The sequence below is a fragment of the Apium graveolens genome, chromosome 10, assembly GCF_009905375.1.
Source record: "Apium graveolens cultivar Ventura chromosome 10, ASM990537v1, whole genome shotgun sequence".
Lineage (NCBI taxonomy): Eukaryota > Viridiplantae > Streptophyta > Magnoliopsida > Apiales > Apiaceae > Apium > Apium graveolens.
In genome coordinates, this window is record NC_133656.1 from 22,652,157 (window position 1) to 22,724,245 (window position 72,089).

At 36.6% G+C, this 72,089-nt stretch overlaps 2 protein-coding genes across 2 annotated transcripts; both read right to left on the reverse strand.

Moving 5' to 3' along the window:
• Positions 1–17,404: 17,404 nt before the first annotated feature.
• Positions 17,405–18,540, reverse strand: LOC141690454 (uncharacterized). Its single transcript, XM_074495251.1, has 5 exons — positions 18,364–18,540; positions 18,017–18,290; positions 17,838–17,937; positions 17,540–17,749; positions 17,405–17,462 (listed from the first exon to the last, which is right to left on the reverse strand). Exons 1-5 carry the CDS (start codon positions 18,538–18,540, stop codon positions 17,405–17,407), a joined length of 819 nt encoding a protein of 272 aa, XP_074351352.1.
• Positions 18,541–44,067: 25,527 nt separating this feature from the next.
• LOC141690455 (uncharacterized) lies at positions 44,068–47,828 on the reverse strand. Its single transcript, XM_074495252.1, has 9 exons — positions 47,783–47,828; positions 47,220–47,678; positions 47,129–47,132; positions 46,881–47,030; positions 46,156–46,808; positions 45,797–46,057; positions 45,012–45,696; positions 44,320–44,905; positions 44,068–44,202 (listed from the first exon to the last, which is right to left on the reverse strand). Exons 1-9 carry the CDS (start codon positions 47,826–47,828, stop codon positions 44,068–44,070), a joined length of 2,979 nt encoding a protein of 992 aa, XP_074351353.1.
• Positions 47,829–72,089: the final 24,261 nt, after the last annotated feature.

Genomic DNA, 72,089 nt, shown 5'->3' on the forward strand with positions numbered 1-72,089 from the left:
TCAGGGTTTATGGTAGTTGTTACAACTGTTGTCTTTTGAGAAACAACAGAGGTGGTTTTCTTTGACTTGTGTTTTGGAATTTTAGTTTTGGTGGCTTTGGTAGGAATCTGTTGAGACAAAGACACATATTCCATTGCCACACTAGAAGGCAAAGAAACAATGGGGTTGGAAGAGGTAGGAGTTGCAGAAGTATTTACCTCACTTACCTGAGGTACATTCATTATTGTAAATATACCAATGGCACCTGGCTGTTGAGGTTAATTCTCAAAAGGTCTGCAAGGACCCTTTTCTCTTGTGCCCAGCATTTGAGTTTATTGCTCTCATTAGTTATGATCAAACCTTCAGCAACATGGTTAGCCAATAACATGAAGAATCTAGCATAGTAGATGTTATGAGTTCTATTAGCTTTGTTACCTAACTTGGAACCCAATTCTAGCATGACATAGTTGCTAAAAATAAAGTACCTATCAGATGCTAGCATATAGAGCATATTAATAAGAGATGAAGTTATGGCATCAAAATTGCTAATATTCCCAGAGAAAACCTTGATAAAGGCATCTCCAAGAAAACTCCATTCTTTCCTAAGGCCCTTCCTTCTAATGCTCCCTAAACTAGCAGAATCAAAAGAATAGCCTATGAAATCTAACATAGCAGATACATCATTATCAGTGTGTGGTGTCATGGCATTATTCTCAGGTAACTTAAAGCAAGACTGTATATCATAACAGTTAATACAGTAATCCTTACCTTTAAGAGAGAAAGTAATTGTCATATCTGTGGAGTTGAACTCTGCAGTTGTCCAAATCTCCTCAATTACCTCACAATAGATAGTTGGGGCTTCCAGCATTGCATAGCTTAGTTTGCAGTTCTTGATGAAGTCCATCATTTTGTGATAATCTGAGTGGGCTTCATTCTTTTCCACCAAGGCTACGAAATTGTTCTTCTCATAAACAAAGCCAGACTGAGACATAATCTTGACTACTGGTGCCATTGTTGTGAGTAGAGGTTGCAGAGAAAGATTGAAAGTTTTGGGAGAGAAAGAGAATAAAACTTGCGAGAAAGCATAAAGTGAAAATAAGAATTCAAGGGGCTTTTATACTTTCTCGAATTAAAACGTAAATAAAATGATTAAATGATACTTTTAAGTAAATTACAACCGTTTGAGAATAAAGAAAACTATAGAAATTCTGAAAACTGCCTTTAATACAAATATGTAGAACAATGTATATATTTATCAATGGTTAAGTAAATGAATCAACGGTTGTGACTCACTTAAAGTAACTGATGTGACACTTCAATGGATGAGGTAAATAGTTATCCGTTGAAGATTAACACAGTTTTTATCCGTTGAAGGATAAAATTACCAGAAATGTATTTATCTTTCAACGGATAATGAACATCCGTTGATAGAACAATTTTGGCTTTCAACGGATAGGGAATATCCATTGATAGAACAAACTTTACTTAAAGCCAACTTTGTTCTTGCCACAAATTCATTTCAGGCTTCAAAGCAGATTATAATGAGAACATGAATTTATGAATAATTAAGCATACCTAGCTCACTTACTAATCTTGTGAATGTTGATTCATCAAGTGGCTTGGTAAATATGTCTGCAATCTGCTTTTCACTTGGAACAAAATGAAGTTCCACTGTACCTTTCATCACATGTTCCCTTATGAAGTGGTACTTGATGTCAATGTGCTTAGTTCTTGAGTGTTGCACTGGATTTTAGGTAATGGTAATGGCACTTGTGTTGTCACAGAATATATAGGAATTTTGTCAACAGTTAGTCCATAGTCAAATAGTTGATTACTCATTTATAGTATTTATGCACAGCAACTACCAGCAGCAATATATTCAGCTTCAGCTGTTGATGTAGAAACATAATTTTGCTTCTTGCTGAACCATGATACAAGCTTATTACCTAGAAATTGACTGGTGCCAGTTGTAGTTTTCCTGTCTATTTTGCAACCTGCATAATCTGCATCTGAGTAGCCAATTAGATCAAAACCAGACTCTCTAGGGTACCAAATTCCTAGATTTGGAGTCCCTTTGAGATATCTGAAAGTCCTTTTAATAGCCACTAAGTGAGACTCTTTAGGGTCAGCTTGAAATCTAGCACAGAGACATGTAGAAAACATTATATCAGGTCTACTAGCAGTTAAATATAAAAGTGAGCCAACCATGCCTCTATAACTTGAAATGTCTACATACCTTTCAGCCTTGTTTAATTCAAGCTTGGTGGCAGTGGCCATGGGAGTTTTTACAGATGAACAATCCATTAATTCAAACTTCTTTAAAAGATCATAAATATATTTAGTTTGACTAATGAAAATTCCACTACTAACTTGTTTAACTTGTAAACCAAGAAAATAAGTTAGCTCTCCCATCATGCTCATTTCATATTTACTTTGTATTAACTTAGCAAACTTTTTACAAAGCTTATCATTTGTAGAACCAAATATAATATCATCTACATAAATTTGAACAAGTATTGTAGAGCCATTAACATTTCTAAAGAAAAGAGTTTTCTCAACAGTACCTCTTGTGAAGTGATTATCTAGAAGAAATTTTGACAAAGTCTCATACCAGGCTCTAGGTGCTTGTTTTAGTCCATAGATAGCTTTTAACAGATAATATACATAGTCTGGAAAATTTGGATCTTCAAATCCTGGAGGTTGGCTTACATAAACTTCTTCCTCCAATTACCCATTCAGAAATGGACTCTTGACATCCATTTGATAGACCTTGAAATTGGCATGGGCTGCATAGGCTAGAAAGATTCTGATGGCTTCAAGTCTGGCAACTGGAGCAAATGTCTCATCAGAATCTATTCCCTCTTGTTGAGAATAGCCGTTAGCAACCAATCTGGCTTTATTCCTTATGACAATGCCATTTTCATCCATCTTGTTTCTGAATACCCATTTTGTGTCAATAGAACTCTTGTTCTTTGGCTTGGGTACCAGCTTGCATACTTTGTTCCGTTCAAATTGGTTTAGCTCCTCTTGCATTGCTAAAATCCAATCTGGATCCAATAGAGCTTCTTCCACTCTCTTAGGTTCATCCTGTGATAGAAAGCTACTATACAGACATTCATCTTGAGTAGCCCTTCTAGTTTGCACTTTAGATGTAGCATCACCAATGATCAGTTCAAAAGGGTGATTCTTGGTCCATTTCCTTTGAGGTGGTAGATTAGCTTTAGATGAGGTTGCCTCAGTATTGTCATGATGTGAGATAGAATGTTGATTGGTTGAAACTCCCCCTGAGTTGCTGATCCTTTGAAAGGAATTGGGGGTTCTATCAACTGATGAAGTGAAATGATTATCCGTTGACAGACTGTGATCAACGGATGCTTCATTATGAACTTCAACGGATGATGCACTTTGTCTTTCAACGGATGCTGCATTGCTTCTATCAACGGAAGCTGAATTATGACTTTCAACGGATGCAGCATTCTGTGCATTATCCAAAGGTAGATTTTGAATTCTTTTCGAGGTGCCTTCTCTATTATTCTCATCTTCAATTTCATCACAATATATCTCAATGTTGTCAAATTTGAGTCCTTCATGATGTCCCTCATCTGTTAGTCCATTAATCTTTTTATCATCAACACAACATGCACAGATTCCATGATAATGTTGGTTCTTAGATTGTAGACTCTATAAGATTTTCCAGCAGAATAACCAACAAATATTCCTTCATCAACCTTTGCATCAAACTTCCTTTTGTGATCAGGTTGATTCCTTAGAATGTAACATTTGTAACCAAAGACATGCAGAAAGTTTAAAGTTGGTTTTCTTCTCTTGAACAATTGATAGGGAGTCATGCCTTTTGCCTGATTAATTAGAGAAATATTCTGAGTGTAACATGCACAGTTAACAGCCTCAGCCCAAAAGTATGTTGGGAGTTTTGACTCTTCAAGCATTGTTCTTGCAGCTTCAATTAGTGATCTATTCTTCCTTTCCACCACACCATTTTGTTATGGAGTCCTTGGAGCTGAGAACTCATGCATGATCCCATTTTCTTTACAGAACAACTTCATGGTTGTATTCTTGAACTCAGTTCCATTATCACTCCCGATATTCCTTACTTTGAAATCTGGATGATTGTTGACTTGCTTGATATGATTGATAATGATTTCACTAGCTTCATCATTTGATCCAAGGAAATAAGCCCATGAAAACTTTGAGAAATCATCTACAATCACCAGGAAATATCTTTTCCTTGAAATCGACAATACATTGACTGGTCCAAAAAGATCCATGTGTATTAGTTGTAATGGTTCATCAATTGCTAATTCAAGCTTCTTACTGAATGATGCTTTCTTTTGCTTTCCTTTCTGACAAGCATCACACAGTCCATCCCTTGTGAATTCCACTAGAGGCATTCCTCTAACTAAGTCCTTTTTGACTAGACCATTCATTGTCTTGAAATTCAAATGGGACAGCTTCTTGTGTCATAGCCAACTTTCATCTGGGCTTGCTTTGCTGAGAAGACAAGTAATTGATTTTGAATCTGTAGAGTTGAAGTCAGCTAAGTACACATTCCCTTTTCTAACTCCAGTTAGAACCACTTTATTGTCCTTCTTACTTGTGACAACACAGGCTTCAGAATTGAAGGAAACAGTATTCCCTCTGTCACATAGTTGACTGATGCTCAATAGATTGTGTTTGAGACCATCAACTAATGCAACTTCATCAATGATGACATTTTCTTTTGAAATCAAGCCATATCCCATAGTGAACCCTTTGCTGTCATCTCCAAAGGTTATGCTAGGGCCAGCTCTCTCCTTCAACTCTGTGAGCAGGGTGAAATCTCCTATCATGTGTCTTGAACAACCACTGTCCAAGTACCATAGATTCCTTCTTTTTCCCTGCACACAACAAAATTAGTCAAGTTGATTTTGGTACCCAAGTTTCCTTGGGTCCAGCCTTGTTAGTCTTTTTCCTAGACTTCATTCATCCTGCATCTTTTGACTTAGGTAACTTTGGGTCAACCTTGGTCTCAGATGCAGTTGGTTGAAGTGTAGGGTTAGTCACAGAATCATTTAGCACATTTGATTGAATTTGATAAGGCATAGATTGTGCAAACATATTATTCCACATAGGCAAGTTGTATGGCATCTGAGGCATACTGAATGCAGTAAAATAAAGATTGTTAACATATGGCATGTTTGCAAAATGTGCATGAGGATTTTGATGAGACACAACAGGCATAACATGTAGAGGTGACATAGACATGTTAGGCATGGAGGGAGTTAAAGGCATGGGAGCATTCTTAGCAGATTTGCAGTTATCAGATAGATGATTAACACTTTTACAATGCACACAGCTTTTTCTAGGAGCATACTTATCAGGTGTGTAATTGTTGTGTTTGTTAATCCCTACCTTCCCATTTCTATTAGATTTTCTTTTAGTTTCCTTTTTATCCTCAACCAATTTAAGCCTATTTTTCAACTGATCTAAAGTCATGTGTCCTATATTCACCTTACTGGCATCTTTGGATGTGCTAGCTCCTTCTTTGACAAAGTTCTTAAAAGTTGAACCAACCTTCTTATTGAGATTTTTCTTTTTAGAATCACTTGCCTGTTTTAATTGATGAGCCTTCAACGGATGCTCTTTTTCTTCCTTCAACGGATAACTTTCATCATCCGTTGATTCCACATCCGTTGACAATCCATCAATTAACTCTAACTCCTTTTTGTTTTTCTTCCAGGCATTCTCACAGAATAATTCAATTCCCTAGAACCTTGACAATCTGAGCACTAACATCCCTAGATGTTTTCCAGGCCTTGATTACCTCTTGCTCACTTTCTAACTGTTTAGAAAGAATTTCTACTTTCTTAACAGCTTCTTCTAGTTCACTGTCAACAGTCAAGTATTTAATTTTAATCTTTTCAAGCTCAATTACCTGATTCTCTAACACATCATTCCTATCACTTAAAAACAAATTATTCTCTTTGATTCTTGTATTTTCTTTAGCTAGTGATTAAGGGAAACACGCAAACGATATAATTCATTAAACATATCATTTATGGCTTCATTGCATTCAATCTTAGAAAGCTGAGAGAGATCAGTAGTAATTACTTGGTTGTTTGATGAACTAGTTTCATTTTAATCAGAATTAGCCATCAGGGCTAGGTTGACATATTCCATATCATCATCTTCATTGGCTCCATCTGCTGCACAATCATCTTGAGTCAAAAAAGCTCTTTCCTTTTGCTTGAGCAAATCGAAATATTTCTTTTTGTAATCAACTTGCTCAATTTTCTTCTTATCAGAGGATGGTTTTCTGCACTCATTTGCAAAGTGTTCACTTAAGCCACAGTTATAACATTTGAACTTAGATTTTTCCACCATGTTCTTGTTTGACTTAGTGAATTTTGCATTTTTCCTGAATTTCATCTTTGCAAACCTCCTGGACAGAAAAGCCAGATGTTCATCAACATCATCAGAGTCATCTTGACTGGAATTGTCTTCATCCTCAGCTACTTGCTCCTTTCCCTTGCTTGATTCTGATTTGCTTGTGCCAATTTTGAGATTTGGCATTATCTTTTCCTCATTCCTAGCTTCAATCTTCTCATTGTCAGCTACGAGTGCAACTGATCCTCCTTTTCTCTTTCCCTTTTCCAACAGCTCATCTTGCTCCATCTCAAGTTCATAGGTCTTCAAAATTCCATATAATCTTTCAAGTGTGAAGTCCTTATAATCTTGAGAATTTCCTAGAGAAACAGTCATAGGCTTCCATTCCTTTGGTAGAGACCTCAGAAATTTTAAATTGGAATCCTTGACTTGGTATACTCTGCCATACAACTTCAATCCATTCAACAGTTTCTGAAATCTGTTGAAGGTATCATTCAATGATTCTCATTCTTCAAAATGAAAATATTCATACTGTTGAATGAGAAGCTGCATTTTGTTTTCTCTAACTTGCTCAGTACCTTCACAGATAAGTTGTACAGTATCCCAAATTTTCTTAGCAGTTTGGCTGTTAATGACATTGTCAAACATATCTTGATCTAGGCCATTAAACAGAATGTTCATGGCTTTCTTGTCCTTGTGAACCTCTTCAATATCTTCAACAGTCCATTCTGCTTTTGGCTTGGGAATAGACTGTCCAATAGCAACTGTTGCAGTAGCAGCTGTGGCCTCCTTGTGATGGATGTGAGAACCATTTTCAATGCAGTTGATGTAGCTTCCATCTTGAGAGAGAAGATGTAAATGCATCTTCACTTTCCAGTGATGATAGTTATCTCCTTCCAGGATTGGAATCTTTACACCAATATCCTTCTTACTCATGATGTTAGCAGAATAGATCTTTAAACTCTTTGTATGTTAAGAGCTAGCTTTGATACCAATTGTTATTCCAGTGAACTAACAATGAGATTTACAGAAGGGGGTTGAATGTAAATCTCAAAACTTTCTCAAGTTTTGAGCAGTTTCTAGGCTATGTGCTTTGATGAACAAGTGTGTGTGAATTGCTTTGTGCTAATGCAGACAAATATATATTCAAACATAAATGTAAAGAACACAACAGACTTATAAACTTTTCTGGTGGATTTGTTGTTCCACCAGAGATGGTGTTATTTCAGAAGATCTGTGATTCAAATAATTAAATCACAGCTGCTTCCTAGTACAAACTAGATGATTTTCTCTCTCGATTTTTCTAAACAGCTCTGCAAAATTCACCATCTAATTACTAGCTGCTACTTGGTTTATATATCACCAAGTTTACAAGTGAAGACAAAACTGTATAATACAATTAAAAGATTCTTCACATGTTTCTTCTTCATTTCTCTATCCAATGCAATTTAGGTTAGCTGAATCTTTGAATACATCCTTGTTTGCACCAGAATGGAAATGCTGCATTTTCTTGATTCCTCCTAGAGGATGCCATATTCCAGTTTGTCTCTGTCAACCCATGTGCCTCTGTCAGCTTATGAATTGTCACTATCAACTGCTATTGAACTAAGCATCCGTTGAAGCTTTCATCCGTTGATGCTTTATCGGTTGAAGCTTTATCCATTGATGCATTGGCAGTTGAAGCTTTATCCGTTGAAGCACTCATCCGTTGATGGATGTTATCCATTGAAGATTTAGAGACATCCGTTGAAGCTTTGTTTCTCATCCGTTGAAGGTCTTTAATATCAGTTGATACTACTTCACTTATACAAAATTACAAGGCATGAAATATTTACAATTAGCCCTCCTATTTGCATATCCACTAGTAGTCAACATGACTGATAATTTCCTACAACATCTAAGAATTACAACTTAAATACAGAGAATGAAATGTGCTACAATACTAAACTTATTTCTAAGAAAAGCTACTCCTTCAACGGATAGCCAAAATGGTCTTATCCGTTGAGGCTAAAAACACTAGATTTCTACTTAAGTGTTTTGTTTAATTTATCATCAAACTAATACACATATTTCTAACAAGTATACCATTTCATACCACAAACGGATCTATTTCAACATAATCCAAATATATAAACCAAACGCTAAAATATTAGGACATTCGAATATCACAATGTCTAAAACGACAATCACATTATTTTTAACTAAACAAACTAATTCACATTTTTTACATTATATTATCATAATATTATAAACTTAAAAAATAATACTAGAAGCTACTTCTCATTAACTAATACTTGGATTTGCTTCACTTTCTCCTCGACTTCAACATCAAGGCTTTCTCTTATTTGTCCATGTCCCAGTCATTTCTGTTCCCTGAAAAATATATTTGTTTAGCTACATATAAATACACTTGTACATGTATAGCATGTATGCAACAGTTTGCGTAAAAAACCATCACAAGTACTATGTATTTATATATACCTATGAATTAGATTTATAATTACCACTAACTTGCTATTGTAAGATAAGATTTACAAAAGCATATAACTCTTGCAGGGAAACCATTACTTGGTAAAATCATATTTTGGAAGCAATATGGTGCATACTTGCTGAAAGGATGGAGAGCAAGTCTTCTTTTTTTTCCCGACATATACATCATGTGCAAGTTATAATATGTGAAGTAGCATACATGAGTAATATGATATAGGAACTAAACATGTTCAATACCTTCCAGCGTAATTTCTTCTTGCAATTTAACCTTGAACTCTGTTATAGCCGAAATTTGGTATTGGATCATCTCGGGTCAAATAAGGGTTAATTGGAATTGAATTGGGGTAAAAGGATGAAGAATTAGGTTTTTGGGCTGCAACGCACGAGGGGAGGACGCGCCCAATATTGGGTGAAGTGAGTAATATGAGTCATTTGAAAGTAAGATGCAATGGGTGTACCCCGTAGAGTGAGGACGCGCCCTAGGGTTGGACGCGCTCTCATAAGATGAAATGCAGGATATGGATTATCTATGTGTTTGAATTACAATACAAGGGATAATGTGTGCATTACACAGGGTGAGGACGCGTCCTAGCCTAGGGAGATGCATGATTTTGGATTCATTTGGATAGTTGGGTTTGTCCACACCTAGGACAAGGAAAACAAGGACAAGTTCAGGACAAGACAAACATGGAAGGAGCAATGGATGATTATGGAACTAACGTATTTGTTGTAGGTACTCTTTGAAGAATTCCCTCCTTGAGTTGGTCAAGGAGGGGGATGTCCGTGAAAAGCTTGAAGGCCTTTAGGGGTATGCCTGATAATTGAAGGCCTCCTCCTGTATTCAACGGGTGTCCTCGTTGGGGATGCGGGGTTAACTTTGGTGTGTGCTTTGGGAACTCTGTTCTTGTATTCAACGGGTGTCCTCGTTGGAGAAATTTGGAGTCGTCCTGCACTTTGCACCCAAGAGCTTGGGATCACCTTTCCTGCTATCTGGTGGGTTATCCTTATTCGGGGGACAAGGACGCATCTGGTATTTGGGGTGAACCGTGGCTATACCTGCGTTCGTAATTCAAGGGAGATAGCTGTAGCGGAATGTTATCCATGCGTAGGGAGATGCATTATCCGTGAAGTCATGCGATTACAAACGAGCCTTGGGCCTTCGCGGTTGGGCCTCATAGTTGGACATTCCTAAAGCTAGCGAAAGATGGATTCTGGACCGGGCCTAGGAATAAGAAGTCTAAGCCCATTAGATTTCTTGTTCCCCAAGAACTACGTGGGCTTGATTCCCTATAAATAGGGATAAATAAGAAGCCTCCACGCTGAGGCTCATGAAGTGAAAATGTAACATAGATATATACAACCGAAAATATGAGTTACATCACAGTACAACATAGCAAAAGATAAGTCAAGTTACACCTCACAATACAATGTAAATGAAAAAGATAATTAGGTCTAACACATAGTCTATCATCAAAAGTTGGTACATGTATTGGTATCCAGTCCCTGATTTTTTAAAGTTGTCCCGATGTGGATGTGTTAGGGGATTTGAAGTTGAGCTCTGACAGACCATCCAAGTGATATGATGTTGTTGAACCCTGCGAGAGGCATATTAATAAGTTAAGTTTGGTGTTTTTCTGGAATATTGTACAAACAATACAACTATGTTGTACCCTCTTACCTGAGCAGCTCCTTCATCTACAATGAATGGCTCTGCATCATCTGGAACATAAAATCCATTGCATATGTTAGTGGCCCAGTAGATTTGTATCTTATTCAAGACATTCACTTCTTTGATAGTTAGTTTCAAGGTATACTTCTTCTTTTCCAATTGTTTCAAGTCCTGAGGAAAACGTTCATCACCATCGGCCTGAAATCATGCAATCCAAGCAGATTAAATTTAGGATTTAAGAGCATATGAGTAGTATGTGTATATCATTCTATTGAACTGTGTGCTTTAGGTTTACCTCTTTGATGACGTCTGCTACCCTTTTCTGCAGTATTGCACGTACTTGTTGATCTCCTAAAACAACTTGAATTCCACCAGTTTCGTCTGTGGTGATCACTGATATTTCAAACCTGTGAAGAACACCATATGTTTTAATTTGAAGGGATTAAAAAACTAAACAGGAAAGTGATTGAAAATTTTACTTTTTTTCGGGGTACGGCTTGTTGCAGATACATTTATTGCAAAACCATTCTTCATCATCCGGCTGTACTTCTTTGTCACAGCTTGTACAAACCAGGGAGAACCACTTTTCTTTTTCCTCCACATACTGTATTCACACATGAGCAAGAACCTCCCTCTAAAGATATAAAAAATGTCATTAAGGGGGGAAAAAGAAGAAGAAAAATCTAATGAATCAGGTGTTAACCTCAATATAGTCTTTCCCGAGAGCTGTTATATCAGACACCTTGAGCAGTTTAGATTTTGTACGTTTACTAGTAACATAAATTTGTGCAACAAATTCAGGAGATGTTAACCTAGACATCAAGATTACAATTCACATAAGTTTTGTAATTTGGAAACAAAAGCGTGGTAAATATATTGAATAACAATATACATTTTCCTTAGATGTGTTACACTGAAGTGGTTATAGTTGACAAAACACTCTATGGCAGCAACGCTAGTCAAATCAACCTCATATGTGGTAAAAAATAAGACAAACTCATTATATATTAACATGCACTTCAACAGATAATGTAATATCATATCAATCTACATAATTATGTTGGATTACCTTTCCACAATCCAACATGACAACTTCCTAAAATGATTATGACAGGTTCATCTACAGCCTGGAGGAAGAGTTTCTCAAACTTCAGAGCAAAATTGTCCCAAAAAGTAACCTTGATATTGGACCTTCAACAACATGTTAAATATTAGAAATAGCGTTGTGTAGTTTAAGGACATGAGCTGGATAAATATTTGAAAGGTACCTGCCATCTGTGATGGTAAACTTTGACTGTTTTTGAGCATTACCGAGTCTGTTTACCAAATCAGATATGGTTTCCCTGAATTTTATAATCCCAACTACATCTATATAAGATGCACCCGATGTAAGTAAAATATGAAAGGCATATAACAACATATGCAGGACAGGAGAATTTGTATGAACCTGCCAAGTAAGTAGTCTGTTTTGTCATTTCCATTAACTCGATGTGGTCCACGAAATCAAACGCATTTGCTGTAATAGTTCTCCCGTCATCTTCCACTTTGTCAATATGTGTTTCGTTTGAAAATATTAGTTGCACTTCTTTTCTAACGCATCTAAACTTGTCATCTGGTTTATAACTTTAAACTATGAAATTTCTGATTACTAACACAGTTCCCACAGTAAATTTAGATTCCAAAGTATCTGCAGCTACTACCGGCACAAAGGCGTGAATCCTGTTACTCTGTTAAGATTTGGCAAGAAAATTATTTGGAGCCTAATGTAAGAGAAATTTAGATGGTATTACATACCTTTTGATCTAGTAGCAGCAGGTTGAAACCTTTGAATATTTCCCCACTTCTTTTGACAACTCTCCAAAAACGCAACACCTTTACTTTGATTTTGCCGTCAAATCTATCCTTCCTGAGGGAGCTTAGGTCCAAAAACTTGCTCTTGGTTCATGCTTATATTTTTGGATGAGGATGATGACATTAGAGTTTGGGTGTAATGGAAGTGTATGTTAGGTGGATATGTAAGCGTATGAATTTATGGTAAGGGGACATATTAGAACCATAAAAGAGATTAAAAAAATTAATAAAATATTGATTAGACATTAAACAGCGGTTTAATAGTTTTTTAGGTTGCTGAGAAAATTAAATGTGTCCCTCATAGATTGAATTTTCATGTATCTTGTCATGTGTTCTAATTTTTTTTTGGGATAATGGTTATTGCGGTGATCTGGCTTACTATATCTTGGTACAAATTAAAGTTCATATTTCGAGTTATTTATACATAGTTAGCTACTGACAAAGCAGAAACGAAATGAGGGTTTCTGAGCATGGTAATGAAATAAGTGAACATAGTACGATCAAGCAAAAATATTATAGCGTTCTTACAATTTTGGTACAAATAATATTTCACAATTGCATTAATACAAAAGTCCTTCTCCCAGTTATCTTCACTTTGCCTTCTTCTTCTGTGCAATATATTCTAGAATTAAGATTGTTTGTATAGTAAAGTAAAAAATATTTCAATATTTAAATAAGACAGTAGATTAATGATCTTACGAATTGATGTTTTCCTTGTTTAACTGGAAGATCAAAGGGCAGTGGTTCAATTTTCTTTCTTGCTCTCACTTTCGTGCTGGTTGATTTTCCTGTTTGCGGTGAGCCCATTTCCTGTAACATATTACCTGACCCCTAAATTTGGATACATCAGCTATTAAAATGTTATACGGTTGTAGTTCAATATCCACGAAAGTTAGGATATTTACCTTTGAAATTGACATAGGTTCCATGATGCTATCTTGGTGAGAAGGAGTCGTATTACCAATTGATTCAATGCATTCACCCACATTAGTTGCATCATAGACAGTTGAAGAGTTCTCAATGTTATGTTTAGTGATAGATAAGGTGATTACATATTTCTGCCTGACCAACTGATTCAGTATATCTGGAAAAAATTGTTCTCCTTTCGCCTATTAAAAAAATTCCAAAACTATGTTTAATCAAATGAGTAAGATCAGTACCACGTAATGCAGAAAATTTACCTCAGCTTGTGGGCAGTAAATATCATCAACTTTCTTGCCTATAATTCTACATACGTCCTCATCGCTAAACATAACTTCAATTGAACCACTCCCATCTGAGCACTCTGTTTTGATATTGAAGCTGGACATTTTTTAAAAATAAAGTTTAATATCTAAATCAACACTAAATTTTGCTATCGATGAAATTACTATAGGTATAAAGAGGCATTGCACCTTCGCCTGGGGTAAGGAATCAACCGTTTGCAGTCAGGGCATTTAATGATTCCAGCAATGATTGATATTTTAGTTGTGCAATTCGAACAAAAAATTGTGTACCATTTATTCCTATCCACCACCTTTGTAACCACAATCTCACAGTTCACTTGTTCCTGGTAGCAGAACAGAGTTCTGAGGTATAATTAAATTATTAATATATGTAAGCTGGTACTGTGATGGGATACCTCAATATCCTTCAATTGTAAGGATTTTATCTGCATCACAGTCATCACAGGAGTTTCCATTTCATCATCCCCATCTGAAAGATGCAGAGATTCTTGTACCCTATATTTAGTAGCGAGTAGTTAAGCAAATACAAATTAACCTTATTTTTTTTAAGAAAGAGTATTAAGGTCATCACTTCTTCCTCAGCATGTCAACACAGTAGTGATCAGGTTCAATGTAGATCCTTGTAGCAGGGTAATTTGTGAGTTGCGGTTCACTTGCCCATTGTGGAAGAGCAAAATTATTTTTTGCCAAATAACAACCGAAACCATAAACATATATACCTAATTTACTAACCATCATATCGTGTGACCCTAGCACATGAAATAATTACTATGACATCTCTTCCAGTCACCTTTGAAAAGCGCTGATCAACTTCCAAAGCAAATTTATCAAACAGTGTCACCTTTGGTGTTTGCCTAATTCATATAATTTATTACTGTTTTGTTCAGAACATGGATTATATGAAATTGTATAGGGTATCTAGCAAAAGAATGTACTAACCCGCCATCAATAATTTCAAACTTTAGACGGTACTGGTTCTGATCATTCTTACTACTCTGAACAATGGAGCTTCTATTTTTTATGATGCCCACCATGTCTACAATGTTAAACGGGAAAGTAGATAATTGGTTATAGCACAAGAAAGCAAAGCGTTTTTGTAAAAGTGTGAAAATTGAAATATTGAATTTTTCTACTAACCTACTAAAAAACGATTGTCGTTAGCCATCTTAGCTATGTCTTTCATATGAACCAAATCAAAAGCGTACTTATCAATTTTCAGTGGGTTCTCACTGTTGTCTCTTGTCCATTTTGTATCCTTTGAGAAATATATGTGTTTGTTGTTTCTCACAGGTCTATAATTTTCATCACCTAGGAAGTCCTTCACTTTAAAGTTCTCCAAGATGTAAACATTTCCTTCCTCAAAACCCTCTGTTATGTTTTCACAAACTTTTGCGTTCGTATATGCATGGATACGGTTGTTCTAAAATAATTTGATTATTAAGGATAATATATTAAGATTATTTTAATATTGTGGCATATAGTAAATGCGTAATATTAGATTGATGGATTAAGGTTAGTAAAAACGTACTGAATCATCAATTAGTAGCATATTCATTCCCCAAAATTCCTGCGTTTGGCGGTTCATTCCTTTCTACACCGCCTGTGCTCTTACTCGACTAACACCAGTCATAAGAAGACATTTCCAACTTCATTAATGAGTCGTACTTGTTAAGTTCCATATTTGTAGATCTGCAAACCTGTAAATGAATGAGATAAAGTGGTTGAAACTTTAATAAGGAAGTAAAGGTCTTAACTGAAGACCGCCTCTTGCTTGCAGTTGTTGCTCCCAGTCCTTGCTATACTTTTGTGGGTGTAAATGATCCACTCCTCTTCACTGAATAATTATTCTTTTAGCAAGAGAAAGTATTACTGACACAATTACTTATTACAGTAAATTTTTATATAGGACACGTGCAGCTTGATAATAACAACGGCATGTAAGTGGTACTGAACAATTTAGAAAACCGGGCTTAACCCTTACCATGTATACGACTCTTTTGTTAAAGTTAATGACATGGTTGCAATTACATTGAGGCAGTTCATGAGCATATAAACAATAAAATAAAAGATTGCCTGATACAAAGAAAATTTGGGGGTTTTAACATATTCCTTCAATTATTAGTATATATAGTGCAAGAAAAAAAATGGAGGGTATTATTTGCACATCTTAGAATTATAGTTACACGCACTATTTTAAAATTTGTCTTCATCTTTCATATTATTTTAAATATATGTCTTTTCTCTTATTCTCAATTTATTTTTCCTACTTCAAACTAATTTATATACCGATAATATTGAAATTAAAGTATTATTATATTATTTGTGTATTTTTTATTTCTAAATTCTTCAAAAATTGAGTTTTGAATTTTAATATTTTAATCATTAACAAATTTACAACGATAAATGATTCTTTATAACACTTAATAAGTGGTAATATAATTTAAATTTTAGAATTATAATATTTAAAATTGATGTTTTCATGTTATAAGATTTTGGTTCAACATGTTAAAATGTAAATAAAATTTTAGAACAAAAATATATATAGGTCCATTCCATTCTTATTAATTGGATTAATATTATAATACTAATGATCTTTAAAAAAATCAGCTTATTTTGTTTTTAATATTAATAAATATTTTTAAGAGTGATTAATAATTAATATAATTAAAATAAGTTGGTGTTCTTAATATAAGAAAATAAATTTTATGTAATATGTAGAGTAATGATATTTGCAGACTTTAGAGTTGTAGTTGCACACCCTGCCTTGAATTTTACCTAAACTACCCTTCTATTTGTCTTGATCTTTCCTGTCATTTTAAATATATGTTATATCTCTTTTATTCTCAATTTCTTTTGGATGGTGATATCTGCACATCTTAGAGTTATAGTTGCACATTCTACTTGAAATTTTACCTAAATTACCCTCATTTTTGTCTTCATCTTTTATGTCACTTTAAAAATATGTTATCTATTTTTCTTCTCAATTTCTTTTAGCTACTTTAAACTATTTTATATTGCGATAATATTGAAATTAAAGTATTATATATTGTTTATGTCTTTATCATTTCTAAATTGTTCAAAAATTGAATTTTGAATTTCAATATTTCAAACGTTAACAAACGTACAACGATAAATGATTCTTTAAAACACAAAATGAGTAGTAATATAATTTAAATTATAAATTATAATATTTAAAATTGATATTTTCATGTTAAAAGATTTTGGTTCAACATGTTAAAATGTAAATAAAATTTTAGCACAAAAATACATCGGATTAATATTATAATACTAATGAACTTAAAAAAAATCAGGTTATTTTGTTTTTAATATTAATAAATATTTTTAAGACTCTGATTACTAATTAATATAATTAAAATATGTTGATATAAGAAAATAATTTTTATGTTATATATTATATTATGTACGATATGATTGCTAATACTTATCTGAATCAATAATATATAATTCTAAAAATGAAACTTGTTGCTCTAACTACATAGGAGGTTCATGCATAAATTAATAAATTTATATTTAAACACTGCAGTAAGACAGCCAAAGTTACAATGGAACCAAGTAGTAACCCAGCACACTACTAACCAACCATACTACTAACGGGAGCGTTGGGAGACATAATATGACATGTTTGCAGTCTTGAGCATCACTTTCACATCCTTACAGAGCGAGACTGATTTTACAACACGTTGGGGCATTAACAACACCAAACATAATTATACAGGAAACATGATAATACACATCACAAACATTATGACCAAAACCAAAGTAATAGAGCAAAACCACTACGTTTTTAAAAATCATTCCCATAACTTGAAGGCTGTTGTTCCATCCCATTAACTTCCCAAAATCTACAAAAGAAAAGAAGCGAATTAGCAAAAAATCACAAATATTTGTGACAAACAATAAATAACTTCACAAGATATACCTTTTACGCAAGTTGTCCACTTTTGCACAATTGGAATTGAAGTCAAATGAGGTAGCAAGCATGCTGGTTAAGCTACATACACCATTATAGTCATTGCGAAGCATTCTGGCTGAGTGAATGATAATGATAACAGGATACTCCGTACAATCGTAGTATAAAATCTCAAAGGAATGCACCAATTCATCCCAAAGGCGTACTCTAACCTCATAGCTGCTTAGGCATAATCATTATAAACTCTCCACTAAACATTAATATTTTGAAGGAAGCATAAACCATATTCTATGAAAATTATATTAACCTGAAGTCAGAAATGGTAAAGTCAATATACGCCTGCTGCTCGCCTCTTTTATTAGTAACATTTTGAATGACCCTAACATTTTCCACGATTCCAGCAACATCTACATAATTATATATTAGATTGAGGTGACTAAACAGAATGAAGTATAAAATTTAAACAGACTAAAATAAAAACCTTACCTATTAAATAACTATCTTTAGGCTCAATGGTTTCAATATCTTGAAGATTGGTGAAGTAACACACATCATGAGGAATCAGACCCCAAGCATCAGGAAGAGGTGTAACAGATGTACCACTGGTAACAACAATGTGCTTCTGTCCTTTGAAACATCGATATTTTCCAGAGAAGGGCTCTACGATGAAGTTTCGTAGCATATAGTTTTTCCCTTGTTCAAACATGTCGGCTGCATCTGGAACTTGTTCACAACCAACCCAAGCATGCATACGCTTATGCTAAGACATAATTTGAATTAAATTACTTGCATAAAAATAAAAACAATAAGTTAAATATATGACAATAACTCACACATTCATCAATGAGAATTAAATGAAATCCTCTGAGCTCGCCAAGGACATTATTATTAGGCCATTTCCTTGCCACTCGTACCATTATGGTCCACTGCTCTGTTAACGTAATTTCCAGATCAATAAGATAGACATAATCTCCTTCCATGGAGATGAGGCCAGAGCAATTACCATCCATTTTTTAGAGAGCTTTACTACATGTAACACCCCCAGATCCGGGGTCGGGGATCCGGGTCGTCACGGTCTTTCTTTCCACAATATCACTTCACTTAATTAATAATAACCAACCTTATGCTGTGACCCCACACTAACATACACCACAACCCGTTATAGTCTCAGAGATGAAATTCAAATAAGTGCAAGTCTTTGAATCCACAATTTAAAAGTTATTACAACCCAAAACGATTACTTGATAAATTTACAGTTAATTGCCATTATCTGCCACAAGTTATAATTATACATAATTGATTCTCAAAAGCAGATGGTCTAATCTACAATAGATCTACCTCTGCAGCTATAGCAGCTACGACATCAACGGGAAGACGCGGAACGCTTTCCACGCGCTTGCGCTGGGTCTGCTGGAGTCTGGTCATCTTTCCTAACTGTTGTTGTGTGATGAAAGAAGAAAGCAAGGGTGAGCAGCAAGCCCACCAAAATAATATGCATAATTATTTACAGTATATGAGTCTACTCATAATACTCATGAAAGTCTTGGTCAAAAGAAATGAACCAAGTTGATCACTTAATGCGATGAAGTCGCAAAATATTCAGTATATATATATACATATATACTTTTCAAAATATTGGAAGTCCGCTTCCATGCATAATATACACAAAGTCCCAGTGTATAACTGTATATAAAAAAAATATCGTTGCAAGGTGATCTCATATATCTAACCTTGTCTCAACGTTTTTCTGAAAATCTTTGTCATTCATAAGACAATTATTAATTAGATATAAGTTCTAAAGATGAAGTTACCAAATACTTCACTACATTTATATCATTCCCAATACTACTTGAACTACAACCGTTCAAGTTATAATCAATTTCAAAAGTTCATCCCACTGATGAGACCACAAGATAAGACTTGAATAGATTCAATCTTTGAAAGATTATTGAATGAAAAAGTTATGAGATACTTTATTTAGTCCCGATATATATAACCACATATATATATCCCTTTAAACATTTCCTGGAACCTCTGTTATGTGAAGTATGAACAGAGTTCGAAACATCCAATGAATTTTGGAAAGGAAAAGAATTTTGGCATAAACCCGATATCTCGCTGATCAGGAAAAGATACCAATAAGTAACCTTTTCTACTAGTAGATGGACGAATTCCCCACTGGTCATCACCCTGGTCATAATTAAGACCTATGCTGGACTGCCACTCAGCCACCTATGCATTTGATGGACTCCCACTGAGCCACTTACACAATAATAGACCGTACCTCGGCCTGTCGCTTATGCCGACTCAATGAGAGGGGCTTACTTCCCGAACGTTGGGCAAGTAATCAATTCATTTACCAAAACTGCAACCTTGTTGCGAATATAAAATACACCACAGAGCCGGATTTCCCAGGTTTTGAGCGGGTATTTAAATCCCCTTTAAAAAGGAAGATCTTAAATATAAAAATGAGTTTTGGGATCCGCTCTGACTTTTAAAAATCATTTTGAAGACTCGAAAACACTTTAAAGAGTGTTTGGAGTAAGGCTGATTTAATGAAGTAAATCAGTCCCCAGAATATTAGAAAATATCTGAATATTATTAATTAAATAATATTCCCATAAAGAATAGCCTTTATAAAAATAATTGAAGTAGAAGTATTAAAATTTATACTTGAAACGAGTATTAAACAACCAAAGATATACTTATATGAAAGTATTATCTTTATTTGAATAATCGAAAATAAGTTTGATTATCGACATCTTATTCTTTAATAAAATAAAGAATATATCTCAGCAAATAATCGGAGTCATAGATCCTCAAATGAATATTCAAATAATATTCAATAAATAAAATAAGCTGAGTCATAATACCTCGAATGAATATTATAAATAATATTCACTAAATAAAATAAAGGAGTCATAAGTCCTCCGATGAATATTCAAATCATATTGAAATAATAAAATAAACTGAGTCATAACCCTCGAATGAATATTCAAATAATATTCATTAAATAATATAAAAGAGTCTTAAGTCCTCGAATGAATATTCAAAATAATATTCATTAAATAATATAAAAGAGTCATAAGTCCTCGAATGAATATTCAAAATAATATTCATTAAATATAAAGGAGTCATACGCCTTCGAATAATATTTGAAATAATACTCGATAATAAAATAAAGTTTAAAGTTATCGAATAAACCTTATTCGATTAATAGTTTGGAAAAACTATAACCATATATATATATAAATATATATATATATATATATATATATATCCATATCCATATAAACTCTACTCGGGATCCTCGACTCCCGGTTTTAGAAAATATTTTCACCTTTGGGTCCCTATACTAAGGGTATATGCAAGATACCGCTATCCTCTAGCATAGGTATTATCAACTGAACCAACAGATATATATTTCAAGAATATGAAACAGGCATGCATATATACCATATCACATGCTACAATATATCGCAAGAATTTGCTAAATAACCAACATGCATCTATCGCAAGATAATGCATATACAAGTGTATTCATCACAACAACAGTATAACGGATAAAATACTTGCATGAGCGACTGGGGGTTACGAATGGCTCGGGACGAGTCTGGTAACCTATAAACAACAAGTAAGTTGGAATTAAACCAAAGTCACTTGTAAATCTATACTTTAACTAACTTAGACTCTAACGCTTGTTTTGCGCTCACTGATTCGCTTAAGTCACTCGGGTACCCTCGGCTCCACCATTTTTAATAATTTAACCTTTACGAGTTTTAAAGCGATTCCTTCGCGAGTGACTTACCAACTGCCTAAAACACTTACCATAAATGTTTCATGCATTAATTAACCCTTTTTGGTCTTTAACCTACATTTCAAAGTAAGGCGAGGGGAAAAAGTTTCGTTCGTGAAACGCCGTTACTTGAAACGGTCGTTTCTCCTAAACCGTAAATCGGAATCGAACGAACTACATATCAACACGAAGCTCGTAATATGAGCTATCTAAACATGGCAGTGGTCATAATCTAGCAGGGGGTTCTCGGGTCCTAATGCTATGCACAAAAACAGTCCAAAGAAAATCGGACGTTACGACGGCTATGTTTACGCGATTTCCAATATTTTTAAACCATTCAAACCCATTCCAAATCAACCCCAAATCCAACCTCAAATCCATCATACAACAAACATCCATCCTTATCACATCGTAACAATCCCAACAAATCCACATTAACCATTTATACTATTCTTTATCATGAATTTAAACTACACTTAAGTTCATTAATCAACAACCAAGATTTACAACTTCAAAAACAACCCAAAACCCATTAATCTCTACATACACAATCATCAAGCCTCTCATGAACTCTAATACTCATTTTATGCTCTTGACTTTCAATAACAAAGCTTGGTCAAGAGATTATACCTTCCTTGGAGAGTGGAGAATCAAGGGGATGGCTTGGAATCATCTTTAAAGCCCTTATCCAAGCTTAATCTAAACAAAACTTCAAGAACACAAATTTTAGTTCTTGAAAACACTATTCACCATCTTCTTTGATGATTTATAGAAAAAGATTGGCTTGGATTTAGAAGCTTAAACTTATAGGAAGTATGTAACTATCCATGGGGAAGCTTAGATAATTACCTTGCTAAATAATAAGTGGAGGAGCTTGAACTTCCATTTTTTAAAAAGAGAACCCGAGAGCTTTATGAAGAAGAAGAAGAATTTTTGTGTTTTGCCTTGTCTTGATCTTTTGGTTGGTTGATTTGGTTTTGTTTTTGATTTAGTAAAGTACCTTCTTGCCCTTGGATTTGTGTGGTTACAAAGCCACCACACCTCCTCCTTCCCATGTCATGCTTATCTCATCCACATGATGTCATCCTTCCTTCCTTGTCCTCTTTCTATTGGTTGGATGACATCATTCCCACTAATCCCTTTGATTAACTTCCTAATCGTTTGCCTAATGACCGCTGATCTGTTATACGGTTCGCTTAACTTTCGTTCTCGTTTATCGTTTGAGGGATCATACCCGGGATCTTATTACTTAGGTTCCCTTAACCTTTCTCAATATATTATATTCCTTTTATGATCCTCTCCTATAATCCTTTAATTTCAATCCTTTTTATCCTGTTACCTTATACTCAATTCTCTCCGTATCTTGTGGATTTCCGGGAAAAATCAAAGTGTTCGGAATTGGATTCTGACGATCTTTACATACACTTATATACTTCATAGAGTACTAATAATATCCCATAAGATCAATAACAGAACCCCTACATAGCGTGGCATGAAAAGTTTTCTCGTTCAGCAAAAACACTATTCATAAGGGTTTCAAAATTTCTCAAAAATTGGGGTTATTACAGTCTCCCCTCCTTAAAAGGATTCCGTCCCGGAATCAGATAGAAAACAAATGGGGATACTTTCTTAGCATTGTGCCTTCTAACTCTCTAGTCAATTTTCCCACATTGTGGTTCTACCATCAAACTCTGACTAGTTTGATAACCCTTCTCCTAAGCACTTGTCCCTTTTCGATCTATAACCCTTTCTAGTTGCTCCATATAGGTTACGTCGGGTTGCATATCTATGCGCTCATATGCCCCTATTTGACTGGCATCCGAATTACACTTCCTTAACATTGATACGTGAAACACGATACGACCTGCTACATGTTCGGGGTTAGGGCTAGCTCATATGCTAACTTCCCAAACGTCTTAATATATCCAAGGGTCCAACAAATTGTAGACTTAGCTTTCCTTTCTTTCCGAGCCTCATCAATCCTTTCCAAGGGATACCTATAACATTACTAGGTCCCCTATTTCATACTCTTTATCCTTTCGTGTCAAATCAACATACTTATCATGTCCATCTTGGGCTACTATCAGCCGTCCTCTGATTAGATCTATCATATCCTTGGTCCTTTGGACTACTGCGGGTCCGAGCATCTTGCGCTCTACAACTTCATCCTAACATAAGGGAGATCGACATTATCTTCCCTCAAGGATCTCATAAGGCGACATCTCGATAATGACATATGATCTATTGTCGTAAGATAACTCAATCCGAATTAAGTGATCATTCCAAATTCTTTCAAGTCTATTGCACAGACTCTCATTATAGCTTTTATCATTAGAGCTTCTGCTTCTCAATACCCATTCTTTTCCAGTTCGTAATCGCTACTACCTTCCGTTCCTAATATTATACTGGTTATACTTTTGCTCGTTAGCGTTCTATAACCTTTTAATAACCACGTCAACCTTAGTATCACGAATGTGTTCCCATTCCGCATACTACCACCACTTTATTACTCCTTTTTCAGTTGTTTCTATTTTCCGGAATTTGATCAATCAAATAGAAGTAAAGGAATTTGTTGAGAGATCACTATGATCATGAACACTTGTTATATCGCATAGTTAGTACAGAAGGTGGCCAGCCTTTAGTACTTGACAAGCAATTAAACAATAGTTGGTATCCTACTCGGCTTCTATCACACAGATAGATAGTCATTCGACAATACCTCCCCTTCTGGAAGGGTTGTTCTTCTCAGCTTACATGAAATGAAAAGAAGAGAAAAGAACGAATTGAAGAGAATTGTATATTCATAAAAAAAAAATTATTGCCATAAAATATCTGGCTTGGAATCTACCTCTGAACTATAGAGGTTTGTCATAGAAGAACAAAACATATATGTATTTATATCAACATCAAGTATTATAGCATCGCATTTCACGTGCCTAAATATTTTCGCTAACCCGTCCATCATTCTATGGACCCATGCCCTTCCTCGAGCTTATACACAATTACCTTTGAAACTCCCTCGACATCGAAAATCGAATCTGGGATCTCATTCTAGACATCATCGTTACTTGAATTCTATGCTTGCACCGCAACCTTCCTCGTATAATAATACGACTCTCTATTGATAATAAAGAATAATAATTCACTAGGTAGATACTCTACTTAATTAGTCTATCAATGATAACTTATACACTACCACGACCCGATTAGTGGTACTCAATCTCAACACCCATTCCAATACAACTCTCATGGTTGTAATCAGCTCACTACTCGCAGAATCATTGCTGCCTTACTATGGTCCACCACTGACCCACTGTAGTCATTCATTTTCCATGAAATCTTAATAACTAACCATACGGAGTCCATACATCTCGTATCTAATTCTCCTAAGGAGTTAACATAACCACCAATCACAATTCATGAAGAACACTCCAAACTCTGACGTACTTTCATGACATGAAGCAGATAAAATTTGCAGAAGAGTTTCGCTCAAAGCAATGATAGCAGGTTAATACCATTCTTAATCATATGCCTTCAATAGAAGACTTAACTCAAAGGTTCGTCTAGTCCTTTTTGAAACATGGTCCTGGCTTATCTCAAGATAGGACCTTCTAAGATAGATAGCCCGTTCATGGCGATTACACGAATTAAACCTTTACCAACTACTATTACGGTTGGGTATTGCACAGTCATCAGAAGGAATGTCAATCTTCCAAACCATAATACAACCTTCATAGCTTTAACCATCATCACTGTATTCCTTTGGCACAAGCGCCTATAATTATCCTTTTACCGTTAAAGTGTCGGCCACCTCTTTGGCCTTTCCTGATAGTAATAGTTCCTTATAATCAATGTCTTTTAACCACCTTCAACTAAATTTTCTACCTCATTTCAATCACAGCTTATGTGAAGATGTATTCCTTAAAATCTGATGAGTAAAAAAAAAATCATCATTTTTCCATAAGTTATTGCCTCAGTCTTTAGAGGTTAATCACTGTCACGACTGACTCTCAACTATACTTAGAACATCTTTTATCTTAAGTCCTAATTGCCTAGAACAATTTCAACCTTTACTGGTTTGATCCATACTTTCTCGTGGTTTAACACGTGCCCCACTTGGCATCATTATAATTACGTCATATTTCCTTTATCCCCATTTCCATTCTTGAGAATTTTGAATATTACCTTTTTCCTTATAAAACCTCTAAGGTTATCCTTCAATCGTTCCTCCTGTATTCCCTAGATACAGGGCATATCACAATACCATTTACTAATAGTAGAACCATTGTTTATATACTTCTGAAGAATTTCTCCACTGATCCTTAAAGGTTGTTGTTACCTTAACCCTTTCCCAATCATACTGTCAAAACTCATACTGTCCCTTTTAAGGGTGACATGCCAACCTTTATGCAGTCCCCTAGGATTCATTTTAAGTTACCAATGTTCTATCCTTAATTCCACCTTTTAAAAAGGTACAAGCATCCTTCCATGGATAAATAAAGTCATATATCCCTGATATGGGTATCTTATTCAATCATTCCCACCTCGATAGTAAATGCCTAATTTCACAATAACATCTGTATACAAAATGAGGTTAATCAAAATGGCCTCCAAAAGATAACAACGGTTATCCGCTTTTCTTGCCTAATCTGGTAACGATAACATGGATGTTCTGGAAGATATTGGTCGTGTTCAACGTGAACTTCTTCTTAATAATTCCTTATTTACTTTTGTTGTTTATCTCAACAGTCACCTCAATGTTGGGATATCTTTCATATATGGCGTCTCCCTTTCTGGGTATCATGCCACCGGTCTTACACTTCACCTTCTTGAAGGTCACTTCCTTCATCCAATTTTCTTAATTTCTTACTTTCTTATCCCCTTAGTCTATCCGCGTCTCATTATTTATCCTTCGAATTATCTCAAGGTTTCCTCGAATCCTCCCAACTTACAGGGGATAAACTATATGCATCTCTTATGCCTTCAACCGTCAACTTTAACTCATGGTGAATCACCCTCATCCTGACGATCATATACTTTTCTATTTCTATTAATAGGAGTCTTTAGGGTTTCCTCATACCCAACTCCCTTATCATTCCTCAAACTCTGTTGCCTTTTTATTCCTTTCCACTTCAATTCCTTTTTATTTTCCTTTCTCTTATCATTATTTCACGAACCAACACAGCATAAGCATTGATTTCAAATATCCCGTCATTCTGGATTCGCGTCTTCAGAACGAATCTTAACAACTTTTACAGCTTAGATTCATAATTCATCATACTCGCCTGCCTTTGTTCTGGCTCTAAAGCTTTTACACTATTCCATAACCTTGGGAATTACGATCCCGAAAACAATTGGCTGAACTTTAATCAGTTTATTATAATCTCTTGCTCCGTGCCTTCCTTGGCCTTTCACCAGCGGGTGGTCTCTCTCTTGGGAGGGTGAGTGATAAAAACAGTCTTTTGTGATTCGTCAATCATTTAGAATCTCAAATGATTCCTATATTTCCTTTAGCCAGGCTCTTGCCTCGACTAGGTCAACCTGTTCCTTGGAACTCTGAGAGCTTAACGATTTAAAGGTCATGAAAGAATTTCCTGCCGCATTGTCCCCTCAGGGTGGTGGTTGGGGATAATAGTCTAAGTTCTGTCTAGATAGGTCCATGAATTGCCGTATAGGAGTACCGTCTCGGTTCTCCTTTCCTTACTCGACTTTCTGTTTCCTTAGTATGAAATGTTTCATCCTACTCCCCATAATTGGGGTCATCTTTTAATTTAAAATCCTCATTTTCCTCTCCATTATGTCATGGGTTCCTTCTATCTTGATGGCGACCTCCCTGACTATCACGTTCAGGGTTTGCTCTAAATCTTATTCCTCAAACTATGGCTCTCATCTAAGTTCTCATCCTTACGCTCTTGAACTTTCGAAACCCAAATTCTATAGGAATACCCCATTATTCCCTTATCATCTTTCTCGGTATTAATCTCATATTTATTTGTTGGCTCTCTGCCTTCATTCATCACCTTTCTCTGGCACAATATGCTCTTTTCCGATAATTCGGACTGTATTGCAATCTCAAACAGCTTTTCGGTACCGGCTCCGGTTACCTTCATATCTATTTCCATTTTTTTTTTTTTTTTTTTCTCAATCTCTTATCAACTTCCCCAAAGACATTAACCTCTTGAGTCTCTCCTTTTTACTAAGGGCATCAGCCACCACATTGGCTTTCCCCGAATGATAAAGAATCTCCCAATCATTATTCTTGATTAGCTCTAACTGCCTCCTCTGGCATATGTTGAGCTCTTTCTACGTGAAAATGTACTAGAGCACTTATGGCTTAGGTAATTCTCGCACTTCTCTCCATACAAGTAGTGCCTCCAATCTTTAGGGTAAACTATTGCCACGAGCCTAAGCTCATGAGCGGGGATATCGAATTTCATACTACCTTAATTGTCTTGACATGTACGCGATTACCTTACCGTGCTGCATAAGCACGCACCCTAAGCCCTTGTGCGAAGCGTCACTACACTTCACAAAATCTCCTTTTCCATCCGGCAATGCCAGCATAGGGGCCATCACCAACCTCTGCTTCAGTTCTTGAAAGCTGTTCTCACATTTCCCTGTCCATTCGAACTTCTCAGTCTTACGAGTAAGCCGCGCTAAAGGGGCTACTATCTTTACAAACTTGAACGAACCTCCGGTAGTGACCGGCCAATCCTACCTCTGGTAGTCGACCAAACCATGGTCATCAATTCATCAGTGGTCCTTTATCCAATCCTGTCAGGATCCTGCATGGGGTCCTCCTCAACAACTATCCCTACTAGGACAACATCCTCAATATCAACATCATCCGATCTTACATTAGGACACTCTATCGGATCCACAATCCGATCTCCAATTAGTAATAAAGTATCATCGCGATGTTGCTCCTCAACCTCAGGGTTCGGAGTCCTGCTACCATATACGATAACGAACTACGCTCCTATCACGATATTTATAAGGGTTCCCATAAGGGTTTTAACTGTCAGTGCTACGTTAGGTAGCCCGACTATGAACTTGGCAAGAGTTCTTATTATCTTAGTTAACTTATTATCTTAACGTCCCATCATCTCTGAGGTTTATAACGCTTAGCTCTGATACCATTTCTGTAACACCCCCAGATCCGGGGTCGGGGATCCGGGTCGTCACGGTCTTTCTTTCCACAATATCACTTCACTTAATTAATAATAACCAACCTTATGCTGTGACCCCACACTAACATACACCACAACCCGTTATAGTCTCAGAGATGAAATTCAAATAAGTGCAAGTCTTTGAATCCACAATTTAAAAGTTATTACAACCCAAAACGATTACTTGATAAATTTACAGTTAATTGCCATTATCTGCCACAAGTTATAATTATACATAATTGATTCTCAAAAGCAGATGGTCTAATCTACAATAGATCTACCTCTGCAGCTATAGCAGCTACGACATCAACGGGAAGACGCGGAACGCTTTCCACGCGCTTGCGCTGGGTCTGCTGGAGTCTGGTCATCTTTCCTAACTGTTGTTGTGTGATGAAAGAAGAAAGCAAGGGTGAGCAGCAAGCCCACCAAAATAATATGCATAATTATTTACAGTATATGAGTCTACTCATAATACTCATGAAAGTCTTGGTCAAAAGAAATGAACCAAGTTGATCACTTAATGCGATGAAGTCGCAAAATATTCAGTATATATATATACATATATACTTTTCAAAATATTGGAAGTCCGCTTCCATGCATAATATACACAAAGTCCCAGTGTATAACTGTATATAAAAAAAATATCGTTGCAAGGTGATCTCATATATCTAACCTTGTCTCAACGTTTTTCTGAAAATCTTTGTCATTCATAAGACAATTATTAATTAGATATAAGTTCTAAAGATGAAGTTACCAAATACTTCACTACATTTATATCATTCCCAATACTACTTGAACTACAACCGTTCAAGTTATAATCAATTTCAAAAGTTCATCCCACTGATGAGACCACAAGATAAGACTTGAATAGATTCAATCTTTGAAAGATTATTGAATGAAAAAGTTATGAGATACTTTATTTAGTCCCGATATATATAACCACATATATATATCCTTTTAAACATTTCCTGGAACCTCTGTTATGTGAAGTATGAACAGAGTTCGAAACATCCAATGAATTTTGGAAAGGAAAAGAATTTTGGCATAAACCCGATATCTCGCTGATCAGGCAAAGATACCAATAAGTAACCTTTTCTACTAGTAGATGGACAAATTCCCCACTGGTCATCACCCTGGTCATAATTAAGACCTATGCTGGACTGCCACTCAGCCACCTATGCATTTGATGGACTCCCACTGAGCCACTTACACAATAATAGACCGTACCTCGGCCTGTCGCTTATGCCGACTCAATGAGAGGGGCTTACTTCCCGAACGTTGGGCAAGTAATCAATTCATTTACCAAAACTGCAACCTTGTTGCGAATATAAAATACACCACAGAGCCGGATTTCCCAGGTTTTGAGCGGGTATTTAAATCCCCTTTAAAAAGGAAGATCTTAAATATAAAAATGAGTTTTGGGATCCGCTCTGACTTTTAAAAATCATTTTGAAGACTCGAAAACACTTTAAAGAGTGTTTGGAGTAAGGCTGATTTAATGAAGTAAATCAGTCCCCAGAATATTAGAAAATATCTGAATATTATTAATTAAATAATATTCCCATAAAGAATAGCCTTTATAAAAATAATTGAAGTAGAAGTATTAAAATTTATACTTGAAACGAGTATTAAACAACCAAAGATATACTTATATGAAAGTATTATCTTTATTTGAATAATCGAAAATAAGTTTGATTATCGACATCTTATTCTTTAATAAAATAAAGAATATATCTCAGCAAATAATCGGAGTCATAGATCCTCAAATGAATATTCAAATAATATTCAATAAATAAAATAAGCTGAGTCATAATACCTCGAATGAATATTATAAATAATATTCACTAAATAAAATAAAGGAGTCATAAGTCCTCCGATGAATATTCAAATCATATTGAAATAATAAAATAAACTGAGTCATAACCCTCGAATGAATATTCAAATAATATTCATTAAATAATATAAAAGAGTCTTAAGTCCTCGAATGAATATTCAAAATAATATTCATTAAATAATATAAAAGAGTCATAAGTCCTCGAATGAATATTCAAAATAATATTCATTAAATATAAAGGAGTCATACGCCTTCGAATAATATTCGAAATAATACTCGATAATAAAATAAAGTTTAAAGTTATCGAATAAACCTTATTCGATTAATAGTTTGGAAAAACTATAACCATATATATATATAAATATATATATATATATATATATATATATCCATATCCATATAAACTCTACTCGGGATCCTCGACTCCCGGTTTTAGAAAATATTTTCACCTTTGGGTCCCTATACTAAGGGTATATGCAAGATACCGGTATCCTCTAGCATAGGTATTATCAACTGAACCAACAGATATATATTTCAAGAATATGAAACAGGCATGCATATATACCATATCACATGCTACAATATATCGCAAGAATTTGCTAAATAACCAACATGCATCTATCGCAAGATAATGCATATACAAGTGTATTCATCACAACAACAGTATAACGGATAAAATACTTGCATGAGCGACTGGGGGTTACGAATGACTCGGGACGAGTCTGGTAACCTATAAACAACAAGTAAGTTGGAATTAAACCAAAGTCACTTGTAAATCTATACTTTAACTAACTTAGACTCTAACGCTTGTTTTGCGCTCACTGATTCGCTTAAGTCACTCGGGTACCCTCGGCTCCACCATTTTTAATAATTTAACCTTTACGAGTTTTAAAGCGATTCCTTCGCGAGTGACTTACCAACTGCCTAAAACACTTACCATAAATGTTTCATGCATTAATTAACCCTTTTTGGTCTTTAACCTACATTTCAAAGTAAGGCGAGGGGAAAAAGTTTCGTTCGTGAAACGCCGTTACTTGAAACGGTCGTTTCTCCTAAACCGTAAATCGGAATCGAACGAACTACATATCAACACGAAGCTCGTAATATGAGCTATCTAAACATGGCAGTGGTCATAATCTAGCAGGGGGTTCTCGGGTCCTAATGCTATGCACAAAAACAGTCCAAAGAAAATTGGACGTTACGACGGCTATGTTTACGCGATTTCCAATATTTTTAAACCATTCAAACCCATTCCAAATCAACCCCAAATCCAACCTCAAATCCATCATACAACAAACATCCATCCTTATCACATCGTAACAATCCCAACAAATCCACATTAACCATTTATACTATTCTTTATCATGAATTTAAACTACACTTAAGTTCATTAATCAACAACCAAGATTTACAACTTCAAAAACAACCCAAAACCCATTAATCTCTACATACACAATCATCAAGCCTCTCATGAACTCTAATACTCATTTTATGCTCTTGACTTTCAATAACAAAGCTTGGTCAAGAGATTATACCTTCCTTGGAGAGTGGAGAATCAAGGGGATGGCTTGGAATCATCTTTAAAGCCCTTATCCAAGCTTAATCTAAACAAAACTTCAAGAACACAAATTTTAGTTCTTGAAAACACTATTCACCATCTTCTTTGATGATTTATAGAAAAAGATTGGCTTGGATTTAGAAGCTTAAACTTATAGGAAGTATGTAACTATCCATGGGGAAGCTTAGATAATTACCTTGCTAAATAATAAGTGGAGGAGCTTGAACTTCCATTTTTTAAAAAGAGAACCCGAGAGCTTTATGAAGAAGAAGAAGATTTTTTGTGTTTTGCCTTGTCTTGATCTTTTGGTTGGTTGATTTGGTTTTGTTTTTGATTTAGTAAAGTACCTTCTTGCCCTTGGATTTGTGTGGTTACAAAGCCACCACACCTCCTCCTTCCCATGTCATGCTTATCTCATCCACATGATGTCATCCTTCCTTCCTTGTCCTCTTTCTATTGGTTGGATGACATCATTCCCACTAATCCCTTTGATTAACTTCCTAATCGTTTGCCTAATGACCGCTGATCTGTTATACGGTTCGCTTAACTTTCGTTCTCGTTTATCGTTTGAGGGATCATACCCGGGATCTTATTACTTAGGTTCCCTTAACCTTTCTCAATATATTATATTCCTTTTATGATCCTCTCCTATAATCCTTTAATTTCAATCCTTTTTATCCTGTTACCTTATACTCAATTCTCTCCGTATCTTGTGGATTTCCGGGAAAAATCAAAGTGTTCGGAATTGGATTCTGACGATCTTTACATACACTTATATACTTCATAGAGTACTAATAATATCCCATAAGATCAATAACAGAACCCCTACATAGCGTGGCATGAAAAGTTTTCTCGTTCAGCAAAAACACTATTCATAAGGGTTTCAAAATTTCTCAAAAATTGGGGTTATTACAGTCTCCCCTCCTTAAAAGGATTCCGTCCCGGAATCAGATAGAAAACAAATGGGGATACTTTCTTAGCATTGTGCCTTCTAACTCTCTAGTCAATTTTCCCACATTGTGGTTCTACCATCAAACTCTGACTAGTTTGATAACCCTTCTCCTAAGCACTTGTCCCTTTTCGATCTATAACCCTTTCTAGTTGCTCCATATAGGTTACGTCGGGTTGCATATCTATGCGCTCATATGCCCCTATTTGACTGGCATCCGAATTACACTTCCTTAACATTGATACGTGAAACACGATACGACCTGCTACATGTTCGGGGTTAGGGCTAGCTCATATGCTAACTTCCCAAACGTCTTAATATATCCAAGGGTCCAACAAATTGTAGACTTAGCTTTCCTTTCTTTCCGAGCCTCATCAATCCTTTCCAAGGGATACCTATAACATTACTAGGTCCCCTATTTCATACTCTTTATCCTTTCGTGTCAAATCAACATACTTATCATGTCCATCTTGGGCTACTACCAGCCGTCCTCTGATTAGATCTATCATATCCTTGGTCCTTTGGACTACTGCGGGTCCGAGCATCTTGCGCTCTACAACTTCATCCTAACATAAGGGAGATCGACATTATCTTCCCTCAAGGATCTCATAAGGCGACATCTCGATAATGACATATGATCTATTGTCGTAAGATAACTCAATCCGAATTAAGTGATCATTCCAAATTCTTTCAAGTCTATTGCACAGACTCTCATTATAGCTTTTATCATTAGAGCTTCTGCTTCTCAATACCCATTCTTTTCCAGTTCGTAATCGCTACTACCTTCCGTTCCTAATATTATACTGGTTATACTTTTGCTCGTTAGCGTTCTATAACCTTTTAATAACCACGTCAACCTTAGTATCACGAATGTGTTCCCATTCCGCATACTACCACCACTTTATTACTCCTTTTTCAGTTGTTTCTATTTTCCGGAATTTGATCAATCAAATAGAAGTAAAGGAATTTGTTGAGAGATCACTATGATCATGAACACTTGTTATATCGCATAGTTAGTACAGAAGGTGGCCAGCCTTTAGTACTTGACAAGCAATTAAACAATAGTTGGTATCCTACTCGGCTTCTATCACACAGATAGATAGTCATTCGACAATACCTCCCCTTCTGGAAGGGTTGTTCTTCTCAGCTTACATGAAATGAAAAGAAGAGAAAAGAACGAATTGAAGAGAATTGTATATTCATAAAAAAAAAATTATTGCCATAAAATATCTGGCTTGGAATCTACCTCTGAACTATAGAGGTTTGTCATAGAAGAACAAAACATATATGTATTTATATCAACATCAAGTATTATAGCATCGCATTTCACGTGCCTAAATATTTTCGCTAACCCGTCCATCATTCTATGGACCCATGCCCTTCCTCGAGCTTATACACAATTACCTTTGAAACTCCCTCGACATCGAAAATCGAATCTGGGATCTCATTCTAGACATCATCGTTACTTGAATTCTATGCTTGCACCGCAACCTTCCTCGTATAATAATACGACTCTCTATTGATAAGAAAGAATAATAATTCACTAGGTAGATACTCTACTTAATTAGTCTATCAATGATAACTTATACACTACCACGACCCGATTAGTGGTACTCAATCTCAACACCCATTCCAATACAACTCTCATGGTTGTAATCAGCTCACTACTCGCAGAATCATTGCTGCCTTACTATGGTCCACCACTGACCCACTGTAGTCATTCATTTTCCATGAAATCTTAATAACTAACCATACGGAGTCCATACATCTCGTATCTAATTCTCCTAAGGAGTTAACATAACCACCAATCACAATTCATGAAGAACACTCCAAACTCTGACGTACTTTCATGACATGAAGCAGATAAAATTTGCAGAAGAGTTTCGCTCAAAGCAATGATAGCAGGTTAATACCATTCTTAATCATATGCCTTCAATAGAAGACTTAACTCAAAGGTTCGTCTAGTCCTTTTTGAAACATGGTCCTGGCTTATCTCAAGATAGGACCTTCTAAGATAGATAACCCGTTCATGGCGATTACACGAATTAAACCTTTACCAACTACTATTACGGTTGGGTATTGCACAGTCATCAGAAGGAATGTCAATCTTCCAAACCATAATACAACCTTCATAGCTTTAACCATCATCACTGTATTCCTTTGGCACAAGCGCCTATAATTATCCTTTTACCGTTAAAGTGTCGGCCACCTCTTTGGCCTTTCCTGATAGTAATAGTTCCTTATAATCAATGTCTTTTAACCACCTTCAACTAAATTTTCTACCTCATTTCAATCACAGCTTATGTGAAGATGTATTCCTTAAAATCTGATGAGTAAAAAAAAAAATCATCATTTTTCCATAAGTTATTGCCTCAGTCTTTAGAGGTTAATCACTGTCACGACTGACTCTCAACTATACTTAGAACATCTTTTATCTTAAGTCCTAATTGCCTAGAACAATTTCAACCTTTACTGGTTTGATCCATACTTTCTCGTGGTTTAACACGTGCCCCACTTGGCATCATTATAATTACGTCATATTTCCTTTATCCCCATTTCCATTCTTGAGAATTTTGAATATTACCTTTTTCCTTATAAAACCTCTAAGGTTATCCTTCAATCGTTCCTCCTGTATTCCCTAGATACAGGGCATATCACAATACCATTTACTAATAGTAGAACCATTGTTTATATACTTCTGAAGAATTTCTCCACTGATCCTTAAAGGTTGTTGTTACCTTAACCCTTTCCCAATCATACTGTCAAAACTCATACTGTCCCTTTTAAGGGTGACATGCCAACCTTTATGCAGTCCCCTAGGATTCATTTTAAGTTACCAATGTTCTATCCTTAATTCCACCTTTTAAAAAGGTACAAGCATCCTTCCATGGATAAATAAAGTCATATATCCCTGATATGGGTATCTTATTCAATCATTCCCACCTCGATAGTAAATGCCTAATTTCACAATAACATCTGTATACAAAATGAGGTTAATCAAAATGGCCTCCAAAAGATAACAACGGTTATCCGCTTTTCTTGCCTAATCTGGTAACGATAACATGGATGTTCTGGAAGATATTGGTCGTGTTCAACGTGAACTTCTTCTTAATAATTCCTTATTTACTTTTGTTGTTTATCTCAACAGTCACCTCAATGTTGGGATATCTTTCATATATGGCGTCTCCCTTTCTGGGTATCATGCCACCGGTCTTACACTTCACCTTCTTGAAGGTCACTTCCTTCATCCAATTTTCTTAATTTCTTACTTTCTTATCCCCTTAGTCTATCCGCGTCTCATTATTTATCCTTCGAATTATCTCAAGGTTTCCTCGAATCCTCCCAACTTACAGGGGATAAACTATATGCATCTCTTATGCCTTCAACCGTCAACTTTAACTCATGGTGAATCACCCTCATCCTGACGATCATATACTTTTCTATTTCTATTAATAGGAGTCTTTAGGGTTTCCTCATACCCAACTCCCTTATCATTCCTCAAACTCTGTTGCCTTTTTATTCCTTTCCACTTCAATTCCTTTTTATTTTCCTTTCTCTTATCATTATTTCACGAACCAACACAGCATAAGCATTGATTTCAAATATCCCGTCATTCTGGATTCGCGTCTTCAGAACGAATCTTAACAACTTTTACAGCTTAGATTCATAATTCATCATACTCGCCTGCCTTTGTTCTGGCTCTAAAGCTTTTACACTATTCCATAACCTTGGGAATTACGATCCCGAAAACAATTGGCTGAACTTTAATCAGTTTATTATAATCTCTTGCTCCGTGCCTTCCTTGGCCTTTCACCAGCGGGTGGTCTCTCTCTTGGGAGGGTGAGTGATAAAAATAGTCTTTTGTGATTCGTCAATCATTTAGAATCTCAAATGATTCCTATATTTCCTTTAGCCAGGCTCTTGCCTCGACTAGGTCAACCTGTTCCTTGGAACTCTGAGAGCTTAACGATTTAAAGGTCATGAAAGAATTTCCTGCCGCATTGTCCCCTCAGGGTGGTGGTTGGGGATAATAGTCTAAGTTCTGTCTAGATAGGTCCATGAATTGCCGTATAGGAGTACCGTCTCGGTTCTCCTTTCCTTACTCGACTTTCTGTTTCCTTAGTATGAAATGTTTCATCCTACTCCCCATAATTGGGGTCATCTTTTAATTTAAAATCCTCATTTTCCTCTCCATTATGTCATGGGTTCCTTCTATCTTGATGGCGACCTCCCTGACTATCACGTTCAGGGTTTGCTCTAAATCTTATTCCTCAAACTATGGCTCTCATCTAAGTTCTCATCCTTACGCTCTTGAACTTTCGAAACCCAAATTCTATAGGAATACCCCATTATTCCCTTATCATCTTTCTCGGTATTAATCTCATATTTATTTGTTGGCTCTCTGCCTTCATTCATCACCTTTCTCTGGCACAATATGCTCTTTTCCGATAATTCGGACTGTATTGCAATCTCAAACAGCTTTTCGGTACCGGCTCCGGTTACCTTCATATCTATTTCCATTTTTTTTTTTTTCTCAATCTCTTATCAACTTCCCCAAAGACATTAACCTCTTGAGTCTCTCCTTTTTACTAAGGGCATCAGCCACCACATTGGCTTTCCCCGAATGATAAAGAATCTCCCAATCATTATTCTTGATTAGCTCTAACTGCCTCCTCTGGCATATGTTGAGCTCTTTCTACGTGAAAATGTACTAGAGCACTTATGGCTTAGGTAATTCTCGCACTTCTCTCCATACAAGTAGTGCCTCCAATCTTTAAGGTAAACTATTGCCACGAGCCTAAGCTCATGAGCGGGGATATCGAATTTCATACTACCTTAATTGTCTTGACATGTACGCGATTACCTTACCGTGCTGCATAAGCACGCACCCTAAGCCCTTGTGCGAAGCGTCACTACACTTCACAAAATCTCCTTTTCCATCCGGCAATGCCAGCATAGGGGCCATCACCAACCTCTGCTTCAGTTCTTGAAAGCTGTTCTCACATTTCCCTGTCCATTCGAACTTCTCAGTCTTACGAGTAAGCCGCGTTAAAGGGGCTACTATCTTTACAAACTTGAACGAACCTCCGGTAGTGACCGGCCAATCCAACCTCTGGTAGTCGACCAAACCATGGTCATCAATTCATCAGTGGTCCTTTATCCAATCCTGTCAGGATCCTGCATGGGGTCCTCCTCAACAACTATCCCTACTAGGACAACATCCTCAATATCAACATCATCCGATCTTACATTAGGACACTCTATCGGATCCACAATCCGATCTCCAATTAGTAATAAAGTATCATCGCGATGTTGCTCCTCAACCTCAGGGTTCGGAGTCCTGCTACCATATACGATAACGAACTACGCTCCTATCACGATATTTATAAGGGTTCCCATAAGGGTTTTAACTGTCAGTGCTACGTTAGGTAGCCCGACTATGAACTTGGCAAGAGTTCTTATTATCTTAGTTAACTTATTATCTTAACGTCCCATCATCTCTGAGGTTTATAACGCTTAGCTCTGATACCATTTCTGTAACACCCCCAGATCCGGGGTCGGGGATCCGGGTCGTCACGGTCTTTCTTTCCACAATATCACTTCACTTAATTAATAATAACCAACCTTATGCTGTGACCCCACACTAACATACACCACAACCCGTTATAGTCTCAGAGATGAAATTCAAATAAGTGCAAGTCTTTGAATCCACAATTTAAAAGTTATTACAACCCAAAACGATTACTTGATAAATTTACAGTTAATTGCCATTATCTGCCACAAGTTATAATTATACATAATTGATTCTCAAAAGCAGATGGTCTAATCTACAATAGATCTACCTCTGCAGCTATAGCAGCTACGACATCAACGGGAAGACGCGGAACGCTTTCCACGCGCTTGCGCTGGGTCTGCTGGAGTCTGGTCATCTTTCCTAACTGTTGTTGTGTGATGAAAGAAGAAAGCAAGGGTGAGCAGCAAGCCCACCAAAATAATATGCATAATTATTTACAGTATATGAGTCTACTCATAATACTCATGAAAGTCTTGGTCAAAAGAAATGAACCAAGTTGATCACTTAATGCGATGAAGTCGCAAAATATTCAGTATATATATATACATATATACTTTTCAAAATATTGGAAGTCCGCTTCCATGCATAATATACACAAAGTCCCAGTGTATAACTGTATATAAAAAAAATATCGTTGCAAGGTGATCTCATATATCTAACCTTGTCTCAACGTTTTTCTGAAAATCTTTGTCATTCATAAGACAATTATTAATTAGATATAAGTTCTAAAGATGAAGTTACCAAATACTTCACTACATTTATATCATTCCCAATACTACTTGAACTACAACCGTTCAAGTTATAATCAATTTCAAAAGTTCATCCCACTGATGAGACCACAAGATAAGACTTGAATAGATTCAATCTTTGAAAGATTATTGAATGAAAAAGTTATGAGATACTTTATTTAGTCCCGATATATATAACCACATATATATATCCCTTTAAACATTTCCTGGAACCTCTGTTATGTGAAGTATGAACAGAGTTCGAAACATCCAATGAATTTTGGAAAGGAAAAGAATTTTGGCATACACCCGATATCTCGCTGATCAGGCAAAGATACCAATAAGTAACCTTTTCTACTAGTAGATGGACGAATTCCCCACTGGTCATCACCCTGGTCATAATTAAGACCTATGCTGGACTGCCACTCAGCCACCTATGCATTTGATGGACTCCCACTGAGCCACTTACACAATAATAGACCGTACCTCGGCCTGTCGCTTATGCCGACTCAATGAGAGGGGCTTACTTCCCGAACGTTGGGCAAGTAATCAATTCATTTACCAAAACTGCAACCTTGTTGCGAATATAAAATACACCACAGAGCCGGATTTCCCAGGTTTTGAGCGGGTATTTAAATCCCCTTTAAAAAGGAAGATCTTAAATATAAAAATGAGTTTTGGGATCCGCTCTGACTTTTAAAAATCATTTTGAAGACTCGAAAACACTTTAAAGAGTGTTTGGAGTAAGGCTGATTTAATGAAGTAAATCAGTCCCCAGAATATTAGAAAATATCTGAATATTATTAATTAAATAATATTCCCATAAAGAATAGCCTTTATAAAAATAATTGAAGTAGAAGTATTAAAATTTATACTTGAAACGAGTATTAAACAACCAAAGATATACTTATATGAAAGTATTATCTTTATTTGAATAATCGAAAATAAGTTTGATTATCGACATCTTATTCTTTAATAAAATAAAGAATATATCTCAGCAAATAATCGGAGTCATAGATCCTCAAATGAATATTCAAATAATATTCAATAAATAAAATAAGCTGAGTCATAATACCTCGAATGAATATTATAAATAATATTCACTAAATAAAATAAAGGAGTCATAAGTCCTCCGATGAATATTCAAATCATATTGAAATAATAAAATAAACTGAGTCATAACCCTCGAATGAATATTCAAATAATATTCATTAAATAATATAAAAGAGTCTTAAGTCCTCGAATGAATATTCAAAATAATATTCATTAAATAATATAAAAGAGTCATAAGTCCTCGAATGAATATTCAAAATAATATTCATTAAATATAAAGGAGTCATACGCCTTCGAATAATATTCGAAATAATACTCGATAATAAAATAAAGTTTAAAGTTATCGAATAAACCTTATTCGATTAATAGTTTGGAAAAACTATAACCATATATATATATAAATATATATATATATATATATATCCATATCCATATAAACTCTACTCGGGATCCTCGACTCCCGGTTTTAGAAAATATTTTCACCTTTGGGTCCCTATACTAAGGGTATATGCAAGATACCGCTATCCTCTAGCATAGGTATTATCAACTGAACCAACAGATATATATTTCAAGAATATGAAACAGGCATGCATATATACCATATCACATGCTACAATATATCGCAAGAATTTGCTAAATAACCAACATGCATCTATCGCAAGATAATGCATATACAAGTGTATTCATCACAACAACAGTATAACGGATAGAATACTTGCCTGAGCGACTGGGGGTTACGAATGGCTCGGGACGAGTCTGGTAACCTATAAACAACAAGTAAGTTGGAATTAAACCAAAGTCACTTGTAAATCTATACTTTAACTAACTTAGACTCTAACGCTTGTTTTGCGCTCACTGATTCGCTTAAGTCACTCGGGTACCCTCGGCTCCACCATTTTTAATAATTTAACCTTTACGAGTTTTAAAGCGATTCCTTCGCGAGTGACTTACCAACTGCCTAAAACACTTACCATAAATGTTTCATGCATTAATTAACCCTTTTTGGTCTTTAACCTACATTTCAAAGTAAGGCGAGGGGAAAAAGTTTCGTTCGTGAAACGCCGTTACTTGAAACGGTCGTTTCTCCTAAACCGTAAATCGGAATCGAACGAACTACATATCAACACGAAGCTCGTAACATGAGCTATCTAAACATGGCAGTGGTCATAATCTAGCAGGGGGTTCTCGGGTCCTAATGCTATGCACAAAAACAGTCCAAAGAAAATCGGACGTTACGACGGCTATGTTTACGCGATTTCCAATATTTTTAAACCATTCAAACCCATTCCAAATCAACCCCAAATCCAACCTCAAATCCATCATACAACAAACATCCATCCTTATCACATCGTAACAATCCCAACAAATCCACATTAACCATTTATACTATTCTTTATCATGAATTTAAACTACACTTAAGTTCATTAATCAACAACCAAGATTTACAACTTCAAAAACAACCCAAAACCCATTAATCTCTACATACACAATCATCAAGCCTCTCATGAACTCTAATACTCATTTTATGCTCTTGACTTTCAATAACAAAGCTTGGTCAAGAGATTATACCTTCCTTGGAGAGTGGAGAATCAAGGGGATGGCTTGGAATCATCTTTAAAGCCCTTATCCAAGCTTAATCTAAACAAAACTTCAAGAACACAAATTTTAGTTCTTGAAAACACTATTCACCATCTTCTTTGATGATTTATAGAAAAAGATTGGCTTGGATTTAGAAGCTTAAACTTATAGGAAGTATGTAACTATCCATGGGGAAGCTTAGATAATTACCTTGCTAAATAATAAGTGGAGGAGCTTGAACTTCCATTTTTTAAAAAGAGAACCCGAGAGCTTTATGAAGAAGAAGAAGAATTTTTGTGTTTTGCCTTGTCTTGATCTTTTGGTTGGTTGATTTGGTTTTGTTTTTGATTTAGTAAAGTACCTTCTTGCCCTTGGATTTGTGTGGTTACAAAGCCACCACACCTCCTCCTTCCCATGTCATGCTTATCTCATCCACATGATGTCATCCTTCCTTCCTTGTCCTCTTTCTATTGGTTGGATGACATCATTCCCACTAATCCCTTTGATTAACTTCCTAATCGTTTGCCTAATGACCGCTGATCTGTTATACGGTTCGCTTAACTTTCGTTCTCGTTTATCGTTTGAGGGATCATACCCGGGATCTTATTACTTAGGTTCCCTTAACCTTTCTCAATATATTATATTCCTTTTATGATCCTCTCCTATAATCCTTTAATTTCAATCCTTTTTATCCTGTTACCTTATACTCAATTCTCTCCGTATCTTGTGGATTTCCGGGAAAAATCAAAGTGTTCGGAATTGGATTCTGACGATCTTTACATACACTTATATACTTCATAGAGTACTAATAATATCCCATAAGATCAATAACAGAACCCCTACATAGCGTGGCATGAAAAGTTTTCTCGTTCAGCAAAAACACTATTCATAAGGGTTTCAAAATTTCTCAAAAATTGGGGTTATTACACTACATACCACTATATGCATACAATAATGCATCTACTTTAGGGATACATAATAAGACGTGACCCTAATGTCACTGTAGTCATTTTTATCTTTAAGCAGAGTCTAAAACTTTAAAAATCATATATAATGGAAAATAATCAGCAGTGCACATACAGTTGGGACTTGGGCACTGCAATTTATCTTGTGATTTCTAAAAAATTAAACAATATCATCCTTTGATTCCTAAGAAATTAAACAATATCAGACATGTTTTCTGCTAGATATTTAGATGCACTGAAAAAATGTATTTGAAGTTAATTTAGCAGAACAGTTGTCAACAAATTTAGCAGAAATTACAAAAAAAATTAAACATAGAGTCACCACATAAATATTGGGAAGGCTGCAATAATTTTCGATTACTTATCAATAGACCTTAATTTGTATAAATATCTTTAAACCTGCCTGCAGTTACAGTAATAACTGAAATGCTCATTTTTTCTTCTGGGGCTATGAAGAAGAAAATTATTATTAAAGATAAATCAATTATTTATGGAATGACTGCAGACCAAATATGTCCCAGAGCCTGAATTAACACTCTCAAGCCAACTGATGATTCCAATTAAATTCACCAACAATCAAAGGAACCATATTTTCACAAAATATGTCATACAATAATTCTCATGTCTTTTGCATCACAGATCATGATACCAAGAGCTTTCTCTTTCAGCTCGCTGATCCACAACTTGATACTCAGAAAAAGATAGAATTGTATGTTGCCATACCTAAAATGTATGGCTACCCTGTAATTAAGTTTGGGAAATTTTCTGAAACTATATTTGCAGTCTCCAGTAACAAAAGTAAAAAAAACTGACAATACACCAACTCAACTCACTAACCCTACCAGGACAAATTTTAAACGCTTAAACTTTATCAGCCTGAAAAACAGGAAAATCAGTCACACTGCAGTTCTACAACAAACAATGGACTGATGTTATTCTTCCATGGGGTAGAAAATACAGATTTGGCTTGTGGATGGAACAAATTAAGCTGCAACAACAAATTTGAGCAAGGAAAAAAGCTACAATTTCTTTATGAGGGAAATTTTGTGCTCAAAATTAAAAGTGTCAAATAGCTACAGAAACTTGCAATATAACCCTGTGCCTGGAATTTTTAGTAATTACACCTGATTACCATTCATAGAAAATGCTCATCTAGCCATCAAATATACTATTTCCTGGTAATAAGCATAAAGATAACTTTATAAAGATTCCAGCTTCCACTACATTTCTCCATGTTCATATCAACATAACTTATATTAATCATAACTGAAAATTTAGCTTACTAACAAAATGTGTTACATTGACCACACACAAAACATAACTAAGTATATTCTACGTCTTAGGTAAAGCGCAAAATATTTCTTTATACACCACATTATTTGTTACATTGGTGGCATTTCCATTTTTATCATCAACAAAGATAGATAGACCTTTTGGCGATGTAACCCTACTGATTGCTACATAGAACTGACCATGGGAAAAAACAGAATTTGGCAAATACAGGCCAACATTTTCAAGACTCTGGCCCTGGTATTTATTTATAGTCATCGCATAGCAGAGCTATAGAGGTATTTTTTTACGTACCAATTTGAAGGGCAGCCTGATGTCACTGGGACATAACTCCATACGTGGTATAAAATGGCGACTACCCACAAAAGACCCGCATATCACCTCACACTCAACACAGAATTTTAGACACTTTGTCACAATCATGCGAGTTCTGTTGCACAAACCCAATGTCTGATTCAAATTCCTCATTAGCATTACAACCACCCCAACTTTTAATTTTAATTCATGTAGTGGCAATCCTGGTATGTTAATAGCATTTAAATACTCTACAGGAAATGCTGAATTAAGTTCATCTTCACTACCTCCAAAATCCTCAGCAACATCAACACTGAAGTAAGAAAAACACTCACCATCAACTTTTTCAACAATGAAAGAGTTTAGCAGCCCAGCAGTCTGGTTTGTTGGTGTCAAAATTGCTCTCTCACTTAAGTACCGAGGAACCAAGCTCTTTTCCATAAAATTTGGATAAGTACTTAAAATCATCTTCTCAACAGTGTTGTTACTCTTCATATCACAAAACATATCAGGAATTGTTATGGCATCATCACTGTGCGGACCTTCAGGTGCTGCAACCTTACCCTCTCCAATATCAAGAACCCATCTGCCGAAAAGTTTCAATTGTTCAAGCTCTATATTGGAATTCCCTTTATGTAATCTCATGTTTCGTTTCAGCTGGAAAAAATTGCAAATATCCCACAACCGCGAACGTGTAATGAGCTAAAACAACATCGGCTCTTTCACCAAGTGGGATCACAGGCAAGATTTGTCGAAAATCACCACCTAATACGACGGTGATACCACCAAAAGGAAGCTCCAAGCGAGATGGATGAACAGCTTTCATAATATCCTTCAACGAACGATCTAAACACTCAAATGCATGTCGATGTTGCATAAGAGCCTCATCCCAAATAATGAGCTTAGTTTGCTTGATCAGTTGAGCAATATCTGAATTATGGCCTATACCACATACAGAAAATTTATCAAGAATAATGGGAATTTTGAACCTTGAGTGCGCAGTCCTCCCACCAGGCATTAATGTTGCTGTTATTCCAGATGTTGCTACAGGAAGGACAATTTCGCCCTCTAACCGTAATTTTGCTATGAGAGTCCTCCACAGGTAGGTCTTCCCACACCCCCCACTGCCGTAAACAAAAAAAAGACCACCATCTCCACTGTTAATAGACAGAAGCACAGCATTGTGCACTTGCATTTGTTCTTGGTTACAACTCTGCAACAACTTTTCATACTCAACTTTCATCTGCAACACATCGTATTTGGCCTCTTCGAGTACCAAGTTATTGTTGCCAAAGTTCAAGTAACTGTCAGGAGGCTGAGGTAACTGATCAAAATTTTTCAACGACTTCCCTATAGAACGAAGCAACTCGTGAATCTCTACAAAACAAAAAAGTTTATTTTTCACATAATCCTAACATAGGTTATCATTGAGCATAACATTGATAAGACAAATAACATAATATGACAATTAACATACCACCGAGGGCATAGAACTCAAGCTGCTTTTCATTAAGAATTAATTTATCGTTCTTTACTAATCTGCGCCACCTCAACAAAATATCCTCAATCATATGTTTCCAGTGACAACTCCACAGATTTTTAATATCAGTCACTTTGCAGTTTACAATAATGTGAACAAAAAGTTGTCGGATCTGGGGAGGTAAACCACCTTTTGCACACTGAGACAATACCTCATGCCACTCATTGTCGTCCTCTAGCAAACCATATTCTTTACAAGCTTCCCGAAAAGTATCAAAATGAACACCATTAAAAGTCCTAATACTTTTAAAAGAAGTCGCACCACGTACTTTAACAATCTCAAGAACCAAGACTCACCACTACTGTGGTGTGTGTAGCAAATCCTCCCAATCTGAAATCCTCGTTTTCTTCTATTCCACTGCCTTGCACTATCATTCCACACGTAATGTTGTGGTATCTCATCATAAGTGTATTGATGTGCATCTTCATCAACACCATTAAGCTGGAAAAATGCTTCAAGTTTACTTTTCCTGTACTTCTCCCGGGCAGAAACCTTGGCCAGTGACTCGTTGGCACGAAAAATGCAATTCCTCTGATTTGGAAGGTGAAATGGCAAACGCTCCATAGAAATACTCCTGTGATGAATTGAAAAACCAAATATCCTGTATGCAGCTTCAGCCCCACACAAATATCTACCATCAAAATATGCACTTATCTCATCAACAACATCCTCAGTAGAATCAGCTTTTTTCCTCTGTTTCCTTCTATTAACTTCGATTGTGGCACGATCATGACCTTTTAAGCAATATTTGAATAGATATTTCAAGCTGCGTGCATGACAACAAATCTCCACATTCATATGGCACTGATATTTGACTAATAAATTATGATTATATGGCATGACCCATCGATTGTCCAATTCAGCCTTATGAACATGAACTGAAATATCTTGTTGGCGACGCCGGTATATAGGAAACCCACTATAATCAAAAGTGGTCTTATCACAATACCTAGATAAAATTGTTTATAAATCAATACAATTTTCTAAAGCAATTAATTTATGCAAAATCAAGAATGAATACCTCTTTGGAAAATGCCTAATACAACGCATATCTTTCATACATGCACATTTTGGATTTTGCAATCCACAAGGACCATGAATCATGAATTCTTTCACAGCTGCATAACCAACCGGATCCAAATCAGGGTCCGGAATGTCTGCACTAACAAACCTGTCCATATTTTGTCTCAGTTTTTTTTTGAAGCACTGTCAAGCCAAATCAACATGTGAACGTGCGGAAGACCTCGCTTTTGAAACTCAACAACGTACATAACTGGCACAAATCGCAGAAATATAAATAGTACGTATTAAATAAGAAGTAATATTAAATCCACAAACAAAAAGTAAATTTCACATGCACCTCCGCTACAAACACCAAAGTAGCCATTTTTCTTTATGTCTTCCAAAAGCTGATCAAGCTTCAACCTAAACACACGAGTAATAATGTCCGGAAAATTTGCTGAATCGCAGCCTGGAAGATACTCCATCATTTGCAAAATTTCATCCCATAGCGGATTGCACGTCATCGTAAGAAAGATGTCAGGATGACCCACATAACGATACACAACCAACGCATCCTGAAAATTTTGTTGCATGTAGCGCTTCGAACCAACAAACCCAGCAGGAAGAATGACGCCTTTACCAACATTGGACGAATCAGAGTCACCTTTGCGCACAGAGTCACAAATATGGCTATAAAACTTATTGCGTAGTATAGTCTGATGTTCCCGGAACCACCACAGTCGAGTTTGTTTTATTGACGAAAATGCATCAACTAAATATTGCTGAAATAGTCGGCCACCGAGGCGCGGTGTCATACCTGCAAATTGAAATATTTACATTAGTTATAATATAAATTTAATACTACAAACCAAGAAAATAATCAGCAAAATAAAATTACCAATATCAACCTCAAATACAAACCTTCATTGCTCCTAACATGCAACGTATATTGATAATAATCCTTCATTGACAAATAACCACGAGACCGAGTTGCATTTTAAGCACCCTTAATGAACTTAATTTTGGGGTGAAAGCCGTCTTCTCCCCGTGGGAAAAGTAAAGGATATTGCATAGCCATCAATTTTGGGTGAACGTATGATGCACGCACCAACCCTTTAATTTTATCATCAATAACTATATCCTGAAATCCACAGGTATCCTCCGTATCACCCAGAATTATACCTGTTGCCTCGTCACTTGGGCCAACATGATTCTCACGCCCGTTTTCTGCCCTGAAAACTTTAAGTGTAACCTCGAGATCAACAATTTCACCACTCTCAAATCTGTCACGCTGCTATCGGAACTTGTGAACCAGTTCATTGGTTTCATCCAACATGGTGATAAGCCCCTGAACAACATCACTATCAACAGATGTCTGATCACCAGGATTAACCCACCGTAACCGATTACTCACCTCATTCGCAGTATCGTAAATGTACAACTGACAAAATTTTGGCGTTTCACTATCATCTGGAATCAAAGAACCAAAAACATGATGATTTTGACCATTCAATCTATAAATATAAGGACCTCTCCCCTTATTAATCGAATGATCTATATTACCACCAGTTGAGGTAAAGCTAAACATACAATTGTAAAGCCTTATCATACGTCGAAAGGTTGAACCTCAGATAGAGTCATTATACAATTCCAAAAGGTACTGCGGAGTAGGATGCACCTCTGGCAATTTAACGGTCTCCTTCATACAACAGAGTGAAAATATAGGAGGACCCTTAGTCACATTCTTATTCACCCTTTCTTGTTTCCACATTCGAGCACTGCACTTTGAGCATATTTCAGAAGGTACCCCCAAACTGGAATACTCTTCCGGAATAAAGCGCTTGGAACGTCTCTTATTCCTTCTCAGGTTCAACTGAATCATACCTTCTTTTGCAATTGACATATATAACAAAAGGTGATTAAACTGAAACTCGGTGATACAGGCATCAGTAATATATATTATGTCTTCGGGCAATAAATACCAAGGCCTTTGTCAATTTCATCAGACTTTTCACAAAAAGAATAACCTCCGCTGTCATTGAAATCCTCTGCATTACCATTGAAGTTCCCAGAACCCTCAGAGTCAGAACTAAAGAGAGGAGGCATCTCAATATTTGAACCTGCAAAAAGAAGAGGAGTTTATCTTATAATACCCAGCCCCCAATTTCATAGCTAATGTGGAGTACACATAGAATGTTACCTTCCAGGAAGTCATGAGCAGGCTCACTATTTTCTATTGTATGGGATCTAAATAAAGTTCGACCAAAGTCACCGGAAAATTCACATCTCTTCCTCTTCACATATGAAGAATGCACATCAAACGGTAGTGGAAATTCCTCTGTAATATTTGAACTCCAACACGCACCTGCTTGATTGCAACAACATTTCAACAATGCAAAATTTAAAAAACTGAAATAGAGCTTGCAGCACATTGAGGCAGGTTAACTCACCACTATCAGGAGTGTGCAAGGGCGCCTCTCCACCAAACAAAACTCTAGACGATTTTGATGAAGGAGTTCCCACTATATTTCGTTCAGATGTGACTTGCAGAGAAACTTTAGTCGTCCTCTCTTTGCCCTTAGATTGTACACTGCTACCAAGTTTACAAGTGAAGACAAAACTGTATAATACAATTAAAAGATTCTTCACATGTTTCTTCTTTATTTCTCTATCCAATGCAATTTAGGTTTCGCTGAATCTTTGAATACTTCCTTGTTTGCACCAGAATGGAAATACTGTATTTTCTTGATTCCTCCTAGAGGCTGCCACATTCCAGTTTGTCTCTGTCAACCCATGTGCCTCTGTCAGCTTATGAATTGTCACTATCAACTGCTATTGAACTAAGCATCCGTTGAAGCTTTCATCCGTTGATGCTTTATCCGTTGAAGCTTTATCCATTGATGCATTGGCAGTTGAAGATTTATCCGTTGAAGCACTCATCCGTTGATGGATGTTATCCGTTGAAGCTTTAGAGACATCCGTTGAAGCTTTGTTTCTCATTCGTTGAAGGTCTTTAATATCAGTTGATACTACTTCACTTATATAAAATTACAAGGCATGAAATATTTACAATTAGCCCTCCTATTTGCATATCCACTAGTAGTCAACATGACTGATAATTTCCCACAACATCTAAGAATTACAACTTAAATACAGAGAATGAAATGTGCTACAATACTAAACTTATTTCTAAGAAAAGCTACTCCTTCAACGGATAGACAAAATGGTCTTATCCGTTGAGGCTAAAAACACTAGATTTCTACTTAAGTGTTTTGTTTAATTTATCATCAAATTAATACACATATTCCTAACAAGTATACCATTTCATACCACAAACGGATCTATTTCAACATAATCCAAATATATAAACCAAACGCTAAAACATTAGGACATTCGAATATCACAATGTCTAAAATGACAATCACAATATTTTTAACTAAACAAACTAATTCACATTTTTTACATTATATTATCATAATATTATAAACTTAAAAAATAATACTAGAAGCTACTGCTCATTAACTAATACTTGGATTTGCTTCACTTTCTCCTCGACTTCAACATCAAGGCTTTCTCTTATTTGTCCATGTCCCAGTCATTTCTGTTCCCTGAAAAATATATTCGTTTAGCTACATATAAATACACTTGTACATGTATAGCATGTATGCAGCAGTTTGCGTAAAAAAACCATCACAAGTACTATGTATTTACATATACCTATGAATTAGATTTATAATTACCACTAACTTGCTATTGTACGATAAGATTTACAAAAGCATATAACTCTTGCAGGGAAACCATTACTTGGTAAAATCATATTTTGGAAGCAATATGGTGCATACCTGCTGAAAGGATGGAGAGCAAGTCTTCTCTTTTTTCCTGACATATACATCATGTGCAAGTTATAATATGTGAAGCAGCATACATGAGTAATATGATATAGGAACTAAACATGTTCAAATACCTTCCAGCGTAATTTCTTCTTACAATTTAACCTTGAACTCTTTTATAGCCGAAATTTGGTATTGGATCATCTCGGGTCAAATAAGGGTCAATTGGAATTGAATTGGGGTAAAAGGATGAAGAATTAGGTTTTTGGGTTGTAACGCACGAGGGGAGGACGCGCCCAATATTGGGTGAAGTGAGTAATATGAGTCATTTGAAAGTAAGATGCAATGGGTGTACCCCGTAGAGTGAGGACGCGCCCTAGGGTTGGACGCGCTCTCATAAGATGAAATGCAGGATATGGATTATCTATGTGTTTGGATTACAATACAAGGGATAATGTGTGCATTACACAGGGTGAGGACGCGTCCTAGCCTAGGGAGATGCATGCTTTTGGATTCATTTGGATAGTTGGGTTTGTCCACACCTAGGACAAGGAAAACAAGGACAAGTTCAGGACAAGATAAACATGGAAGGAGCAATGGATGATTATGGAAGTAACGTATTTGTTGTAGGTACTCTTTGAAGAATTCCCTCCTTGAGTTGGTCAAGGAGGGGGATGTCCGTGAAAAGCTTGAAGGCCTCCAGGGGTATGCCTGATAATTGAAGGTCTCCTCCTGTATTCAACGGGTGTCCTCGTTGGGGATGCGGGGTTAACTTTGGTGTGTGCTTTGAGAACTCTGTTCTTTTATTCAACGGGTGTCCTCGTTGGAGAACTTTGGAGTCAACCTGCACTTTGCACCCAAGAGCTTGGGATCACCTTTCCTGCTATCTGGTGGGTTATCCTCATTCGGGGGACAGGGACGCGTCTGGCATTTGGGGTGAACCGTGGCTATACCTGCATTCGTAATTCAAGGGAGATAGCTGTAGCGGAATGTTATCCATGTGCAGGAAGATACATTATCCGTGAAGTCATGCGATTACAAACAAGCCTTGGGCCTTCGCGGTTGGGCCTCATAGTTGGACATTCCTAAAGCTAGCGAAAGATGGATTGTGGACCGGGCCTAGGAATAAGAAGTCTAAGCCCATTAGATTTCTTGTTCCCCAAGAACTACGTGGGCTTGATTCCCTATAAATAAGGATACGTAGGCAAATTACAGGGGTCGGAAGCGAGAGCCATAAGAAGCCTCCACCAACCCTAGGTAATCTCAGCCCCCAATTTATCACAACCACCACACTTCGCTCACTTTTCAGGCGAAGAACCACCATCGTAGATCTTGATTCCGGCGACGAACTTCAAACTTTGTTGATACCAAATACTCCGTCAACAAACTCCTGAACTAAAAAAAAGAAAAGAAAAGGTCCGACACTTGAGTGATATAACCATATAGATTAAGTGGTAAAGATTTATTACGCAAACAAAATCTCGTAAATTCTAGATTAGTAGCACTTAGATACTTACCTTCGCAGTTGCCATCCATATTTCCTCGTATGTTAAATCAATTACCGGGTCAATGATATGGACCATGTAAAAAGATCAGCGTAACAAAATGTAATATGTCATTATCAATTCTGGTACATTTATTAATAATGTTGTTAATAAATGATGCTAACCTCTACTGCTAAAAGACAGGAACCAATTCACAGGAACCAATACCACAAAATCAAGTATAGTTATGGGAAAAAGGATCTTTAAACTGCATAAAAATAGGACATGGTCGATAAGATACAAGTAAAATAAGTTAATTGTAGCATAGCACTTCCGTCTACAGTCAGCTTTCATTTGTATTAATTGTAATGGCTTGTTTTCACCTAATCGCTGAGAAAACATATTTGGCTAATGATAATAACACGCAATCCATTTTGGTCCAAAAAATAATATACAGAAGTGCAAATAATACATATAACTCACCCGAGAAGGTATGTAGATAAAAATAGATAGTTTAGTTAAGCTATGATGTAGAGAACAAGCATATATGTTAATCGGACATATTAAACCTAAAAGAAAAAGAAAGAGAAGGCATCATTTATCCATTCTTTGATATCTATAATAAAGATGCTTTAGTACTCCAAATTTATATAGAGAAAGATATTATCTAGAACACTTTGGTATGTAGCCAACAAGTCCACTTGGGATAAGTAAGATGCCATATATATAAATCCTTTTCAAATGCAGCCTTTCACTACCTGAAATTGTCCTCAAATGAGCCAAATTTTTATACAGATCTTATGCACTTAGTCTAGGTGCTGGGAAATTCTACTCTCAGCCCAATATATTGAAGTACAATGAATCATGCAACAATAACTGAAACAGTTAGTTATTGCTTGAGTGAGGTCAGGAATTAGCTACAAACTAGTGAAACTTTCTAGAAATATACAAAAGAAATGGACTGAAGATGATTTTTATTTTTTCATGAATTGATGAACATAAGGTTGTTGGATTTATAACAAAACGTAGCTAATATTTTCAATAAACTTGGGATACATGAAAGTGTGGTCAATCAAGTCAATGACATATTTAGCTTCCATCTGATTAAGTACAGTGTACATGAATAACTCGAAATAGTTATAATGAGTGCTTTTAGATGAGTGATAAGTGGCATTTATATCCACTTAGAACGTTTCGTAAAGACTCGAATTGGTGTTTTGTACTCAAGTTATTTGTATTTTTGATGTGTTTTTGTAGTGTTTTGCATTTTAGGGCATATTTAGAAGAAGGAATGGATATTACGTTGTTTCTTTGCTAGAAGAGTGTTAGGATGGAGTCTTGGTCAATTGAGCGCAAGAAACCAGCATGAGAAGATCAATAAAGCAGAAAATTCCAGTTTTTCCAGAAGGCCAGGGTGGCCGCGCCACACTTGGGGGCAGCCGCGCCATACTTGGGGGCAGCCGCGCTCATTTAATAGAAAGTCAGCGCGGCCGCGCGGGATCTCAGGGTGGCCGCAGTAGGTCAATTTTTCAGAATCCTGATTCTAATAGCAGGCTGATTTACTGGACAACTGACCAGTTGGGCTGGTATTTAAAGACTCTAAAAAGACGTTTTTGATATACGAGATCAAGGAGAGAGTAGAAAGAAGACCTAATAGCACAATACAATGAAGGGGAAGAAGATCTTGTTTTTACTTGTGAATTTTTGCTTAAGTTATAATCTTGGATGCTTGTTTTCTTTGTTGTTTGAACCTAATACTCTTGTTAACGTACTTTGTTATATTTATTCAGTTATTTCAGATCTAATTTATCTTAGTTTATTTACCATGCTTTCATTGGAACCCATGGTGACGATGAGTTCAGTTATGAACTAATCATTATCGCCAGCTTCTAACGGATTTACTTATGGATTTCTATAGTTAATTTCTTTCAATGTCTTGGTGTATGGTGATTGATTGATATCCTAGTATTGGTTGTGCTTATTCATCTTATGTGCGTCGCGAACATATAAGATAGCGTGTTAATCTCTATTGAAGTGACAATGAATATAGAGGTTTAGAACTTGCGATGCTAGTATAGGTTCATGTAGTTATTATGCATGATTCGTACATAAATTTAACCATCTTACTTGCCCTATGTAATCATGCTAAATAACTTGTTCATTTAACTTTTATGTTGTCAAATTCTATAGACATATAGGGTCTCAACATAATTGGTGTCTATTCAGCTTCTATCTCTTTTGTGGATGTCTGGTAGTAGGGTATTCGTGCAACGAAAGTTGGCATTTACTAGTTTCGTGTTATCTGATTATTTGTCATCACCATCGCATGCCAAGGTTAAAGAACAATGACTTTGAATGAGGTATTTGATGAAGTTAGAATCACATGTTTGTCTAATATAGTTAAATCAACCTTTTAATCTCTTAGTTAATTGCATGTTAGTTTAATCTTAGTTATAAACATCTTAACTTGTTATTGTCTTAGCATTGAGCGATAGCCATACCATTGTTGCATAGGTGCATAATCTTAAGTTAATCAAAAAGAGTCTTTGTGGGTACGAATCTGATTTATATCTTATACTACTTGCGAACGCGTATACTTGCGTGTAATTTTAGCGCGTGTTTTCGCCCTAACAAGTTTTTAGCACCGTTGCCGGGGACTCGGTGTTAATTTTTAGTTTATGTGCTTGACATCAGTGGTGTTAAAGTTCACTGACTCAAATATTTAACTTACTTGTTTGCTTGTTGTGTTTCAGGTACTCTAGAGAGCATTTATGCTAACGCGTTCTCGATCTTGCAAGAGAACACTGGATAAAGCGGAGGAAGAAGTTGAAGTAGTTGAAGAAGCTTTTGCAGAAGTTGAGAAGGTCGAAGAAGAAGCGATTATTGTAATGGGAGAACCAGTAGCGAATCCGAAGGCTTTGATGGATTACTCTCAACCGAAGATCAATGACATTAAGTCTAGCATTGTCAGACCAGCCATCACGGCTAATACTTTTGAAATCAAGGCTAGTACGATTCAGATGGTGCAGAATTCAGTCCAATTTGGGGGTTCTCCAACAGAAGATCCCAACATGCACATTAGAGATTTCATCGAAATCTGCGATACTTTCAAATTCAACAATGTTTCTGAAGATGCTGTTAAGTTGAGGGTTTTCCCATTCTCTCTGAGGAATAAAGCTAAGTGTTGGTTACATTCTCTACCAGCAAGTTCTATCATCACTTGGGAAGATCTTACTCAGAAGTTTCTTAATAAATTCTTCCCTATGGCAAAGACAGTTGCAATCAGGAACAGTCTTACTCAATTTGCGTAGCAATCCAGAAAGTCTTTGTGTGAAGCTTGTGAGCTCTATAAGGAGATGCTTAGGAAGTGTCCTCATCATGGGATACCTGACTGGATGATTATTAACTACTTTTATAATGGGTTGGGAGCACAGTCTAGACCCATGCTCGATGCAGAATCAGGTGGAGCCTTATGGGCTAAGAGCTACAATGAAGCTTATGAACTCATTGAACTGATGGCTGCTAATGAATACCAAAACCCAACTCAGAGACTACCTCAAGGAAAGGTAGCAGGAATTCTGGAGGTGGATGCAACTACTGCTATAGCTGCTCAGCTTAAAGCTTTAACGATGAAGGTGGATTCTTTGGCTAATTATGGAGTTAATCAGATCACAAGTATTTGTGAGCTTTGTGTAGGTGCGCATGAAACTGAGCAGTGTGCTATTTCTAGTGAATCAACTCAATTTGTTAGCAACTTTCAGAGGTCGCAACAACTAGTTCTAGCCACTTATCATCCCAACAACCACAATCATCCTAACTTCAGCTGGAGCAACAATCAGATTACGGTGCAACAGCCTTATCAGCAATATGCAGGAAAGCAATTCAACCCTCCTGGTTTTCAACAACCGTAATATTTACCAAGATAACAACTCCAGCTCCAACAACTACCGCATGGAAGTACAAGTCAATCTAATGAAAAATCTGAATTGGAGGAGTTGAGACTCATATGCAAGAGCCAAGCGGTTTCTATCAAGATTCTGGAGAATCAAATTGGGCAGATTGTCCGTGGTTTGTTGAATCGACAACCTGGTATACTCCCTAGTGACACAGAAGTTCCAGGAAAGAGGGAGGCAAAAGAGTAAGTCAATGCAATTACATTGATGTCTGGGAAGGTTGCGAACCCCGAAAAATCTCAAGTTCCAGAATTCGAAGTTGTGGCTGAAGAAGATGTGCAGAAGGAAGTAGACGTGGAATCAAGGAAGAAAACTGTGGAACACACTTCTCGTGAGGGTAATATAGGGGAGAAACAGGTTTATCCTCCACCTCCTTTTCCTAAGAGGCTGCAGAAGCAAAAGTTGGATAAGCAATTTGCTAAGTTTCTGAAGGTGTTCAAGAAACTTCATATCAACATACCTTTCGCTGAAGCTCTTGAACAAATGCCGAGGTATGCAAAGTTTATGAAAGGTATTCTCTCATGGAAACTGAAGCTCGATGACTTAGAGATCGTTGCTCTTATGGAGGAATGCAGTGCTGTGCTACAACAGAAGTTGCCTCCGAACCTTAAAGATCCTGGAAGCTTCACTATTCCTTGCATCATTAAAAACTTGTCGTTCGACAAGTTTTTATGTCATTTGGGAGCTAGCATCATTCTAATTCCTTTATCTATCTTCAAGAAGTTGAGTTTACCTGATCCAAAGCCTACATATATGTCCTTGCAGTTGGCCGATCGTTCTATTACATATGCACGAGGCATTGTGGAGGATGTCTTGGTCAAGGTGGATAAACTCATCTTTCCTGCTGACTTTGTAATTGTTGATTTCGAGGAGGATAAAAATATTCCCATAATCTTGGGAAGACCATTTTTGGCTACTAGTCGAACCTTGATTGAGGTACAGAAGGGTGAGCTCACTATAAGAGTACTGGATCAGGATGTGACCTTTAATGTTTTCAATGCCATGAAATTTCCTAGTGATAAAGAGGAGTGCTTAAAAGTGGAATTGGTCGATTTTATGGTTACTTCAGAAGTTGATCAAATGCTAAGGTCTGATGCCTTAGAGAAAGCCTTGATGGTGAATTCAGATAGTGAAGATGATGAAGGTTATGAGCAGTTGCAGTATTTGAATGCTTCTCCTTGGAAGCGAAGGCTGGATATGCCTTTTGAATCTCTTGGATTGTCAGAACTCAAAAATGTTGAGGGGCGTCTCAAGCCATCTATCGAGAAAGCTCATATACTCAAGCTTAAATGCCTGAATACTTGAGGTATGCATTTTTAGGTGATGCATCTACTTTGCCTGTTATTACTGCATCTGACCTTTTAGGTAGTAATGAGAAAAAGCTCTTGAGAATTCTGAGAGAGTTCAAATCGGCAATTGGATGGACTATAGCATATATCAAGGGAATCAACCCTTCATATTGCATGCACAAAATTCTGCTAGATGAAGGAAGCAAGCCGACTGTTGAGCAACAGAGAAGGCAAAATCCGATCATGAAGGAGGTTGTGAAGAAGGAAATTCTTAAGTGGCTAGACGTAGACATCATTTATCCTATTTCTGACAGTTCTTGGGTGAGCCCAGTTTAGTGTATTCCAAAGAAATAAGGCATCACAGTGGTTGCAAATGAAAAGAATGAGCTCATTCCTACTCGAACAGTCACAGGGTGGAGAGTTTGTATGGATTACAGGAAGCTGATCAAGGCCACGAGGAAAGATCATTTCCCTCTTCCTTTTATTGATGAGATGCTTAACAAGTTGGGTGGGTATGAGTACTAATGTCTTCTGGATGGCTATTCGGGCTATAATCAGATTTGCATCGCTCCAGAAGATTAGGAAAAGACTACCTTCACTTTTTTGTTTGGTACTTTTGCCTTCAGAAGAGTTTCTTTTGGGCTATGTGGTGCACCTGCGACATTTCAGAGATACATGATGGTCATCTTCTCGGACATGATTGGTCAGAATGTGGAGGTGTTCATGGATGATTTTTCTGTGTTCGGGGATTCTTTCGACGAGTGCTTGCAAAATCTTGGCACAATTTTTAAAAGGTGTGTAAAGACCAATCTGGTTCTCAACTGGGAGAAATGTCACTTTATGGTGCAACAGAGCATCATTCTTGGGCACAAGGTCTCTAGTAAAGGTCCTGAGGTGAACAAAGCCAAGGTGGGGGTCATTGAAAACCTTCCTCCACCAATTTCTGTTAAGGGAATCCGTAGTTTTCTTGGTCATGCGGGTTTTTATCGGCGGTTCATCAAGGATTTCTCTAAAATCTCTAAACCATTGTGCAATCTATTAGAGAAAGATGTCCCTTTTAAGTTTGATGATGAGTGTCGAGCTGCTTTTGAGAGCTTAAAGAAGAGCTTGATCATGGCACCTGTCATAATTGCACCTAATTGGAATGAGCCTTTTGAAATAATGTGCGATGCGAGTGACTATGCAGTTGGAGCAGTTCTTGGGCAAAGGAAGAACAATACATTTCATGTGGTCTACTATGATAGTAAGACCCTCAATGGTGCTCAACTGAAGTACACCACAACTGAGAAAGAGCTATTGGCCATTGTCTACGGCTTTGAGAAGTTTCGATCATATTTACTTGGGACGAAGGTGAAAGTTTTCACTGATCATGCCGCGATTCGCTATCTCGTCTCGAAAAAGGACTCGAAGCCTAGATTGATTTGATGGGTTCTTTTACTACAATAGTTTGAGTTGGAGATCAAGGATAGAAAAGGTACTGAGAATCAAGTTGCAGATAATCTCTCTCGGTTAGAAGATCCAAGTACAGCTTTACATGATAAGACATTGATAAATGAGTCTTTTCCCGATGAGTAGTTGTTTGGGGTGCAAGAAGAAGAACCGTGGTTCGCAGACATTGTGAACTACCTTGTGAGCAACATTATGCCCCCGGACTTAACTTTCGCTCAAAGGAAGAAGTTTCTTCACGAGGTGAAGTGGTACATATGGGATGAGCCATTTCTGTTTCGGCAAGGAGCTGACCAAATCATCAGGAGATATATTCCGTACAGTGAGACAGAGGGTATCTTGCGAGACTGCCATTCAACTGTTTATTAAGGCCACTATGGAGGAGAAAAGACAACAGCTCGAATCCTTCAAACAGGATTCTTCTGGCCTACATTGTTTAAGGATGCGCATTAGTTCGTTTTGAAGTGTGATCGCTGCCAGCATGTTGGTAATATGTCAAAGAAGGACGAGATGCCTCTTAATGTGCTTCACGAGGTCGAGGTCTTCGATGTTTGGGGAATTGACTTCATCAGGCCATTTGTCTCGTCATGCAACAATCAGTATATCTTGTTGGCAATAGATTATGTCTCAAAATGGGTGGAAGTTAAAGCTTTGCCGACAAATTATGCGAATGTAGTGCTCAAGTTTCTTCACAAACAGATATTCACAAGATTTGGAACTCCAAGAATCATAATTTTAATATCCGTGACATAGCGTGTAATTATTTTTATTGATAAATAATTATTATGTGATTATATGGTGATTTTTGGTAAATTATCTGATGATTGGTGTTGTTATGTGGATGTTTATATGTGGTAAAGTATAAGTATGTTAATTTTATTATGTCCAGAATGAAATATAGATAAATAAGGTATTTTTCTGGTAATTTTGGAGTGTTATATGATTTTATATTGATTTATGAATTTATTAATTATATTATGAATGATTACAAAATCATTTTCTAAAGCCAGGAATTGTCCAACCTCAACCGTTTTTACGTTTTTATAACCCGAAACTCTTTCGAAAACTCCTTCCTAACCTAATCTGGTAATTCTGGACATTTTCCGTGTTTTGACTTTTTCGATCCGGATTACGGTTTGACCCGTGCGCGGCCAACGCAATATTTTCGATACGCTAACCCTTTTCAATAACATTATCTTCGTACAAATCGTTTTATAAAATCCCGGTTTTGATAATTATCCAAAACATGATAATGCTTATCCAACACATGATAACGCTTATCCAAAACATGATAATGTTTATCCGATAGGATCGTATTAATAGTTACTTAGCGGCTAAGTAACGTATTTATCGATCCAACACGATCCAGAACGTACTAGTATCCCATAAATATAAATAGCCAATACAGTATTGCATTTTGTCAGATAATCATTTGCAAACAGTAAAACTATATAGTTTCCAGACAAAAACCTTAAAATTCATCGTGTTCTTCATAATCAAACGCATAAACGAAGGCATTAACGAACTCCAATTCGGGCGTGCAATATATCAAAATGAAGCTCTCGAAAACCTCTTTCGGAATCCACCATCTATTTTTTGTGCAGAAATCAAGGTATTTTTCTTATTTAAATGTTTTAATTTGAATTATTTATGGATTAAATTATGAAAATTTGTTCTTGATGTTGTTGATATGGTTTGATGATTCCGTCGTGTAGATAATATTTTTTTTGGTCAATTTGGTATATTATATGTCAAAAATAGAGTTCAATAACATAGAGAAAATGATGTTTGATTCTCGAATTGTAACATTAGGGTTTTTAATTATTTGAATGTTCTTAATTCGATTTGGGGATTTCGTTTTGGTTGATTCTGGGTTTAATTGAGTTGCATCAATTAATAGATCATTTCAAAACAAGTTAATTCTTGTAGTTACTTAGAACATTAGGTTCCTGGAAGACATGGCCGGAAAAGCTCGAACCCCGACCGGTTTTAATGGCTTTTTCGCTGGAAAACACAACCCTGGGGTTATGAGCAAGAACGAAATGCAGCAAAGAGTTTCTGGGAAGATCAGGAGTTTGTTGGTGTAAAGAACTAAGTCGAACGATTCGTGGTTGGCTCGAATTAGACCCGCCGGATTCTGCCTTTTCCGGCGAGTTTCTCAACAATCGGGTGACCCAATCGGGTCAATTTTGACCCGGGGTTCGACCCGGTTTTGATCCAAAAATTTTCAGAATCATTTCACAAAACTTGTTTGTACAAATTAGTCACTGAAGTTTCAGTATTTTTACAAATGTCAGACTTCTGTTTATAAAATTTATAAAGTAATATTCTGTTTATATTTATTTTCATAAATTGATTTTAAAAATTTCAAAATTTATTATTTAATTTCTGAAAATTATTTTTAATTCAAAATAAATCATAATTAATTAATTAATTAATTTTAGTTGATAATTAATTATTTAATTAGTCAATTAATTTAAATATTAATTATATAATTAATTTAATTAGTTATTAATTAATTTTAATTGATTTAATAATTAGATTTAATTATTTAAAATTGATTTTAAAATCCTAAAAAATAGTTTTGAGCTTTAAAATATTATTTTAAATTATTTCCAAGGCTCGATAATTATTATAAAATTATTTTAAAGTCAGATTCGGGTGTTTGAACCCTATTATTTAATTATAAAATGATTCGGAGTCCCATTTTCATATTAAATACCTGGAAAATTATTTTTAACCCCGAATCTTCTTTGAAAAATTATTTTAATCGAATATCTTGTGTGCTATGTGCTACGTGCTATCTGATTGATGTGTTATTTACCTATGTGGTTATTGTTTGACTGTTTTAGTCATTACTTTCAATCCGTAATCGGATTTGAGTAAAATGAAGGGTAGATAAAAGCTTATGATGTCTATGTGACGATTAGAATGATATGAGATTGAGTATTCATAGATAATTGTGATGCCTAGCAGAGTAAACGAGGTATAGAAAAAGAAAGCCAGTGATCCGTAAATAGAATTGAAGCCTAGAAAGAGAAGGCAAGTGATTGACGAATATAAGCAAGGCATAGAAAAAGAAGAAAAGTGATTGATGAGTAGCACTGTTAGATGAGTACAAGTAAAGTTGGTAATCATCTATGATAAGGCAAGTCCTTCTAAACCTTTCTTAGAGATATATTGCAAAATATTTCTGAACTTTCTCATAACATGTTGCTAGTATTCAAAATAAATCTTGTTTTACATTGCAAGTGCTTAAACTATTCAACCTTGAACTCTGATCATATCCTTGAATTTGAGCTGTAAGCTTTATTTCTTGTAAACCACCAACGGTTGTTTCCCAGATATTAAACCATACCAATACAACACTACTCTGCAAATACATACACACCATAAACCAAGTATTTTAATAGAATTTCTTGAGTATACAGAAACTTATACACCCTGGAATACCCTATCACATCAATGATCAATACCATATATTATCATTGTACCATTGTTCTTCAGATACTTGATTCTTCATCAGGCTTGACGCCGTTCTTCCTATCTATACCTTGATACACCCTGATGATACCTGTGAAATGTTTTATGCTCTGAGATAAATGTTTTATCAATGTTAATCATGATTCTGTTTTTATTAAGTTGAAATGGTTAGCATATTGAATTGTTTTAGAATTGGATGGTTTTATAAATGTGGACCAGATTCGTGGTCAGACCAGATTCATGGTCATATTAGGCCAATGTGTGCCTTGGATCCAGTATATAAAGCAAAGCTGGGAGCCTTGCTCGGGGTTAGTGCGTGACTGATCAGCAGCCTAACCTTGGTTTTTTTAAATAAAAAGAATATCCAATTCTATTCATTGCTTATCCAGAAACTTGATTCTTATGAATCATTTCAATTGATCATTGTTGAACCTCAGTTATTGCTATTATGACTTGCTGTGCTAGTTAGCTCACTCTTTCAAATCTGTTTATGTTATTTTACAATTAAAAAGGAAATTGTTGGTAACAAGGATTCTCAGTCCAGTGTGCAAACTAGGATTCCAGGATAAGATGGACCGAGTTAGCTGGAGCTTTATATTGTAGATGAGTTATGTAAGTGTTATGGATAAAAAACTAAGGTTATTATTTACTGTATTGATTACTAAGGTTCGGGAGCTCAAGGCCTTTAATGGTTGCTCTCGTGTTTCGTTGCTTAACTCTGTCTTTACGAGATGCCTACGTATCTCTGTGAATTAGAGAATCAAGCCAAAAAATGTAGTTCTGATCTGTGGGGTGAGGCCCCTTATATAGATGCTGGGAGTCCTTGAATTGGACTTGGCATAGGATACTTGGTGGTCAAGTCTCTGAATTAGAATGGACTTTGGAGTCCTAGGAAGTAGGAAGCTGATTTCTTATCTTATGAGGTTCCTTGGAGGCCAATCTACAAGGATTTATGTCCTTATTGGGACTCTTCTCAATAGCTGATTTCCCCCTTATTAATTAATTACGAAATTAATTAATAATCAGGATTTTGGGCCTTCTTTGTTCCATCAGGCCTGATCTGGTCCATCAGGCCTGATCAATGTGTTAACCTTTTTGGTCTGAATATCATACATCTTCTTATTGGGCCATGCAGCCCAAATCATGTGTAATTAATAAAATATTAACCACGCAATCAGGATTTATTTATTCCTTATCATTTGCTCCCCAACTTTTGGGAAACAGTGACTAGGTTTCGCAGAAGTTAAGTTCATTTGTTCCCTTACAAGGTATCGTTTTTGCGTAAAGTATGGAGCGACCTACACATTTACAACGATTTACTTTCATCCCTTTTTATTTAGAAATTATCTTAATTTCCAGGAATTTTTCCCTTAATTCTAGGATTTTTCCTTATTTTCTGGAATCTTTCCCTTTATTCTAGGATTTTTCCTTAATTTCTTAGCTTAAAATCGATCAGGATTCATACCAAATCGATCAGGAATCCTGGTCGATCTTACTGTGATATTGTCATTCTAATTGAATCTTTAATCAGGAATCCTGATCGATTTCGATCAGGATCCTGATCGAACTAGCTCAGAAAACAACACTCTAATCGATAGAATCTTCAATCAGGATTTATGCAGAATCGATCAGGATTCCTGATCGAATTTGATCTGGATTCTGATCGAACTAGCTCTCAATACACCACTCTAATCGATGGTATTTTCGATCAAGATTCATGCAGAATCGATCAGGATTCCTGATCGATTTCGATCAGGATTCTGATCGAACTAGCTCATAATACACCACTCTAATCGATGGTATCTTCGATCAGGATTTTCTTTTTGTTGATCAGGACTCTGATCGAACTAAGTGAATTTCTACCCTTTTGATCGAATGAAATATCGATCAGGAATCTTTTCTTTGTCGTTCAGGACTCTGATCGAACTAGGTGAATTTTTACCCTTTTGATCAAATGAAATATCAATTAGGATTCTTTTCTCTGTCGATCAGGACTCTGATCGAACTAAGTGGCTTTTTACCCTTTTGATCGAATGAAATATCGACCAGGATTCCTGCCTTTTGTCGATCAGGACTCTGATCGAATCATTTCTCTAAAATTCTGGTCGATTTTTGACCCTTCAGTTTCCATTGGTGCTTCTAGATTATTCCTGACACTTCTCGATAATGGGCTTTTTTCAAGTTGGGCCTGGCTACATGGGCCTAAAAATGCCTCGTATTCCGAGCTTTTCTCTTATATAAGAGAAGTGAGAATCCTCACTTCACTCCTCATTTCTTAAACTTCCTCTCAAAATTCTCTTAGATTTCTCTCTTAAGAAGGCGATTTCCGGCGTCTTCAGCCACCACAGCTTCACCACCTTCAAGTTTTTTCTGGGTTTCAAGCATTCATCCGAAGCATATCAATGGCGGATCGTGACTTGGTTCATTTGGGGAAGATGAACACTTCCAAGAGAGGTACAAACATTCAAATTCAATCTCCATATACTTCCTTAATCGATATGATAAACTCTAGAGGTGATGAATATCCCTCTCTATCTGAATTAGATTCGTATAACCATGGTAACACTTTTCATGAGTTAGAGGGCAGAATTGAGTCCATGAATACCCTGTATAAACTTCCACCCTATCTTAGACTTACCCCAGCTGCCCCCGGGGATAGGACATGTAACTGGGAGGGGGATACCTTGTTTATTTATCGAGGAGCCTGAACGCGTGTCTTAGGTTTCCATTTCACGAATTTATTCCTCGTCTGCTTGCAGATGTAAAAATTAACCCTTGTCAACTTCCCCCCTAACGCATGGAGGAATATTCTCTATTTTATGGTTCTTTATCTTAGAAACAATTTTCCTCTTTCTGTAGCTGTCTTTAGGAAATTTTTTCAATTTTATAATAGTTCCATTGGTCAACCGGGCTGGGTTTTAATTCGTCAACGGCCCAAAATTCCCCATATTTTGGATAGCAACTCCATAGTCGAGAACAACCCTAAATGGAGGGATGATTTTGTTAGGCTGACCTGGGTCGGGGGTGATTGGGCCACACTCTTCCGTAGGCCCTTTTGCAAAGTATCAGATGGTAGTCCTGGTAGCATCAGGTTAACTGATGAGGAGGAGCTGGCCTATCAAGCCTTAATTTCAGATTATGGGAAAACAGACACTTGGACCCTTTTAGAGGAGTTTTCTTTGAAGAAAGTTGGTCTCTCTCGGGCGAGTGATAATGGCAAATTTATACCTGCGTAGCTATTTTTTCTTCCCTTTAATTATAACTTTATTATCTTCTGAAGTTTAATATTCCTTCTACTTTTTCTTTCAGCTTGTGAGGCTATTAATAATGTCCACAGGCCCAAGTAGGGGGAATCTGGCCGCCAGAAGAGGGCCAAGCTAAACAAGGACCCCAGGGGCAAGCCTAATGCTCCCACCTTCCTTAGGCCCCACGTCCCTGTTGTGGAGCTGGGGGATGATGTGGATCCTCCACTTAAGGCACACTTCTTCAGGCCTAACTGGGGCTTTAGGAGAAGTGACGCGGTGGTTGGATCCACCAAGCATGCTAAGGATTGGTCGTACCATTCCATCACTCCCCATGACTTCACTGACATCGTTACGGGGAGTGACATTGAGACTATTGAGCTTCTGGGTTCTCAGGCCCAAGCTGCGGTAACATTCTACTCTTTCTTTTTTAAATTCCAACTTTCTTGTTTTTCAATGAACTTGTGTTAACTCATGTTTCTTTATGCAGAGTAACACCTACTTCCAGGCGGCCCCCCATCAGGCTAGGTCTTGGAAGGGTAACTCTAATGAGTTTGAGAAGGAGATGAAGAAATGGGAGGAGAGAGCTAAAGCCCTGGAGAAGAAGCTGGACACGAAGAAGGAGGATTTGGCTAAGGCTCATTCCGAGCTGGTGAAACTTAGGAGTGATAAGGAAAAACTCATCGATGATTACATGGATTCTGATAAGTTTAAGAATCTCATGGAGATTCATGATGAGGGTCTTTATTCCCTACAGTTTACCCAGGGATGGGATGCGGCCGCGAAGGCGGTTTCTGAGAGGCATCCGGGCTTAGTCGACCCTAAGGACTTTATAAGTCCTGAACAGGCTGAGACGGAGGACAACATAGATGCCCTCTTCAACTCCCCTCAGCCAGATGATCGCATCTTGGATCGTAACACTACTTCTCCTCCTGCTTCTCCTGCGAAGGATGCTGAGAAAGAAGGTGCCGATAAGGAGCAAGGGAATGAAGGCTCCTGCATGGAGGATAAGTTTTTCTAGTTTGTAATTTTATTCTTAACTTATGTTTGAACTTTGTTTGTATTAGAACTTATTACCCTTCGGGGTTATTTTATGCTGCTTTTCTTATTCGCATCTTTCTCCTTTATCTTTCCAGCACTTAATATGCTTTTAAACTTGAACTACTTGGCCCTTTGAGTTGTGCAACATGCACTCTTTATAATAAAAGAATCCTAGAACTCTTCTTCTTTCAACGATCAAAGCATGATTTTTGTTAAAATCACACAAGGTATTATCATAATTTAAACATCCAAAGGTTGAAATAATTTCAAACTCATTAATATGAAGTCTAGTTTTCCAAAACCTTACATAGTATATTTCGACCCTTAACAATAATGACTCGACAATGTAAATTCTGCTGGAATATAAAATCCTACGCAAGCAAAGCTTCAAGGTGCTTTTAAACCTACTTGTCATTTTGACAAGTGAGAATCGTACTCAACTGACTTACACATAGTAAACCTTCAGGTTTTGTGCATGCCAAGTTCTCGGCACTTCAAAACCATCCATAGTCTCTAACTTGTAGGTTCCCCTTCCTTGAACGCTCTTAACCTTGTACGGCCCTTCCCAATTCGGGGCAAGCTTTCCTTTCTGCCCAATACCAGAGGCTTCCACCTTCCTCAAGACTAAGTCTCCTTGCTTGAAGAACCTTTCCTTAACCCTTAAATTGTAGTAGAACGAAGCCTTTTTCTGATATTCTACTATCTTCGCATGTGCCTCATCTCGCACTTCGTCGATTAGATCCAGGGCTAATCTTTGCCCTTCCTAATTCTCCTCAGCATTAAAAGCTTGAATCTTAGGAGAAGAATGTGATATCTCTACGGGAATAACTGCTTTTTCCCCATATGCTAACATGAAGGGAATTGCTCCGGTCGTGACTCTACAGGTAGTTCTATAGGCCCATAGTATTGGGAGTATCTCATCCACCTAATTATTCCTCGATTTCTCGATCCTCTTCTTTAGTCCATCCAGGATTATTCGATTTGCCACTTCCGCTTGCCCATTGGCTTGCGGGTGAGCCACAGAGGTGAACCGTAACTCAATTTCATTTTCTTCACAATATTTCTTAAATTCCTCGGTGTTGAACTGTGTTCCATTGTCAGTGACTAGGATGCGGGGAATTCCATATCGGCACATGATATTTTCCCACAGGAATTATGCAACCTGCTTAGTTGTGATTTTGGCCAGGGACTTGGCTTCAATCCACTTAGTAAAATAATCAATGACTATAATCAAAAACTTCCTTTGTGCCGTGGCTATGGGGAAAGGCCCAAGTATATCCATTCCCCACATAGCAAAGGGGATTGGTGAGTTGATGGAGGTCAGCATCTCAGGGGGTTGTCTAATAACAGGTGCATGCTACTGACAGCGGTCACACTTCTTCACATATTCTTTGGCATCAGCCATCATTTCTGGCCAATAAAAGCCTGAACGGGTTATCTTATGAGCTAATGCTCTGCCCCCCAAGTGTTGTCCACATATGCCTTCATGTACTTCTTCAAGAGCCAAATGTGCCTCATCAGGCCTGAGACACCTTAAGTAAGGAACCCCAAAAGATCTTTTATACAAAATCCCATCTATTAAAGAGTATCTTAGTGCTCGAAAAACCAACTTCCGTGCTTCAGTAGCATCGTTTGGAAACCATCCGGCTTGAATATGAGTCTTAATGGGATCAATCCATGAAGTCCCCAGACCTATAGGAGCTACAAGCTTAACATCAATGCTCCGTGTCTTCAGAATGCGGAAGTATACACTTCCCGAACTTTCCTCTATCTCGGATGAAGCAAACTTTGATAACGCATCTGCCTTATCATTTTCCTCCCTCAGAATGTGTTCAATATGGCATTCATCGAATTGGGTCATCACAGCCCTTACTAGGCGGACATACTTAGCCATCGTATCATCCCTTGCTTCGAACTCTCCCTTTACCTAGGATATGACCAGCTTCGAGTCTCCATAGACTTTTAAGTTCTTGACTCTAAGTGTCCCTGCTAAGCCGAGGCCAGCTATCAGAGCTTCATATTCTGCCTCATTATTTGGGGTCGGGAAGTCTAGCTTCATGGCATACTCAATCAAGAACCTATCGGGGCTTTGTAACACCAAACCTGCTCCACTTGAATTTGTTTTTGATGCTCCATCAAAATAGAGAACCCAATATTCTTTCTCCTTATCATCCTTTTCTTTACCCCCTTATCAACATCCTTGTCTTGAGGTATGGTATCTTCCTTCCCCCCGACTTCTTGGTTGGGTATGGTACATTCCACCACGAAGCTAGCTAATGCCTGGGCTTTTATTGCCGTTCGTGACTTATACTTAATGTCGAATTCTCCCAGCTCTATTGCCCATTTGATCAGTCTCCCACAAGCCTTAAGACTGTGGATTATATTTCTCAAGGGTTGATTTGTTAGAACCTCAATTTGATGAGCCTGAAAGTAAGGACGTAACTTTCTTGAAGCCATTACCAGAGCTAAAGCAAACTTCTCAATGGTTGAATAACCCAACTCAGCTCCGTGCAGAATTTTGCTGATATAGTATACGGGTTTCTGGATTCTCAGTTCCTCCTTAACCAACACAGCGCTCAAGGCATTTTCTGAAACGGCCAAATACAAGTATAGAACCTCGTTCAAAGTTGGCTTGGCCAACAACGGGGCCTAAGCCATATATTTTTTTAATTCCTCAAATGCCTCCTGGCTTTTCTCACTCCATTCAAAATCTTTGACCTTCTTTAAGGACTTGAAAAACGACAAGCACTTGTCCCCTGACTTGGAGATGAATCGTCCAGGGCAACAACCCTTCCTGTGAGTTTTTGAACATCTTTGACAGTTTTTTGTGGTTCCATATCCAAGATTGCTTTTATTTTATCGGGGTTGGCCTCGATTCCTCTCTTGGAGACCATCAATCCAAAAAATTTTCCAGATCCTACTCTGAAAGCACATTTTGTAGGATTTAACATCATCTTGTGGTACCTCAAGACCTCAAAAGCTTCCCTCAAATGGGTTATATGATCAGTCTTTACTAGACTCTTGACTAACATGTCATCAACATAGACTTCCATAGTCTTTCCAATAAGATCCTTAAAAATTTTATTTACCTACCTTTGATAGGTAGCTCCTGCATTCTTGAGACCAAATGTCATCAATCAAAGCAACAATAGCAGGTTATTACCATTAGTAATCATATGTCCTCAATAAGAGAATGGAAACTCAAAGGTTCATTTAGTCCTTTCATAACATGGCCCTGGCTTATCTCAAGATATGACCTTCTAAGATAGATAGCCCGCTTACGGCGATTGCATAAATTATATCTTTACCAAACTACTATTACGGTTGAGTATCGCACAGTCATCAGAAGGAATGTCAATCTTTCACACCATAATACCACCTTCACGGCTTTAACCATCATTACTGTATTCCTATGGCATGAGCGCCTATAATTTCTCTTTTACAGTTAGAGTGTCGGCCACCTCATTGGCCTTTCCTGATAGTAATAGTTCCTTACAATCAATGTCCTTTGAACGATCTTCAACTAAATTTTCTACCTCATTTCCATTCACTGCTGGTGTGAAAATGCTCTTCCTTAAGCTTTGGTGAGAGAAAAAAAATATCACAATTTTCCCACAATGTATTTCCCCGGTCTTTGAATGTGAACATTGTCACTACTGACTCTCGATCATACTTTGGACGTCTCTTATCTTGGGTACTTCTCGTTGTCACCAATATCGACCTTTATTGGGTCATTCGATAGCTTCTTACGGTTTAACACGTGCCCCACCTAGCATTATTATAATTACATCATATTTTCTTTACCAAAGTTTCTACTCTTCAGAACTTTGAATATTACCTTTCTCCTTGTAAAACCTCTAAGGTTATCCGTGAATCGTTCCTCCTGTATTCCCTAGATACAGGGCATATCAAAATACCATTTACTAATACTAGAACCATTGTCTATGGAGTTCTGAAAACTTTCTCCACTGATCTTTAAAGATTGTTGTTGCCTTAATCCTTCATTTCGTATTACCCAAACTCATAATGTCCCTATTAAGGGTGAAATGCCAACCTTTATGCATTCCCCTATAGTTCATCTCAAGTTATCAAGGTTCCATCCTTAATTCCACCTTTTAAAAAGGTACTTGCATCCTTCCATAGATAAATCAAGTCATGTATCCCTGATAAGGGTGTCTTATTCAATCATTCCCACCTCGATAGTATATGCCTAATTTCACGATAACATCTGCATTCAAAATGAGGTCCATCAATATGGCCTTCAAAAGATAACAACGGTTATTCGCTTTTCTTTCCTGATTTAGTAATGATAACAGGGATGTTTATTGAAGACTACTAGGTCAGTTATCTAGCACAGTTATCCTTATAGGATTGAATAGGTACTAGAACAAACATATCACTTATCAGAGTTTAGAAACATATATCAGACAACAGTCAGTACTTAAAGACATTTATCAATTAAGCACAGAATATACAATGAGATTAATTTTGGAAATACTGAGCATAAAGTCTGATAACATAGAACAAGTCTAAGCAGATTTAGAGAAAGAACCTGAAACCATTCCAAGTTCATTTACCAATCTTGTAAAAGTAGCTTCACATAATGGTTTTGTGAAGATATCTGCCAATTGTTGATCTGTGGGAACAAAATGCAATTCCACTGTACCTTCATCCACATGTTCCCTGATGAAGTGGTACCTGATGCTGATGTGCTTTGTCATTGAGTGTTGAACTGGATTACCTGTCATAGCAATAGCACTTTGATTATCACAGTAAATAGGGATTTTGAAATATGTTAACCCATAATCCAGTAACTGATTCTTCATCCAAAGAATCTGTGCACAACAGCTTCCTGCAGCAATATACTCTGCTTCTGCAGTTGATGTGGAAATTGACTTTTGTTTCTTGTTGTACCAAGAAACCAATCTGCCTCCAAGAAATTGGCAGCTTCCACTTATGCTTTTCCTGTCAATTTTGCAACCTGCAAAATCTGCATCTGAGTAACCTATTAGTTTAAAATCTGATTCTCTAGGATACCATAATCCCAGAGCAGCTGTTCCTTTAAGATACTTAAAGATTCTTTTTACAGCTGTTAAGTGAGGTTCTCTTGGATCTGCTTGAAATCTTGCACAAAGACAGGCATACATGATATCAGGTCTACTAGCAGTTAGATAGAGTAGAGAGCCAATCATACCTCTGTAGTCAGTAATATCTACTGATTTACCGGTATCCTTATCCAGTTTTGTTGTAGTGGCCATTGGAGTGGATGCACTTGAACAATCTTGCATTCCAAATTTCTTTAGCAAGTTTCTGGTGTACTTGGTTTGACAAATAAAAGTGCCTTCCTCATTCTGCTTGACTTGAAGGCCCAGAAAATAGCTAAGTTTCCCCATCATACTCATCTGATATCTTGACTGCATTAGTTTGGCAAACTTCTTGCAAAGTTTGTCTTTGGTAGAT

Bases quoted from the DNA above. Each gene is read 5' to 3' on its own strand.
- LOC141690455 (XM_074495252.1), bottom strand. From the start codon at position 47,828: ATGAAGGATTATTATCAATATACGTTGCATGTTAGGAGCAATGAAG. The intron at 47,679-47,782 runs GTTTGTATTTGA...TTCAATTTGCAG, and splicing joins GCATGTTAGGAGCAATGAAG to GTATGACACCGCGCCTCGGT. The intron at 46,058-46,155 runs GTGAGTCTTGGT...CTTTTCGGGAAG, and splicing joins CTACACACACCACAGTAGTG to CTTGTAAAGAATATGGTTTG.
- LOC141690454 (XM_074495251.1), bottom strand. From the start codon at position 18,540: ATGGATGGTAATTGCTCTGGCCTCATCTCCATGGAAGGAGATTATGTC. The intron at 17,938-18,016 runs GTAAGGTTTTTA...ATAATTATGTAG, and splicing joins TAAAGATAGTTATTTAATAG to ATGTTGCTGGAATCGTGGAA. The intron at 17,750-17,837 runs GTTAATATAATT...ATGCCTAAGCAG, and splicing joins TTTACCATTTCTGACTTCAG to CTATGAGGTTAGAGTACGCC.